The following is a 72089-nucleotide window of genomic DNA, read 5'->3' as shown; positions in this document are numbered from 1 at the left end:
TTGTTAAATATTATTTTTTGTTGAAGCATGTGATAGGCGAACCCTCCTCCATTTACCACAATATAGGAGTGTAAGAATTTCTTGTTTTCTTTCTCCCCGTTATGAATTTATAATTCAGGTTTACGATAATATTCAATAATTTTCAAATTATCAGACTATTTTTTTAACAATATTCTAAACGGAAAAACAAATTCTATTGCACTGTAATAATTTGTTAAATTTTATAATGGTTATTGACTTACACGCTTAAAGGTTGTTTCGTTTACGTTTATTCCAAAAATAGGACAATAATCTCATCAACAATGTTATAGCAATAAATCGTAATTACCTATTGTTAAGTTACGATTTAGTGACCAAATTGTACCAAAACTAACTGTTCTTATTCTATGGATTATTCTTACCTTAATATTTGATTAAATATTATTGCTCTTCAATTGTACATAAAAAATGAACACGAACTATGTACACAAAAAAAAAAATTTAGTTCCTCATAATAATTGCAAAACATGAAGCAATTGAGTTGAGAGAATGACATCATTGTATAAAAACAATTACCCTTCTAATACAAATATAGCGAATTTTGAATTTAAAGCAAATAGTTTAACGTTAAAGATGGAATAGCAGAACTAAAGATATGTCATTTTTCTGTTGAAGATGAAGTTCTGATTTATACTTTAAGTAGAATAAGAGAATCTTCAAATTTTATTGCACTAGGATTATAATATTTTGTATAGATGTGTGTGTTTGAGCAAAATATTAAAACGAATTTGAAATTTACATGACTTAAGTGGGGTCTTGATTTTTGAAAAATTTTATAATTTTGCTATATTGCATGTCTTCAACTTTAAGGAGAAATTCTTTCAGCCACAACTCAAATATTTTCTTAAGAAACTAATACGTCTTTCATTTTTATCTAGCAAATATTTCCGGTTCAAAAATATTTTAATACCAAAACTGTTTCACATATCTTTCTATACATGCAAAGTATTTTCTTAATATGAAATTAATTTTTCATAAACAATCGATTTTATATCGCAAACGCCTACACTTTTACTATAATCTCTTCTTCTCAAATTACTGTCCTTCTGTATTATATCTTTTTGAAATTGACATATAAGAATCATTTCTGCACACATACAAAAATCGAATTCTTATATGTTGTCATATGAATAAAATTGCTTGCTTGATTAGTAAGAAATGTTCTCATTGAAATTATGTCATTACAACCGTACGAAAGTATGTTTGAAGGGTACGCAAAATTTTATCTACCGTTTGTTATGCTTAGAAATAATGTTCTGTGATTTAGACTCAAGAATATGTTTTTGATCAGCGTCGAATTCGGAGCCCATTTAGCTTTGTCTGTCTGTCTATCCGTCCGCCCCAACGATAACTTGAAAACTAATTGAATTAACTCTTCTTAAAAATTTTCACAAATGATTTATTATTGTAAACCATATTTGAATTGAATATGATCGAGGTACTGCTTCGGGTTGCTGCCATTCAACTTCAAAAGTTATTTGGTTATATCATAAAAACTATTCAAGCTGCATTACTGAAATTTTGCAAAATAAAATATAGTAAAATGGCAACTATATTCATTAAAAGTTTTTGAGATCTCATGAGCACTTGTGATAGCTGCCATACAACTCCCAAAGTTATTTGGTATTATCTCAGAAGTTATTGGAGCTCTTATATAGAAATTTCGTGAAATCAAGTGCATTATTAGGGCTGTTATGTGTGAAAAATATTGTTTAAATTTCTTGACTCCTTGTGGTAGCTGCCAGGCAACTTCAATAGTAGTTTGGCCATGTCTTAGAAAATGATGAAATCATTGCGTTGAGATTTTGCATAAACTTATATGGTGATACGAGTACGACAACTTGAAATCATAGTCTGTTCCATAGTCAGCTATGGCATATATACTCGCATATAGGATAAAAATTTCGTATGCGTATCACAGAGTTGACATGGTCAACTCTAGTTTTTTCTCGTTTTTGTTAAGATTTCATATTTGATTTCTAAATTGAAAATTTTCGAATTTTAAGAATATTTTTGCGAATTAAGATCGCTTTACTGATATTTTCTTTGAATTATGTGGAGCATTAATATTATTGGCTCAAGATGTTGAAATTGGTATTAGGTCTTCAGTAATAAATTTTAAAATATTTTAGAAATTTTTATGTACTAGAATGCCAAATAAATCCGATAATTCTGTATTATTACCGATATCGAACGCACATAATTCGTTATACTAATTAGAAAATATACAAGTAATCTGGTCGCTTCATAAAAGATTGATATACAAACAGATTTCAGGAGATGTAATCAGTTGCCATTGAAAATCGTATAAATTTCTATTTAACATTATCTATTCAAAACCTCAAATTTCGCTTTCAGTAATGCCGTTTTTAGCGAACTAGCTATAAATTCTTATGAGACTCTCTGATAATACTTTTTTGTACTATAGGTTTGGAATATAATTTTTGTACTTGTGAGACATAGCAGGGAGCCTCAAAACTCAAAAACCAATTAAATTTACACTTAACCTTGTACTGCCAAAGTCAAGTTACTGTCAAAGATTTTAATCATTGAAAAAATTAAACGAAAAATCTCGAACAAATTATTTTAAAGTCTTTCAATTTATATATGTATGTGTACATATGAGTGATTAATAGTGCAAAATTTATCCGATATTTGAATGATGACCGATGACTTTTTTAAGAAATCTTAATTTATAAATAACCATTTTAACTGTTTGAGCTGACGAATCGGTAATTTTGTATTTTATTATTTTAACATTTCGGATCGTAAATGGAAACACTCTTAAATTGGTTAAAGGATTTTTCTTTTGCATTTTCTAAAATAACAAATGTACATATTGTATAATTATATTTTTACTTTCTTGCAGGAAAACAGGTTTAGATTGCTAATTACGTATCTTGAATAAAAAATTCATTTAAAAATTCACCCATCTAAGCACTCATATAGTTTTATTTCAGAAATTGCAAATATATTTATAATGGTGTTATATATGAAAGGTATATAGGTACATTCATAAATGTACATGCCGATATTGTCATTATATTGAGTGGGTTGTGATATTATAAAATGCTCGTATAAGTTTACATTAAAACGTGTTGTATTGCAAATTATGTTCCTAAAATGAAAAAAAAAACGCATAACATAAATTAAGCAAAAAGTATAAAAAAATATTTAATTCAAGAGAATTTTCATTTTTTTTCTTTTGCATTACAAATATGGCGGTTTTCTGATTGTTATTTGATCGCAAAGTGCACACCTACAAACATAAAGAAAACCAGTGTTTTTTTTCTACATTATTAAGAAATTTTATTTTTGCATTTTGAATATTCAATGACACAAAATTTTGACATTATTGCTTTATTCAATATGATTGGGTTGAGAATATTTTAAGTTCAATTTTACCCCAGAATATTCTGGGGAAAATACAAGAAATTAATGTTTTCTTTTTTCTTATGCGCTTTTATAATTAAAATGTCAGTTTTAATTGAGGTTAAATGAAATTATTAAATGGAAATTATGATTTGATCATGAATATTTTATATTTACTGTATGTTCAAACACTGGCATACTATATAAAAATAATTCAAAACGAGAAAATATAGAATATGATCTTGTCAACTATCTTGCTGCACGTACGAATTTATTCGTAATGTTATATTTTCTTTTTGAGTGGTAGTCCTGTTGCCAGTAGCGAGCGTTTAAGCTTTTATAATCCAACAATTTAAATTTGATTATATATTATTGTGGTTTTGTTATTTATAGCAGTCATTTGTTTGAAATTTGAATACTGATGTATAGATTTTATAGTTTCGCAGATCAAATTATTTTTGGAGGTGTGAACTATTATTGCGACAGGCGGATGATGGTCACTATAGGTCGAAAAATGGGATCCAAGAAGAATGTGACACTAGACGTTTATCACAAATTAAATAAATAAAGTGATTATTATTTGACTTAACTCATTGTTCTTGTATAAGTACTTTCTTCTTCAAATAAAAGATTTTCTTCATGACCAGCTAATTGACCGCATATTAAGTGGAAAATATTAAAAATACTGAGATTCTGGTATTTTTTCAAAAAAAATTTGGTTTTATTTTCTAAATCACTAATGTTAAAAATTTAATTTCAATTGTTTGAAATGGAAAGGAAAATTTACTGAATAAAATCACAATTACTTTTTAATATGACGTAATTGTAATTTATAAATAGAATTTATTTTACATCTAATCTAAAAAGTTTAGTTTGAAATCTAAATACAAAGTTATACACTGGTAATTAGAGCGAAAAAATTTACACGCAAAACTTTATAAGGTGCGGTGAAAAATATAATTAAGATAGATTTCTAATTAAAAAATGCAATGAATATCAAATACAAATTTTCTTAAAAAAATTTCAATTGCATTATGAAACTTCTAGCCATCGACGAATTTTAAAGTGGAATCGATGTGCCAAGGTCAAGAAGTTTTAACAAAACATTTTTTAATTTGGATTTATCTGAATTACTATCAGTTTCCTTTAAATTACGCTACATTCGTCTTTCCGCCCGAATTCTACATTTTAAACTCATGATCTAAAATTCGATATATGTATATAATAATCGGGTTTCAAAATCTTTGTTTGAATCAGAAAAATCTAAGAATGAGGGTAAGCGTAATATTTTCATATGGAATTTTTTTATTTTGATGTGGGCCTGTTTGAGAATAGAAACTTGTGTAATATATACACATATATACCAGGATTTCTTAAACTGTGGGTCGCGACCCCCCTGGGGTCTACTGAAAGGGGACTAGACTACTGAAAGGGGGTTAAAAAATTGTTACAAAAGTTTATTTTTTCTATTGAATAAATGTATATATAGTTTTATGTCATTCTATTTATTGTGTTTTATTACGACCGATATCCCATCAACGCTTCCAATTATATATATGTAAAATGAATGGGTACGTATTCTTTAATCCTTATTTTATTTACATTGTAAAATAGTGCGATATTACATCTACATCTACGGTTAATATATATTTCATTATATGGAGGAGGGGGTCGTTTAAAATTTCCTAAGCTTGAAGGGGGTCGCCATATAAAAAAAGTTTAAGTAGCCCTGATATATACTACGGTTATATAATAAAATGGATCTTCGAAAATTTTCTACATATTTTCCGTTATTTTTTCTGTCACAATTTTATTGCTTATATTCGAAAGTTATTGCTATTTTAATAATTTAAATTAAATTGATTTGATTCAAAAATATTAAATAAAAATTTTAACTTCATGTCACACTTTATTCAAAGATTGCTTTGCTAATATAAGAGTGCTGCTCAGTAACAAAAAGGCTTCTGTGTACTTTCTAAAAAATCCATTAACAGCTGGGAATATGTTATCTTTGTAGCTAATGGCAATTCAATCAATTTTCGCAAATACAATACTGATGGAAAAAACAATGATGAACTCAATATTTTATCTTAACACTTTCTTTATTGTCAATGCCCCTATAATTGAAAAGAAAACCTCATGACATTTTGACTTTGACACATTATTGACAAATTTACAAATTTGTTTTTTACTTTTGCCTACCCACCTAAAGCAAAAATAAACGATTTGTTCTCGAAATAAAATCCATCAATACTTTGAGATTTGACAAAAATAAATAAAAAATTTCTTTTTAAAAATTTGTTGATAATTTTTGTATAAAAATGTGCGATTAAAGCATCACATTTGTTATAATGACAGACTAAAGATAAAAAATGTTAAAATTTTAGAATTCTTAACAAGATTTTTCGTTTTAAAAAGTTCTCGTTTTGAAGTCGTTTTCAATTTCGTTTTTATATATAGAATTCATGTGATTTATTAAATGTACACTTAATAAAATGTGGCTTTGTATGTATATATGTATGTATATGCATATCATGTTTTCATAACTGCACATACGACCGGCGTATACACGAATTGTTTACATCACATTCATCTTTACGCGATGATCATAAATTTCCATACACTTGGCACGTTTGTGTTTTGTATAATATTCAAATTAATTTGCTGGCTTGCATTTTAAGCAAAAAAATAAAAAAAAATTCAAGAGATAAAGTGTATGGACCTCTTAAATGAAGGTTAAAAAATTAACGAAAAAAAAAGTGTTTCTTATAATTCAGTTTAGTACACTTGACAAGACAATGTTGAAGATGACTTTTTAGCAAAAAAAAAAATTAAAAAAGAAGGTGCTTGTTAGCTTAATTCTATCCATCAGTCCGCGTGCGTGTTGGTTTGTAAAACCTCTGCTCCCTTTAAGACAGAAAGCTGCAGAAGAAAATTTTTACTAATTTCCAATTTTCTGAATTGTTACGTAACTAGAAACACTTTTTGAGTTTTTTTTAAATATGCTCCTAAATAATTAATTATGTCAGGAGAAAACTTTTTCCTACCTGCATTCTTTTTCAAGTTATCGCCTTTCGAATTTTGTAAAATGTGATTTTCAGCGCCTTATAAGCTTCTCAGAATCCTTGTAAAAGCAAAAATTTAACCGTAATGCCATGCCATCAAAAATTAAATTACTTATTTTAGGTCACCGTCCAGTTCAATCGTATTAGTAACGTTTCTTTCAATTTTTTTCTTCTGTTTATCCTAAATGTATGCAATAATTTGATATGTACATATTTTTGTATTGAAATTAAATTAATTGTAATACCTAGTTTATAGATTGCTTTTAAAAGCAGTTTTATCACTTCGTTAAGGGAAAAGTGCTTATTATGAATTTTACTAATACAACATCATAGTTGCGGAATCAATAAGAATGTGCCTATTACAATCAATGTAAACAAAAAACAAATACTTAGTAATCATGTGAATTACAGTATAAAAGCAATGTAGAGAACATTTCGTCGGCAATTTCTTCATGCCTCTGTAGCTCAGTTGGTAGAGCGTCCGCCTAGAAAGCGGTAGGTCACTGGTTCGAGTCCAGTTCGAGGAGAAAAATTTTTTTAATGAATAATTTTTCTGCCTTTAGCTCGTTCCTTTGATTACGTCATCCATCTGTTCTGCAGTTGCATGAAGAAATTTCCATTAAGATAAAGAAAAGTGCTTCTTTGTAAGCCATTGATTTGATAAAACTTTGTTTTTTTTTAATTCTTAGCAACTTAATAATTTATTAATAAAGTGTTTTATATTCATATTTTGTTTCATTCTTTACTCTCCCACGAATCTTATTTAAATTTTTAAATAAATTAAAAAATGTTTCAATTAATTTGTAATAGAATATTCAAGAAATTTTATATTACCAGCCAAAGTATATAATAGTTAAAATTAATTATGAATTATGATTAATACTTTAAGAATTAGTAAGTTAAGAATCCTTGGAAAGTGAAAATCGGTATAAAAATTTCTATTGACGGTTAGACTTCTCTTTGGGTTCTTTAATCTGAATGAAGAATAAATCTCTACATTGTACTATATGAGTCTTAGAAAACAAAAACAAATGAACTGGTATAGATTTGGGGAAACTCAGATGAGGATGACAGTGGCAGGCAAACAATTGACATCGATTACAATTCCAAATATGACGGGAAATTCAGTAATACTACCAAACCACAATTTATTAGGCGAATATATTTTTCATGTTATTTTATTAAATTTGAAATAAAATCAGAAAATTTTTTCAAAAGTTTTAATAAGAAATTTAAATATTTCCAAAAAAATATCCAATACAGGTGTTAAATAGGAAATATTAGTAAAATATTAAAAGATCTTATTGATCATTTTGAAGTATTTTGAGCAGATTAAGATCATAAAATTTTCAAGTTTTTCAACTTTTTTATACAAAAACTAAAAATATTTGGAATGATTCATCGTTTTGCAACACAGCGGAACTATAAAAAGTTCGCGAATATTCTAATTTTTTAATAAAGTTGGGTCAAACCAATGGTTTGTATTGTAGCACTTTTCCCTTAAACAAGTGAAAATACTGCTAAATACAGTCTATGCATACCTACCACACTATTAAAATTATTTTCATTCAAAAACGAAACTATTTATAGGATTGCATATATTTAGGATGAACAATTTATGCAGTCTTTGAAATAAAGCAAAAATTAATTTATTTAAGGGTTAACTTAATGCTCTGTTTTGAGGGTTAATTGCGTGAGTTAAGAAAAATAGTTATATTTTTTAATCTAATGGAATTTACCGTTAGCATTTTGCGTTTATAGAAATTTGAAAAAAGTTGCGGTTTCGGAAATATAAGGCGTCAAAAATTCAAATTTTACAAATTTCAAGAGGCTATAACTTGAAAGGGGGTGGACATGGAAAAAAATTTTCTTTTAATGAAATAAAGTATTTACTAGTGTCTAAAAGCTGCTGAAATTTCAGGCTCTTATAACTTGGGGTCTAGAAGAAAACGACATTAAAAATTAGGAGAAAACGGATTTTAGATAACGGTAAATTTGAACGGCCATTTTGTTTTTTTTTAAAGTTTAGCTGTAGTATACCGTAATAGAAGAAGCAAGTCGCTGCCTTTATGCGTTTGCAAAATTTGAAAAATGCTTATGGTTTCTCTGCAACAAATAGTTAAAAAATGGCATTTTTGGAGTTTTGGGAGGTATAACTTCCAGAGGGGAGAGATAGGTAGAAATGTTGTTCTACAGAAATAAGTTTCTAGTAAAGATCTATTTACATATAAAATTGCAACTTTTTATCTTCAAGGGTGTAGAAGTTTTGTAAAAAGACACACGGACAGACGGACGGACGGACGGACAGAGTGAAACTAATAAGCAATTTTTTCAAAAATTTTTTGGAAAAGTGCTAATAAAAACAAAGTAAAACGTTAAGAATATTGATTTGGTTTTATAACTATATAAATTGATTTACAACTTGAATAGCTTTGTATTTTACCATTTTCGAGTTTAAGATATTTTGATAATTGAGTTGAAGATTGAATTTTAAAATTTTTAAGAAGAACGTCTGTTATGTTTAGTGTTTTTAACTTTTAAAACCGTTATTATTAATATTTTTTGTTTAATATAAGCGTTTAAGTAATATTTAAGTTAAGAGGAGTTACTTTTGAACGAGAACTTATATAATTTTTTTAGAGTTCGTATTGCAAATATTTCTCATATGTTATTTAAGTTATTGTGAACGATTTCCTAATTGCTTTTTGATGTACGAGTAGTATAGATTGCAATACTTTTTATTTTGAAGCATTTTGTGTAATAATTAAATTTAAGCCCAATTAAATTGAGTTGACATGGTTTACTCTTACAAGCTTTAAAAATTGATAAATCGGTTTAGTCAAAAGAAAAAAGATGGGAAAGAAAAAATGACGCCGAATATAAATAATTTATGAGTCTACGAATCACAAATTATCTAGGGTAAAAAAATTTCTTCTGTAGTTGACAATCAAAATGAAAGGGTACTGTACCGGTTTTGTTTAGTATAATGAAGGATGTGATTCTTAGTCTGTTTAATATTTGTGGATCTTTTATAAATTAAATTTGTCATAGGAAATGCTTCGTGTCATAAATCCAATTTTGGAAAAAATTGGTGGCGTATTCGTTTTTACTACCGAAATGGGCTCTTCATTCTTAGCATGTTGCTAAATGACCTCTGCCATTTTAATTAAAAATTATTTTTGGCACCTTTGTTTCCTGCAATAGTTTTAAATGTAACTTTTTTGGTTATCTGACTTCATCAATTTTCGGTACCACATTTTACTTATTTGATTTAATCAGTCGGCTTTACGATGCTGTAATAATAAGAATAATAATATTAATATTTTACTAATATCTATTGACTTCACATCCTACTTGGTCTAAAATTAAAACAGGGTGAAAAATCTTTTGTGCAGGCTTAAAAATTACTTTTCATTATTTATGAATTTATGACGGTTCATAGCTAAAATTAACAACCCAAGTTTTTGAATGTCAACTTATATAACAAAGAGTTAATTACTAAAATTTAATAAAGCAACTCTAAATGTACAAATGCTTGAATACTTTTCCATCTTATTTGTATAATAATAATGAAGGCAAAAGTGTTTGACCAAAAAACTTTTAGGATTCAGAATTTATGGTTAATTTTATAAATGAAATTTGAAATTGTTTTTCAAATACAAAAGAAAGGTTAAACCATAATTAAACTTTACTTTTTATTTTACCTTTTAAAACCATATTAATTACGTGTCTGAAAGCGAATCATACCGCGAAACATAAAATATCGCAAAACCTACACGTTTTTCTTATACAAAAAATATTTTTTTTTTTATTTAAATTCTAAAAGCATATTCTAATCTAAATTAATCTTAGCATTTTATTTTGAACATCACCTTCCATTTTGGGCTCCTTTTAGTATTTGTTTTTTCTCATTTTTTTGTTTTTCGTTTATTTTTTTAACAAATCTTTTAAAAATGAAAGGAGATCAACTTTTCATTTAAAATTTTGAAAAGACAACATCAATTTAGTTTTTAAGACAATCTTTTAATGTCATTTTTATTTTTTTTTTTGTGTATATTTTCATGTATAGTAATTTAAATTTTATTTTCATAAAATATAATAAAAATCCCAAATTAGTGGTACCACGTTATTGACTTACCATTAAATTATGTAAAATAAAAAAAAAATTAGCGAAATTTAAATCTCACATGCGTTTGAAGAACACGCACTGTGCTAAAGCAAGTGAGGTTTCGAACAAATAAAACAAATTTTAAAATTCTTTTTTATATTATAATTTTTTCTAAAATACCATTAATTAAGGTCCTTGACATTATAAATAATAAATACATAAAACAAAAAGAAGGAAAAAAACAGGACCCGAAAATAAGAAACTCTAAGGTATAATTAAAGCAAATCTTAGTGAAAAAGACACGACAGCATTTTTTATTTAAAGAATTTTTTGAAGAAATTTGAGAGATTTTTGATGCAAAGCATGCAAAATTTTAATCTCACAGCCTTTTTAATATAATTATGTTTATTGAATTTTTATAAAGAAAATTTTGCTCATTATAGCGGTCTTATAATTTATAAATTTTTGTTTCTCCTGTGATTTTTTTTTTGAAAATTGTAGGGCTAAACATACGTACACTTGTTGCTAGTACCGAAATTTTATTTGAGAATTCATAAACAAGTGATTAATATAATCTAAAGAGTTTTGTACTGAATACTGCGACTCAATGCAGTTTTTGACTAGAAAAGCCAATCATTTATATTGAAACAAGTCAAACCACAAGCATCAATTTTGTATAAATAAAAATTGTTAATAATATAAATTTGTAATTAAATTGAAGGTCAAATATTAATTAATAAGTTTGTTTTAACCCTTAAACACTCATTGTTTCATAAATGGGACGCAAGTATAGAAGGCTTCTAAACGAAGTAATTGTTGGCAGCAAATTGTTTTTGCTTGACTCCGGGTTGAACTAATATTTATGTTAATTGTTATACAGAAATATGGAGGCTAGATTTTAAAAATTTGTATACTTGGTGATTTCAACATAATTTGATTGATAAATAATGTTCAGAAACTTCTACGCGTAATTTTACATATGCACTGACAAATAGTAGCAGGATTTTCAAGCAAAATAGATACTACAACTGAGATTAGTTCCATGGAAGCTACTTTCATGGGCCCCTGAAACGCAGTAATAATTTCAAATGTATTTTTTAAACTCTTAAGGAATAATTAAATCATACTTTAATTTTTCAATTTTAGACTCAATATAATTTTTAATTTTCAGCACTACGTACAAAAGCAAAAAGTATTAACAGAAAATTTACATAATTGACGAAATTTTTATCAATTTCAAATTGGAAATTCTTTCAAAAGAAATATGAAATCAAAAATATTTTATCTACATTTTATCTTAATCTTTAAGCTTCTAAGTACAACCAAATACACTCGTGCAATTAAAGATAGAAATTTTTTTTTGCTGATCTATTGAAAAACAATATTCGAAATATACAAACATTTTTCTTACCTTTGTTTTAACATTTTATCTATTTTTCAAAAAATTATGACTACCAAACTTCTAAAATTAACAAACAGGAAAAAAAATATATACAATAACAATTAAAAGGAGAAAAAAAAAGATTACGAAAATATTAAGAAAAGTTGTTGACCGCAACACATTACAAGCAGAAAACAAGCAAGAAAAAAACTCTGAACGATAACAACATTAAGAACAAGAAAAAACAAAATATGCGAAAAAGTTAAATGAGTAAGAAAAGAAAGAAAAAAACTAAAACAAAAAAGCAGCAATAAAGTACGAAGAAAAAAATAGACAACTTCTCGAATGAAAAGTGAAGTGAACAACCAACAAAAATCACCACTAACAAAACTATTACATTTGCAAAACACGAAATTGTACAAGACAAACTAAAATGCCAAAAATGCCAAAAAAAGACTTAGAGAAAAAAAATTTAATTTTAATTTTTTTGTTTTAAAAACTTGAAAATGTTTTTTTCAAGTTCATCGCTTAAGTCTTTTGAATTTCTAAGAAAAAAAAATTATTTTTCTTCTTTCTATACTCTTCTAACACATCTAACAAAATATTCTTCAACTAACGTCGCCATAATGCTGGTTACAAAATTTTTGAATTGTTTGCAAAAAATATAAAGAAAACTAAACTCTCATTGTTTTTTCCTAAAATCTCGTTCTCTCACTATTTTTCATCTAAATCTCTCTAACTCTAAAAAACCATTCAACGGATTTTTATTTCATTTCTGAGAAATTTTTATTTTTCTTTTTCTCCAGAAAGCATAAAAAAAGTTTCTAATAAGAAAAATAATCAACAATTTTCCAATAGTGCAATAAATACTAAAAATTTTGCCAAAGGAATTTTCAACAATGTTCAACTTTGATATTATGTGCATTGGAATGAAATGACGTCATTTTGAATTATTAATAAACCACGTGTATAAATTTTTTGTTGTTAATATTATACAAAACTTAACAGATATACCGGCTCAGTACAGCACAGCACATCATATGATTTAAACGTAAACAAAAATTTGCTTTTCCAGTATTAATCCAATAAAAGTTTTTTTTTTTAATTCCAATTGGATTGGAAGGTGCCTTTTCAAAGAAATTGTATGAGATTTCTTCAACAATAACATAAAAATTATTTTCTTTCTCTTCTTCTCTCTTTCTTATTATTCCCATATAAAATAAATTTATATTGTGAGAGATTTTAAAGGAAAACTGTTTTGTTTTTATTCTTATTTATTACTTCGTTTAACTGAGTAAGAAGAAGATCTATCTGCTTTGTTTTTATGGATACAAGAAAATTCCAGTTAAATGCTAAAATGTTGGTTATAATATGAGAATCTTGTTAAAAACGGTAAAAAGAGAGAATGAGAAACCAAATGAATTCAAATTGATTTGAGAAATATTTCGAGAAATGAAAAGAGTTAAAAAATTAGGAATTTTTTGTTTTTTTTTTTTTCTGATGTTTCTGTCTTTTGTTTTATTACTGGTATTAGAAGATTTTAGAGTTAAGAAGCAAATTCAGCTATGGCAAATGAATGGTAAATTATGTTTTTTTTTTGTTTTGGCTGAGTAAAATTTTTTTAGTATCTTATAAGAAAGATTTTTGTAGGAAAATTAAAATTTGGTTTTCTTTTAACATTAGCAGAGTATCGTGGTATTTTGACGTGTAAGGATGTTCCGCTACACGTCGCGGATATAAAAAGAAAGAAAGAATTTTTTTTCTTCTAAATTGTTTTTTTTTTTCATTGTGTTGAAATAGTGAGAGAGGAGAAGAGAAGAGAAATATACAAAAAACAAAAAAAAGATTCAATTTGATTTTGAAAAATAATTTTTTTTTCGTATAACAAAAGTTATAAGAGTTGAAAAGTAACTCTGAGAAACGGAAAAATTTCATACTTCAAAAGCTTTCAAACAACATCATAGTTTTGAAGTTTAAACTGTTGCGATTTTTATACTGTTATTATAATTTTTTTTTTTATTTATTTTATTTATTCTTGTTTTTTTTGTTTCTGCTGTTTCATCGAATCATTAGCAAACAATTTGGATTTCTTATGTTGGTGTATTTTAAGTTTTTCGTTTTTTGTAAGTAGGAAAAGCTTTTTCAAGTGACTTGTGCAAAAATATCATAAAGTGAAGCTAAAGTGAAGCTGCAATATTGAAAAAAAAAAAAATATTTTCTCAATAATATTTTTAAAAAATTTTCAGTCATTCTTTAGACTTCGAGTGAAGCACAAGTGCTCGGGGAATACAGTGCCGTATTAAAAAAGAAAAGAATAAAAAAAAATTAATAATTTAAATTAAAAGAAATAAAAAAAAATCAATTACATAATATTTATTGCATACACCATAAATGTTATAAAAAAAAAACAAAAAAAAAAAAAGACTCGCGTATTATTTTATATGGTTTTCTTTATAATTTTTAATTAAAAAAAAATTATTTAAAAAAGAAAATAAGAAATAAAGAATTTTATTAAAAATATTTAAAATATCGTGAAAGATTTTGAATTTTATGAAAGAATAAAAATAATTTGAAGAAAAGAAACAAAAATTATCAAATTAATTATTTTAAAAAATAAAAGAAAAACACTGTGGCGTTTAGGCCATGGTGAATGGTGAGTGTTTTATAATCATTATCCTTATTTTTGCTTTAATAACGCTTTTTTTTTTTGTCTAATTTTTACGTCTTCGAATTTCATTTATTTTTAATTATTTAATTAAATTTTTTTTTATTACTATGGAAAATGGATAATATTATAAAACGATTATGGATTAATAAATAAATAAAATAAAATTTTAATTTTAATAAAATAACCGAAAAATACAAAATATAAAATGAAAATTTAAAACAATTGACAAAAAAAAAAAAAATTTTAATTAAATGTGATTAATAATGATCATAGAATAATTATGCATAATTTTTTTTTTTAAATAAAATCGCTAAAATTAAAAATTTCTTAAAATAATTAAAGCGATAAAAAGAAAAAGTGCTTCATAACTTGCTTGGATTAATTAATTAATAATTAATTAATTAATTAATTTTATTTTTTTTTTTAAATATGCTTGAAAAAATTATAAACGCCTCTACTAACCTGAAATTAAAAAAAAATTAAGAAAAAACAAAATTTAAAACAAAAATTATCACAAATTAATTGCTAAAAATCACAAAATTAAAAAAAAAAAAAATTAAAATTAAAAAAAATTTTTTTTAAGTGAATTTTATTTTTAAAAAATAAGAGAAAAAATAAAATAAACTAGTAATTTTCTTTTTTATTTTTAATTTTTTTTTTAATCCTTTTTCACTATTAAAATTTGAATTTTATAAAAATATTTTTTAAATATGCAAATAATTGGAGTTATAAGGGAAAATTTTAGAAAATTCATTCCAATTTTTGCAGTGAAGAATTTTTTACATCTTTAGAGTTGATGCTTTCTAGAATAATTCTAGATTTTTCAGGATCCTAAGAAATTTTGAAAGAAATATAAAAGACGTTTATTTAAATGTGTTGAATGGTTTGAAAATTTCAGATTGCTCCTGCGTCTTCTTAATTCTTTTTTTGAGCTAGATCTCTGGATATTGTGCCATTATGGTCACATTTTAATAAAAATTTTTTCATTATTAATTTTTTTTTATATTTGAAGATGGTATTTTAAAATTTTCCCTCTTTAACATTTTTAAAAAATTTATTCTTCACTGAAAAATAAAAATTATTTCAATTTTTAAAAATGGGTTTTTTTATTTAGGAATTATTAGAAAAATTTTTTAAATATTTTTAGACCAAATTTTTTTTAAGTTTTATATTACAACTAGAATTTAAAAAAATAAGAAAAATATTTTATTGCGTCTACATTAAAATAAAAAAAACAAATCGGGAGTGTTTTTAAATTTTTTTTTTTTCGTTTAACTTTGTAATTTTAATAACAAGTTGTGATTGCTAGGAGCTATTTTTTAATTTTAAACATTAAAATAAACTTCACCTCTTTGTAGCCTTTAAAAAGATATAAAAAAAAGTATAAAATAAAAAAATTAAAGAATGCATAAACAAATAAAATTCAGAATTATTCTAAAAATAGAATAGACTTGTTACGCCCATAGAATAATAAGAAAAATTACAAAGGATATAGAGTATATTGAAAAAGGATTAAAAATAGTATTAAAAATAATAAGAACAAAAAAAAACTGGTAAATTATTGTGAAAAAAAATTCTTGATTTTTATCAAAAAATATTTTTGCATTTTTTTTTTCTCTCTCTCAATTTTTTAAATCGTGATTCTCATACTACGAATTTTTTTGTTTTTTTTTTTCATAAAAATAAATTTAAAGAAATAATTTATTTAAATAAAAAATCGTGCTTTTCAATATAAAAATAAAAGTGATTAAAATTTATATTTGAAAATTATCTAAAAAATTTAAAGTGAATTTTTTTTGCTTTAGAAATTAAAACAAGAAAATTATAAAAATATTTTTAATTTTTTTTTCAATGTTTTCTCACACAAATGTGAAAAGTGAAATGAAATGTTAAAAATTTTTCATCATTCAAAATATTCAAGCGAAATTTTTAAAGAAAAAATTTCGTCTGAATTTCTTCAATTATTACAGGCACTCAATGTGGAATATTTTCTTTTGAATTTCATATTAAAATGGAGTCAAATGGATTATTTATTTTGCTATTTTTGAATTTATAAATATTTTAATTATTATTAAGAAATTTATTTGAAATTTTTAATTTACAATTTATAGCACACATTTGAGTTTTCGGATTTTTGTGTATTTAAATATCTAAGCAAATCTTAAACTATAATTCCCTTATAAAATCACCTTCAAGTAAATTATTGAATAATTTTCAATTTAAGCTTCTTGTTAGTTGTTAACAGAAATTATGAACGAATGAATTATCAAAGCAAAATCAATTAAAACTAAATTCACGTGAATTGGGAGCAGGAAATTTGAAACATAAAATTTTCGAATTAATATTTCTGCTAAAAATTTTCATGTTGTTATTTCTAGAAAAAAAAATAATAAGATTTTAAATCGCATTAGTAGAAAATTTTGAAGTTTTGAATTTTGAAGAAAAAAAAATTTGAATCAAAAAATTTGTATTTTGTTTCAAAAATTTTGTATTTCAAATATTTCGATTGAAATTTAAACCTAACTTTTTTTCCAAATAAAATTTGAAGTTGAGTAATATTGATGAATGTATCTTCTACTGCAAAAATTTTAATTAAGAATGTTGCATAAATTTATTTTCATTTTGAGAGTTATTACAAAGTATTTCAATCGACCAGTTATCAATTTCTTGTTAGCTTTTCTTTTCTCAAAATTATTAATAAAGTTATTAAATTGAATTCTATGATAGATTTGAATACATCTACTTGCGATATAATACGGTCTCAATTAATTTTTAAAAAAATTTACCTTAATACATACCTGTACTTTTATAAGCTTAAGTAATAAGCCTGTTAGTATAATTTGTTCTTTAAAACAAATTCATCTTTAAATAAACACAATTAAATCCTTAATTAAAATATCGTTAAATAGGTTTGTGAATTTAATAAAACTGGGATTAAAATATCGTGTAAGCAGTTCTATATAAGTAGATATTTATAATATTATTATTACAATATAGAGTTTTAAGGTTTCTCACTTGAATCTTTCATATATTTAAAAGAAGAAGCTAAGAAAATAAGGATTAAAAATATATAATCAGAAATTAGCTAGGAACAGGTCATAGTTTAATTCTTTTTTTTTTTTCCTCCTAAACTCTTAAATTAATTGTAGCTTTATAAAAACATCATTTCGTAAAAGCAGAAAAAACAAGAGGTAATTGATTTTTGTCAGACATTATAGAAGAACAAACTGCAACATGAATTTTTTATTCTAAATTTTTTTTTTCTATTTTGATTCTTTTTTTAATGTTTACTTGAAGCCGACCTTGCAAAACAATCTAATAAAACTAAAGTGCAATAATAAAAGATTTTGTTTTTCATACGCTCGTTCACTCTCTACTTAGTTATCATGAATTCCTTTTACTATGTCACAGCTACTACTTATTTAACTACCATATAGATACCATTTCATATTAAATGAACCAATAAGTGCATAAAATTAAAAATAAACCGCAGAATAAGAACTAAAACAAATAAAATGTAAAAATTTTCAGAAAAAAAAGGCACAAAACCAAATTAACAGAGAAAAAAACACCAATTTTTTGCTTGAAATTCTTCTTATACGAGTATAATTTACAGCCTTAATTTAATGTTCTTTACTTGAATAAAACAAATTTCATTATATTTATTTTACGATTGGTTTTACAAACATTTATTGGTAATATACAATGGTTGTTATTCTGTTTTTTGTTTATTACCTGCCCATTTCATACTTCCACCTTCCTTTCACCTCGTGTTTTCGGAAATTGATTTATATGAGTTTAACATTCAAATTAAGTAAAACAAAATTAAAATATTTGCGTACCCTGCGAAAAAAAGCAACATTGTTTGCATGTTAAACTTGCAAAAAAAAGGTATTCAAATAAAAAATAATATAATTGAAAAATAAATTTGTTCAAATTGTTTTTTATTAAGAGGTTGTACTGTACGATAAAATAAGAGAGTAATTCGTATTGTAATTACAGAATAGCTTAGAAGTAAGACGAAATTTAAATTAAACATTAACATTTTTAGTTAAAATGTGTCAACTTAAAATATTTTTTAATATTCGACATCCTTGACTGATTCAAGTATTAAGTATTCTAGTTAATTCCTGTATGAATAAGTACAATTTTCATATGGGTACCTTAGTTAAGTTCGTTAAAAACTTCCGTCTGAATCAGAAATTTTTGTGAATTTAGACATTAAGTTATAGTTAATAGCACTAAATTTCTTTAAAAATCTGAATTCTTGCTTTCAGTCACAATAAAATTTCTAATTTTTTTAGAATTAATCGCAATAGAATTTGATTAATAGTTAATTTCCAAGAAAAGGATCTGTTAAGAATACCGACGGTTCTTATTTCTAACTGAGTTTCATTTGCTCAGAGTTCATTTGAATTTTGTGTTGTTTTTTCCTTTGAAAAATTCCATTATGGCCGCAAAAAAATCTTCAATTCAATTACTTTTTTAGTAAAAATTTTTGTGCCAATTACTTAATTATTTTTAAGAAAAATCCTAAATAAATTAAGAGTAAAAAATTTTTCTACTCATAGCATTCTACATAATTAAGTAAATATTGAAAATCACTCATTATATAGACGGACAACAAAAGCTTTATGAAAGAACATTGTAAAAAATACTTTTCAACTTGAACAACAAAAAAGGAAAAGAACAAATTTAAAACTTGTAATGCTTTACAGCAGAACAAATTTTACTTAATTACGAAATGAAAATCTTAAGGGTGCAGTTCCTTTTATAACAATTTATGCCTTTTAATCATAAATGGTTAAAGCTGAAACTAAACGAACATTAATGTTAATGTATTATACTAATTTTGAGAACGTTCCCCGTTAACCTACATGAAATTAATATGATTCATTTACGTAATGTCAAATTGATTGTGTTGCAAATGTCTATCTATGTATTTAGCATGCAAATTCAAAAACAAAAATCTCAATTTAGTAAACCCCCATTGTTTACGGGGACAATTTCCATTTTAAACATTTGAATTTTAAATTTTGAAATCAAGTAACTTTCCTTTTTCAAAAATATAAAAAAAATACAAATATTCAGGGTAGATAGTTTATTATACCTTCAACAGACCACCGAAACCATCTAATTTCAGAAAAAAAAAAATGAATTTTAATTCAAAGTAATGGAGATGCAAATAAAGCTACTCTTTAAGCAACTGCTGGCCAAATTTGTGATGTTTATATACAACAACTTACATTATGTACAAAAGTGAAAAAACATTGGGTATGTGCATATTTGGTTTATTAGACCAATTCATACCATAATAGTAAAATGGTCCTTTACATAGTCTTCAGCTTCTCTGTACAATTTTATTTTTATAACTTGAAAACCAAAATACAATTGCAACAATTTTAAAATTGATTTAAACAAAAGTAAAAAATTTAGGTTCTTTATAGCATAAACAACCCTAAAAATAAAATAAAAATAACAAAATAAAAGTAACTATGAGATCTTTAACTACCGACAAAAATAACGACAATTCTTTTTAAGATCTTTACCAATACAATTTTCATTTTCATTTTTTTTTTTGAATTTATTTTATTAAATTGGTATTTTTGGTTTTTTCTTATAAAATTCTGTGCTATATATACAAATGGATGCATCCATATTACATTTATATGTATGTACAAATATTTTCAATATAAACTAAAAAACCATTACACGTATTGAGATTTATTTTATATTCAATTGTATGTGATCTTGTAAACAACATTAATTTTCAGGCAATTTTACTTGTACCGTGCCTATTTTTATTTTATTTTTTATTCAGTTTTGTTACTTTAACTATATACAGACAACAGCAGCACTTCTCGTTTTGAACTTGATTTTATGCCAAATTACTAGTAAAATAGGTTGTAAAGAAAATGTTTAAAAATAATAAAAAAAAAAAACTTGTAATAAAATATAAAAATAGAATAGAAAAAAGAATATTTACTTTATACTTGTACAAAGATCAGACGAGCATCTTTAAAGAAAAAAAAAAAATGAGCATGAAAATAAGAAAATCTTAAACTACATAATAACATGACCATTACGAATTCCTGAATCCAACAAAATTATTGCAGTATGAGAACTAAAAGTGAACAAAATCATGTACACGTATATACTGGTATACCAATATATTGACAAATATAACAATATTAAAATAAACTTTTCTGTTACAATAATCTGTTGAAAACATTAATAATTTCAAAATAATTCGAAATTTCAAAATATTAGGTTCTTTCTCAAATGAAATCACAGAGTAGGTAAAAATTAGACAAGAGATTTTGCTTCGTTTATCTTCCCAACAACTTGTTCTTAGAAATTATTGTTCTTTTATCTTATTATCAAAGTCGAAATGGGATCTGCAATTATCATTTTTAATATTTTTGTGGCATAATTTTAACAGAAATTTATTTAGATTTAAATTTAGTTTTATAAAATGCAATAAATGTTATAAATTTCGAACATTTTATAGCAATAATAATGATTTACAAAAATGTTTGCCCTTTTCACGACCCAAATAACTGATTTTTGCTGTATAAAATCAAATGAAACTTTCTTAAAACTTTAACATCATGTAAAATAAATAAGAAAATTGTTATAATTAATTATTGTGTCTTTAAGGTTAATTTGTTTAATATTTGCATAGAAGATTTCAAATAAATTTTAAATAAAACAACATTTTTTGATTAGAGATGCTAAGTTATTCAGATAGGTCATTTGGAATTTGGAGTTCAACTCCGCAGTAAGTGTCATTTAATTTTTTCACATATACTCTAAATTATTTGCTGAAATTGAGTGAATAGCAGCAAAAAGTACTACGGTTACGTTGCGGCAATTTTATTTTATAAAATTAGAAATAATTGGAAAATATTTATAACAAAATCATAATTATTTTTACTCGAATTTCAAGTAATTACATACAGAAATCTTTAAGATTTTTCTTTTAAAACCTCTTCTCAGAGAATTAGATTTCATTCTTTAGTAAATGGATAGGGCAATTATACAAGAATTATAATAATATTTTTCAAAATTATTATTAAATTGCTAATGACATAAAAATTTTCAATTCATATAAAATACTTATGCCTTACGCATCACAAGTTCACTTTTAGCATTTTACAAAAATAAGAAAATTCTTAGTTATAACATCAATTACTTCTATAATGTACTTGCATACATACATGCTTTATTAACGTTCTCCTTGAACTTAAATTTATATACTCGTACAATTACATAATAATGATATTAACAATTATATAACCTTTTAAAATTTATTTATGTATATAAAATATACAAATTAATCGGATGTCCGTTATTTAAGCTTGTCGTGCAAAATGTAATTTTGCAAAAAAAAAAAAATAAATTATTGGCTATGAAACGTTTGTATTTGATAATTTTTTTTATATTTTTTTTTTTAAAACACCAAATCAATGAATGTGAATTTGCGACACATTCATGATATTTAATCAAAATAATTACAGATTTACACATTCGATTATGTTTTTTTACTTCAAATTCTATTTTTTTCATATTTTGCACCAGCTGCTAGCATTTATTAATATCAGTTACTGCCGTATTTCATAATTATAGTTGTATTTTTAATAATTAACTTAATTAGCTTTTAATTTTTTGTTATAATATTTGCTTGTATGCAATTTAAAATATTATAAGGTTTCCATTACTATTTCGTGGGAGTGTTGAACAGAAATTCTTATTTTGAACACACCATTTTAGTACCATTTTTTGTTTCAATTCTGATTTGCCTCACAAGATTCGCAAAGATTTTATAATTCTTTCAATATTATTTTACATTTACAATAGTACCACTTCGATTAAATTTAGTTCAAATAAACTTGGTCGAACTGAAACTGACTTGAAACTGAAGTGACACCAGCTGTTAATCAACAATAAAACGAAAACTTTATTAAGAATTTATTAAAATTCAACGACATAAAAATTTTCGGTCATATTAATTTTATCACACTATGTGAAGTTAATATTGAAATCTGATTTTTAGTATTAATAAAAGGGGCATGCAAATTTTATATTATTATAATTATTTTATTTAAGCTTATGTAATAAATTTTATTAACAAAAATTTTAAAGCTAAAGGTAGCAAAAATTATTGTAATTAAGAAATGAATACCTACATTTATTACGTTTTTATTCTTAGCCGCTGATCTCTGGTTAATTCCCATATAAAAACTTATTTATTTAAGTAAATTCTAAAATTAACTCTGCAATCTTTATAACAAATAAAATATATTAAATATATGTAATTAACTTGATTACTTAATATTTAGAACTAAATATTGTTTGATATAAAAGATTTCACGAAACAGCATAAATATTTATGCTAAAAAATTAATGCTAAAAAATTAATAAAAGTTTACCATTAAAATAAAGGTAAGGTACTGAAAATAATGAAATTGAGAACAAATTAATAATTTTAAAAAATTAAATTCGTTTTTATGACTTCAAATAAGGTTGTTAAAACTTCATTGTAAATTAAATGAGTTTAAGGGTGTTGTTCTACATTTAGGATGCAAAAAAATTTACTTAAAGGTCTATTGTACATTATTCTTTCTGTCGTATATTTTTAAAATTAGCATAACTTGATTATTAAATTTTAAAATCTTATTTAGTTTATTCTTAAATATTTTTTACAACTAATATTGAAACGCATAAAGATTTCGGCATAAAATATAAAAGATGACAATTGAATTTTATTTAATTTTTCTGTTATAAGTAGGGTTGCCAGATTCAAAAAATTTGAATTTAAAATAATCTCTCAAAAAAAAATAATAAGTATAATTAGATACGTTAGAAAGTCTTTAAGTTAAATGTACTATAAAAGTATTTTAACAGATTTTAAACTCAACTTCGTCAGATTCAGAGAATTATGTTCAAATTTAAGACACTGAATACAATAAAACTAGTAAAATTGACTAAAACAAATTATTAGATTTTACTCTTCCTCCCATGTAAATATTCTCAATTCCGATAGAAAAAAAAGAAAAATTTTGAGAAAATCAGAAACAATCAGAACTGTTGACAACCCTATAATTTTAACATTAAAAATTAATTTTTATTTTATTACAGTATTTCTTTTTTTTAAAAGTGACCTTTTTGTTGCATTGCACTTCAATAAAAATATTAAAAATTCAAAATCTTTAATTGTTACTTGAGTTACTTGAGCGATGACTCAATTTTGTGTAATTTTTTAAAACTTCCAATATTTTATTAGCAGCCAGTGCAGCAAATCTAATTATAAATACAAAATAAATTCTAATTACAAAAGCTAAGTAGGTTCAATTAAAAATTAATCAAAATTCAAGTTCATTTAAAATATTAAGTAGAATAAAAAAAAATAAGACAAAAATAACAAAACCTTAACGACACCGTCCACACCGTCACATTTATAAAATGCATTCTGTCATTCGCTTAACATTTTTGAATTGTTTTGAATTGAAAAAGCACATTTTATTTTCGCGTTTTTTTTTTAATTTTTTTTTCAAATAAACATTTAATTTAAATGATGTTCTTATAGGTCGTTGCATAATGAATGCGAGATCACACAAATGTTTGTTTTTTTTTTTTGTGGAGAACAACAAATAATTACACATTTCATGTTTTTATCAGATTAAATGAAAATGAATGCAAAAAAAAGCTCGTTTGGGAGAGTTTTAGACTTAAAATGAAATTGGATTTAGACTTAGTATGAAATTCGTAATATAAAAATTAAATTAAATTTAGAATTAATGAATATCGGGTGTACGAGTATATTTTTGATTCTTTTCTAATATAAAATTAATTTTCTATTCGGATTGAAAATTAATTTGAGTATTGTTGTTGTTGAAAATTTTTGTGATTTTTAGCTATGCATAATTAAAAAAATTTCATTAAAAAATATTAATCCATTACATGAACTATTCCATATAAAAAAACAAAATCTCTATACATACATTCTGTTTTCATATTTGAAATTAATGCAAAATCATCATAAAATCATCGGTGTTAATTAATTATAATAATTAAATAATTATTAAATATAAAATATTACAATTATACAAATAATAATTTAATAATTATAAATAATTTGAATTAAAAATTATAAAATAAAATTAAATATGAAATGAACATTTTCTAGTATAATATTCAAGTTAATAAAGAAGACTATGGTTTTAATAAAAAAAATGTATGGAAATGAAGACTTAAACTGAAGCAATTTGTGACAATATGAGATTAAAATTGTGAACGATAAACAATATATAATTGAACATTTATAATACAAAATACCAAATTAGAATAAGAACAAATTCAAATTTTAAAATTTGAATTAAAATATAAATAAAAACAAACATGAATTCATGAATAAGAGCAATAAAAGTCTTAAAACAATAATTTTTAATATTAAAAATTTATAGAATTCTTGAATATTTAGTTTTGGATAAGAATTATTATTTATTTATTTATTTTCAGCAAAGAAATGACAAAAAAAACTAAAGTGAATTTTATAATTAGAACTTGAAACAATTCCAGTTTTTTTTAATAAACAACTTTTAATAAGTAGAGAGAAGAGCAATTTTTGAAAAGAATAACTAAAAATAAAAAAAAATTGTTTTTTAAAAACTACAAATTGGCAATAAAAAGTGAATTGAATTTAGTGAAAAAAATACTTCTAAATTAAAAAATCAATTTATTGAAAAAGTGTACAACGAAATTTATTTTTCATATTACATTTAAAAAAAAAACACAATTAGAATAAGAAAATTAATTGAAATAAAAGGGAAAAAGACAAAAGTAAAAACAAAATTTTAAAAATTTAAAAGTAAATTTTCAAATTTGTTAGTATTTTTAGTTTTATTTAAGAATAAAAAAAGAACTAAGGTTAATTAAAGAAACACCAACAAAAACCAACAACTTTAAATATATTAAGTTAAAAAAAAAAAACAAATATAGAGAAAATACAAACTACAACCGCCCAGTTTAACGAAGACATGCAAGTCGATGATAAATTGGTAATAAAATTTAAAAATAAAATATTTAATAAAATATTTTTAATTAAAATTTTTTTAAATAATTTTGTAAATAAAAAGTAGTTTGAATACTTAGTTTATTTCTTCAAAAACTTTTGTAGTTTTGTTACCTATACACTTTTACACAAATTGGTAGAAATATATGAAGTTTTTTAAAATAAAATAAAAACCAAATTTTAAAATTATGCACAATATTTGATAAATTAATTAAATAAATCAAAATAATAGATAAAAATTATATTTAAAAATAATTTTATTCAATATTTTTATATAATCTTATGTATAGCACAATATAAAATATATTTTAACATGCGGTAATTGGAATTTCAAACAAATTAATTAATATTAACTAAAATAATTAACAAAAATATCACCACCATTCAAAAATTCACAATAAGAACCACAACAATTCACAATTTTTATTTTAAAATTAAATTTTAATATTTTTATAAATAAATAATTAAACTAATTAAATTAATTTATTAGCAAAATTATATAAAATAAATATTTTATTTTTGTTGTTGCACAAATTTTATAAATATTTTTCTATACATAAATTTGTATTTATATTGAATAATAAATTTTATAATATATAAAATGTAGAGCATGTAAGAGCAACTTTTCAAATTCTATTTACTAATTAAATAATTATTTTAAAAATATAAAATTAAAAATTTAATTTAAACAACTCTTATTAATTGTACAATTAGTTGAATATTTTTAATAAAAACATGATTATATTTTTTTTTTTAAATTTCAATTTACACAAAATTCTTTTAATTATTAAAATGTGTAAATTAAAGAATTTCTTATTAAATTTATTAGTATTGTACTTGTTGTTGTTGCTAAATGGTTGCTATACAACAAGTTTGTTCATACAGTTTTAGGTATGAAAAATATGTTACACTTCATTTAATTTCTTCATATAAATTTTTAGTTTAATTTTGTACTCCTGAATTTGATACAAGACTTAAAAATTTAGTACCAAGAAATGATTGAATGAATTAAATGATTTTTTTTTTTACTGAAATTTTAGTAAACAAGTCACGAAAAGACCTTATATTTAATATGACCAAAAAAAAAAAATCAAAATTAAGTGTAACAATGTATTCTTTACATATTTTGGCTTATTTGTATTCTAAATGTGTTTAGTAAGGCTGGTTAAACGTTTAAATTAAAAGCATAATTCTATTACACAATTTTAGGTAGAAAAAATATTTTAGGTCATAATAAATGATATTTATTTTATTTTATTTAATATTATATATGACATCAAGATTAAGTTATACGTCATGTATTTTGAATGAATGAAAATGTATGAGTTAAAATCCTGTTAAGTAAAAAATACGCGACAATTGAGTACATATAGTGTGTGACCTTCTTTATAAATATTATACATTAACGCATTGTATGGTTGCCATATTTTGTAAATAATAATTGCAAGTGTTATAAAATGGGTTAAAATTTAAATATAATAAGTATGAATAATTCGGAATTATCAGTAAATCAATTTAGTTCGGTTGGAATTTATAAAAACTTGAATAGAGTAAGAAATTCTGATGAATTTCTTTTATGTAATTGAGGTTAAATAACTTTTCTATTACGTGAGCGTTGAACATTATTACGTAATAATTTTGGTTAGCGTATATTTTGGTAATTGTAGGTCTTATAATCTAATTAAAATATTTCATACTTTAGTATTCTAATACATTTTATATCAAAATTTGCCTCGAAACAGAATTGGAATAAAAATGGAAATGACATATGCTCTCTTATATGTAGCTTTACGATTCCAAACTTACAAAATTACAAAAAAGGAATTGGATTATATTTTTAAATTTTGCAAAGAATTCAATTCTTATGTATTGCAACTTTACCAAAATATATCAATTTCAAAAACCGACCAAAATCTCTTTTCATTTGAACTTGATTTCGAGTTTATGCTTAAAATATGAGCGAATTCAAGAAGGTACTTAAAAATTAATATGTCTATATTTATAATAAGTAAACATAAAAATCGTTTTTAAAACTTTTAATGGTATTTCAATGAACATACGCATTTTAATTAGTGCGTAGGGAATCACGTATAATACGTGACTTTATACAAGCATTAAGCATTTTTGAAAATCTTCGTAATTATAATAAAAAAATCTTATATACTATGTCAATTATTCCCCCACATTATCACTCTATTCAACTGAAATTGGGAAATCACAATTTTATTAAAATATAAAAAATTTAAAATGAATATTTTTCTTGTTACCTTCATATTAAATACAAACTATTTTTTTGTAGGCAACCTTAACATTCAATTTGAAAATGTATACAGCTACAAATATGTAAAGAAGAAGTAAACAAAACGACACCTGCACAATTTGCGTTCATTAATAATTATTATTGTTTGGGAAAGCAGAAAAAAAAAAATTCAATTATCTTTAATTTTTGGGAAAAAATATTTGAAAAACTTAAAAATAAAATAAATATAAAAATCTACATCTATGATTGTAAATAGAAAATTATTTTAAGCTTCTCTCTCTCTCTATATCTAAATGAAAAATTTGTCTCAAATAAGATGCTTGTAGCGCTTATAGCATTTGGTATACAACACCCTAACATTTACCATAAATGAAAAGTAAGAAAATATTAATAATTTAACCTTCAGATAGCCATTTTTGCTGTTTTGTTAAAGTACAAAACGGAAGTTTTCTTTCTACTCCGCCTACACAAGTACATTATATGTACATATTATGTACATAATAGAATATAATACATATATATTAAATTAAATGATATTAAAATAGTTGAAAAGCTGAAAAAAATTTTATGCAAAAATTGTTAATATTTTTATTTTTTATTAAAATTTAAACATACAAACATCAATAATTGTACACGCAAATATCTCTTACTAATTTGAATATTTTTCCGATTATTATACCAGATTCATTAAGTATATTTATATATACAAAAATTTATTTAAGTGTATATCAATTATATTTATTTGAGTGTACCCTAACCTACGTAATTTTTTCTTTTTAAAATAACTTTAATCATAACAACTAACTTCAATACATTATAGGTACTTTTTAAAATTCCATTTTAAATTTTTACAAAATTTTAACCAACATTTGGAATTCAAATATTTTTATAGTTTAAAACGCTTTTATATGTATGTATTGTATATTCATGCGCATAGCTACTAGTCATATAACATTTGCATTATACGACAGTATAGAAAGTAAGTATAAATTTTTGGACTTAAAATATTTTCATTAATTACGGAGCTAACATATACTTAATTGCTAACTAAGATAATTATGATGACTAACTATTTTTAATTCGGAATAATAAGTTGCATGATTAAAACAATTTTGTTTTTCTTATTTTTTTTTCGTATTTTCTTAAGAGTAAAAATTTAATTTTTTTTTTAACTAAATTGGATAATGTGAACGTAATAATGTGGTTTTTCTTCATTTTCAATGTGTATAGAATTTTATTCGAAAATCGTAATCTTACAATAATGAGAAAAAAATATAGAAACTAAAATTTCCAAGAACTAGAAATATTTTAAAGAGATGTGATCATAAAGATGATTTTGAATGGCATTTTTAATTTAAAATTTTCAAATTTCTGAGTTGGAAATTTTAGTCATTACTCAATACATGAAAAGATGTTAGTGATTAAAAAACATGCGGCATTATTCGAAACATTTCAGGAAAACATTTAAAATATAAAAAGAAGTAGAAGTACCTCATGAAGCAATCGTATCCCGTCAGTTTTTAAATTTTTAAATTTGTTTCGATTTCTTAATTCTAAAATGAGAAATTAGATGAGTTTAACAATAATGTGAGACCACATTGATTTGTTCACTGCTTTAATATGGGCGTAAATTAAATGTGTTCGACAAATGAAAAGAAAATTTTTCTATTTACGTCATCATTCTGTATTAAAAGATATAGATTTCGTTGTTGCGCCAGTTTCCGAATTTCAGAATATAAAATCATATAAAAAAAAAATTGCATAGTGAATTATTTATATCAATGAAATACTTAATAGACAATATATTGTCGTAAAAACTTAGAGGCAAAAATAGAAAGGTCGAAGATTAAACATGATATAAAAATGTGGCGGAATATACATCAATTTACCGAAAAAATATTTTTCTTTGATGAACTCTGCATATGTTAATTTAGAAATATTTTAGCCTTGAATCCTTATTTTCTGAATTTTCACAAATTTAATTGTCGCATTTTTATTGCGATTCTTGCCATATATTTTATTGCTATTGTTTTGTAAATTCTCATTATATAACATTCTCCATGCTTAAAATTAAAGTTCATACAAAAATTGTGCTCATGCCCTCCGTAAACATATTGACGTATCGATAAACTTCTTTAGAACATAAAATTTTTACAATTGCAACAAAATTTAAAATAAAATGTAATTACATTTTATATTGTACAACAAAATGATATTATATTACAAAATAAAACGTGCTGATCTAGGATCTTAAATGGAAAATTAATAGAGCATGTAATTGTGGTAAAATTATCCTTTCCGTATTTATTATAAAGAAAATTATAACAATTAAAAAAGACAAAGGAAAAACCACAAATAATAAACAAAAAAATGTTAACACTTCATAAAGTTTCAAATCAATTTTCATAATATCTGAGACTTCGAATCTCTAAACCACAATATACTTGCAGAATTACATGCAGTTTTTTTGTACACACCCATTTATACTTCGTGTATAACATTTTGATCACATTTTTCAATTCAATTAAAAACATAAGAACTACATAAATAAAATGTCGTCCAATTATTATTGAAATTTTTTTTTTCATCTTCTTTTATTCCCCCTAGCGGTAATTATAGAAAATCATTTTGACACAATTGTAATAATTCATAATAATAATAATAACATCAAAAAAATATAAAATGAATTCCAAGATTGTAATAACGGAATTATATAACAACAAATTATTAATCATTCAAGGTTAATTGTAATTATGCAGAGATTTTTTTTTAGTTTTCGTGTATGTTTCTTTGTAAGTAGCAATTCATGGTTAAATTAAATGCAATTAATAAAATTCTCATGCGCTTCTGCCAGCAAAATTTATTTAGCAACATAAAAATTTCATGATTTCAAAATTCCTTCGAGAAAATTTTAATAATCATGCTGAAACTCATCAAAAATTCATAATTATTAGGTTCTTGGTAGAACTCTCTCCAGATATTCTTTTTCAAGATTTTATATTTCGGTATTTCCAAAATTCTTTGACTCATTTCCCCGACTCAAATTATAAATTAGTTTAATCATTTCTATAATTCTGTGATCGACCATTTAAATTGCATTTAAAAACAATATTAACACAAACCCTTGACTTTTTTACGCTGTGCACTTATAAAAAAACTTTTCATATTTTAAAGATTTTGTCTTTCGACATAATTACCCAATTAATTTCTTGTATAAATATTAAAGTAAAGGTGATCCATCTTACAAAAATCAATTTTTTGCTTTTGCCATATTGATTTTTATTTTACCTTCTCGTTTTATAGTTTCCATAAGTTTTTTAAAAAGCCAAAGCCCAAAAAAAAATGAAGTTGAAAAAAGTTGTATGTTACATATAAAAACCATAACGGTATCTATTATTTAAAATCTCACGTCATTTTTTTCTTCTGTTTCTCTCTCTTTTTTCTTGTTTTTCTTTTAAATATTATTATAAAATAATATGAATGGTTAGTTTATACTTTTTTGGTCGAGAAAAAATAATATTAAAAAATTAAGTTGAAAATATTTTGAAGGAAAACTACTTTTATTACAAAGTTACCTCGATTTTTATAGATCTACATAATATAATAAAAAAAATGTAGCAAAGGTTACCAAACGCTATTATTTTCTGGGAGAATATAAGATGTGAAATTAAAAATCCATGAGATATAATTACAGAGAGTGTACTGAGAAAACAAATAGATTTGAATGCCCTTTCTATAAGGCAAAACGTATTAATGCGGTGTACTAGAGATGTGGACATATGTTTTTGAATCTATAATTTTGATTTTAATCATTTAAACGCAAACTAAGCCGGTATCAATAGATATTACAAAAAAGACTACAAAATTGAAAAACAATTTACATTGAGAACTGAGTTTTAATCTCATAAGCAAAATAACGACTTTAAACAGAAAAATTAAAAATTTTTTTTTCAAACTGAGCTCGAACTAATGATCTAATGCTTTTTAGGCTGACTATCCACCAACTGAGCTACAGATATAATCAAGATTATGATTGTGTGTTCCAATGCTGATCTATAAATTGTATCGTAACTTTAAAAATCAATGTAGAAAACACTTTACGGACAGTTTATGCATATATTTGTAACTTAGCTGGTAGGGCATTTAATGTCTTCCTTAAAATCTTGTGATTTGAAATTTTTCATTCTATAAATCTCAACAATATTAAGTACAGAAAATTGAGAAAACTGAAATATTCCTACTGTATTTTTGTTTTGAATCTAAATGTTGTAAAGCACATCATTTTAATTGGTTTCACAATCGAATTTTAAATAGAATACATAGTCGCTTTTCTCAAATGGTTTTATTTAAATTTAAGTACGAACTGTTTTAGTACTATCAATTTTTTGTTTATTGAATTATGTAAGTAAATCGCTATCTATCGCTACAATCTGCTTAAATAGCAAGAATTATCGGACGCTGGTAACCTTTTAATACAAGCTCTCCTATAATATTTTAAAAAGTTTTTCTATACCTACATTTTACTTTTTTTTCTCATATTCACGCCGTGATTGTATTTTTCTTTTGTTTTTCTTATTGCTGTTTTTGCTATTTTCTTAACATGACAAACTAAATATCAAAAGGTTTGTATAAATGTACTCAAATGACAACAACAAAACCATTTTTTTTCCATGCATACATACATCAGTACATACATATATAAAGAAACGGTTAAATATGCTTTTTTTATACCCTGCACTTCGTGAAGGGTATATTAACTTTGGTATGGAGTTTGTAACTACTTGAAGGAGTCACCTGCGGTATGGACATATATATATATTCTTGCTCAGCGTAAAATTCTGCGTTGATTTAGACATGTCCGTCCGTCCGTCCGTCCGTCCGTCCGTCCGATCGCACGATAACTCAAAAACGAATAATGCAATCGACACCAAACTTTCACAAGTTGCTTCTTTTGTGCCAAGGACGAACCCTATTGTTATTGGACCAATTCGGACAACGGGTTCGGGTAGCTGCCATACAACTCAAAGAGTTTATTTTAATTATTTCAAAAACTAATAAAGGTACAAATGTAAAATTTTGTATACATGTGTCCAATTATATTCTACATATGCTCTAAAAATTCTAATGAGATAGCTGCACCGGTTCGGGTGGCTGCCATACATCTCCAAAAGCAAATTTTTTATAATCGGCAAAATAATAAAGTCAGATTCATGAAACTTGGCAGTCGTGTGTCCAATTATAGGTCAAAGATATTTCTGAAGTTTTGGTGAAATTGCTTGACAGGTTCGAGTGGCTCCCATACAAGTCCAAAAGCTTATTTTAAATATTTGGAAAAATAACGAAGTTAGATTCATGAAACTTGGCAGTTGTGTGTCCAATTATAGATCAGATATACCTGTGCAGTTTTAGTGGAATTGCTTGACAGGTTCGGGTACCTGCCATACAACTCCAAAAGCTAATTTTAAATATTTGGAAAAATAATAAAGTCAAATTCATGAAACTTGGCAGTTGTGTGTCCAATTATAGATCAGATATATTTGCGAAGTTTAAGTGGAATTGCTTGACAGGTTCGGGTACCTGCCATACAACTCCAGAAGCTAATTTTAAATATTTGGAAGAATAATCAAGTCAGATTCATGAAATTTGGCAGTTGTGTGTCCAATTATAGATCAGATATATTTGCGAAGTTTTAGTGAAATTGCTTGGCAGGTTCGGGTACCTGCCATACAACTCCACAAGCTAATTTTAAATATTTGGAAAAATAATAAAGCCAGATTCATAAAACTTGGCAGTTGTGTGTCCAATTATAGGTCAAAGATATTTCTGAAGTTTTGGTGAAATTGCTTGACAGGTTCGAGTGGCTCCCAAACAAGTCCAAAAGCTTATTTTAAATATTTGGAAAAGTAATAAAGTTAGATTCATGAAACTTGGCAGTTGTGTGTCCAATTATAGATCAGATATATTAGCGAAGTTTTAGTGGAATTGCTTGGCAGGTTTGGGTACCTGCCATACAACTCCAAAAGCTAATTTTAAATATTTGGAAAAGAAATAAAGTCAGATTCATGAAACTTGGTAGTTGTGTGTTCAGTTATAGGTCAGACATATCCGTGAAGTTTCTATAGAATGGTTTCACAGGTTTGAGTAATTGCTATACAATAATGAAAGGTGCAGGGTATAATTCAATCGGTTCATACCGACTGAAACGTTTTTACTTGTTTTTACTTTTTTTTATTCATTTGTATTTTTTGACCATATAGTTTGCTATACCACACAAAAAAACAACAACAACAGTAATATTTTTATAAACTTTATAGTTTTTTTTTTTGTGTTATTACGACTCATGCTGAGTCAAGTTGCCAATTTCAGTTAAAAACAGCTTTCACTTATTATTATTATTATTTACAATCGTTTTATAAAATGATATTGGAGTCTGTGTTTGAATTTTTATCCCAATACTGTGTCAGTAGAGGCTTGGCATTTTTTTTTTAATTTTTCCAGTTAAACTTTTGATTTGGTTGTATTTTGAAATTGCAGACCAATATAAGTACTTAATGCAAATAAAAAAAAAATAATAATGATATGAAAAGTATTAAAAAAAAAAAACAAACATAAACCAAATATAACGCGACATACCTTAACATTTAATCCCATAAAGTCGAGCACAGAAACAAGAAAACCCAAGGAAAACCGAAGAAAAAGAAACAAAAAAATAAACACGAAATCGGAAATTTTTTTCATTCTGTTGCGAATTTTTTTAGTTTTTATTATTTTTAATTTTTTTTTTTTGTGGTCCATACTATATGCAATCGTCTTATAAAGTTGCACAAAAATAAAAAAAAAAAAATGTTCAAGTAATATGCTTTTAATTGTCTCATATTTTTACATACATTTATATGCTCTATTTAAATTGCATGTATACATACATACATATGTATGTGCATGAAAATATATTATTATATAAGTTGCGGTACTTGGTCTGTACACTCTGACTTAGACAACCCTGTACATTTTTTATTGTTATACAATTTCAATGCATAATCGAAATTGAATTGAATGCAAATTATAACAAGAAAAAACAAATCAACAAAACAAGTAGGCAGGCAGATAAAAAGTTTGAGAGAATGTGAGAGTGATCGAGTTATTAAGAGAAGAAGAAGAAGAGAAAGGGGAAAAATTGAAAGCTTCAAATGCACTTAAGAGCAATAAAATTTTTTTTTTCTAGTTTTTTGTCTTTTGTTTTCTTGTTTTGCTACTTTTTTTTTTGTTGCACTAAAGTTCATATTGTTGCTCTGAAAATTTAAAGTAACTTTTCTTCGGTTGCAGCATTTCATAATGCTTGACACAACATTAAACATATTTACAATCTAATAAAATATACACAATCTACACACACACACACATAATTTCGGTATACAAAAGTAAAAGAAAATATTTACATATTTTTTTCGTTGTATTTGGGCACATTTTCTTTAATTCTACAAATTATGGCTGAATGAAAATTTTTCATATAATAGTAAAAATATACTAAGAAAAAGAACCATAGTCGAATAAATTTGAAATAAAATAGAACTAAAGGACTTTTGAAAATGTTCAACAGCATTTAGACTGAATGCAATGCTCTAAATTGAACGAAACATGGTTTTCTATTTTCTATGTTAATTGTATATAAAGAATAAAATGTAGTATTGCACACCTTTAGTATTAAACACAATTATATTTAAAGAATAAAAGGTCTTTGAATAAAGGTTATAAAAAATTTTTCAAAAATTAAAATTTTAAATGACTTGCTAGACAGATTTAGGGTAGTATTGTAATTTATAAATTAGAATGGTTTATACATAAATAATCTAGATAAATAAATTGAAAATTTTTTGTTATTGAATAATTTGACTTTATCGATAAAAATGTTATGTAATTTCATGTAAAGTTAAAATATTCAATTCTTTTTTTGTTAGCGTTGAAAGGAACCTTTCATACAAATATAGTAAAACAGTTATTTAGAAAAATCAAAAATTCTAGATGTAATGGGGAATCTGAGATAGAACGCTCGATTTTTAAAAATATTATTGAATAAGATTTGATAAAATTTTAGAAATCCTTTCCAATCATTAATGATGTTAAACTAACGTAATTTTTCAAAAAATTGTGTAAAGGGGTAGGTTCAAATAATCAAATTTTTTCATTCGCAATACCAACCAGTGTAGAGATTATCAATTTCCGCCAAATTTAAAGTCTTCAATTCCATTTTTGAGTCAGCATTTCAAAAACCGGCATAAGAAGCGAACGATAAATTCTGGGCATAGTCAATTTACGGCTTCGAATTCGCGTATGAGTAAAAATATATTCACTCTATAGAAATGGAAAAGATTGCTTCTAATATTTTTTACATACGTTCCGAAAAATTTAGTAGATATTTTCTGTACATTTCGTTACAAACAGATACAAAATTGTTTTCTTCCTTCAAATCGCAATAGTAAATTAAAAATATTAATTATTTTACAATAATTTTAAAATATAATTATTTTTTCACTAATTCGTTAAATTATTATTCAAATAATCGTAAACTCTTATAATAATATGCGCCACTTGCGCTTTATTTACCTAATAAAGTGTATTTGTAATTAACTAAATATTTCAGAGCATATTTACTTAATTTAGGTAAAATACTGACGCTTCTTTAAAATCTTAAATTTCATAAATAAAATAGTCCAATGACGAGATAATTCGTGTTATTACCATATGGTTATTTTTATTACATACGAATGAACTATTAATATTCCACATTTGAAACTCCCCAATTTAGTCACATTAACAATTTATAATTACATGTAAAATAATATGTACGTGTGTATTTTGATGTATTATATAAAGATAACATAACAGATAACAGATGAGTATGCAAAAATTTAAAATTATTCAGCTTAATTATTAGTTATTTAGGTGTAATTATTCAGGTATTAGGTACCTGAAATAGGTTCAGGTCCTCATCATAGCTCTAAAAATCTTGTTATATTTTTTTTTATTTTTATTTTCATTCTTATTTTTATCGGTTATTTTAATAAATTATAAGTTTATTGGAAAAAAAAAATTGCAAATATCTTTAAATAGTTATTTATGAAAATGATTTTTTACACCTTCGGATTTTTTTTTTTAGCTTGCATAAAATTTTTCAATTATTCATTTTCAACAACATTGGCTAAAACAACAAAAGCCAAAGAAAAAAAAAATACTAAGCATGTCATGTAAATTCTTTGAGAATTAAATTGTTAAAATAACCCTTGAATATTAGTTATTTTTTTTTATTATTCTTGTTTTTTTTCGTAATTTTATTGATCAATTTGCACCTACTGAATTATTTCCATTCTTCTTTAATAATAAATTTTTTTGAAAAATTTATTCTGGTTACTGCCTTTTTTATTCTTGTTTAACTCTTTTTTTTTTTGAACAACCATTTTTGTATATAGAGAATAATGTGATGATAGAATTAAAAGTCGTTGATTGCCACTACATACATACGTACATATATAAACCTACTTATTAAGATCTAACTTAGATTGGTATACAAAGATTGTTCGAGAAACAACAAAATCACTTTATGCATCTGCATTAATTTTTTGACTACATATAAATAAAGTAATATGAATTTTCTCTACAGCTTGATCTTGTTTTATTTTACTAGTTTTAGAAGAATAAATTACGAGTAGAAGTTGGTAAAATGTCAAGTATCCAAATATGGTGGCGAGCCCACATATTTAAATTGTGCAAAACTATAATTTTATTTTTTATTTTATTATTTTTAATCATATGCATTGCATATTATATAGGCATTTATTATTAAAGTTCAACTAAAATAGGATTTTAAATAAAAATTTAATTTTTCTTTTTTTTTTTATAATCACAAGATTCGAAGTTTCACATAAAAAATAATATGCTAGGTGTGAAGAATACTATTCACACAAGTAAGTGTAGTTTTAATTAATATTATTTAAGAGTATGACATTTACCTTAGTTTGTAATACGGGTAACTTTTTAATAATTTTCATAATCATTGCTTAAAAGGCAAAACAAATTATTTAAATTGTTCCCATATTATTGCAAACTATCAATTTAATTTAAATTAAAAATTTTCTTACTATCCGTTGTTTTCAAAAACATTTCCTAAAATTTGTTTGTGTTGTTAAACAAATAATATAAACAATTTAGTTTGACCATAATATCATGACCGTATTAGTAAAAAACCCTGTTGAGAGTTGCACTACTATAGACTCTGTAAGTTAAAAAAAAAGTTTGGGCGGACTTGAATTACTGATTAAAAAACTCAAGTTAACTCTTCATTTATCAACATTGATTTCAAAATTTTTTTTTAAAAAGCTCTAGAAATTTGGTCATGCCACTGATTGAAACTCAAGTAGATTCCGTGCGATGAAGCACAAATCTATGGTCCAGATAATTATTTTTTTATATTGATTTCAAGTCTATAATGCTTTAAAAATTTAGAAGTAAAAGTTATTTTCGGATGCTGTTTAGATATGAACCTAACTTTTGCACTGCTACTAGTACTACCACTAAAAGATGTGATATTTCAAAGAAAATAAGCTTGCATACGCCCTCATATGCATTAAAATACGAAAAATACTCATAGTACGGTCTTTTTCATGCAACATCAATTAGAAGAAAATTTAACAAATTTGTACTTTTCAGTAATTAGGCTTCGTTTTAACATTTTAGAAAAATTAACCGGGACACAATTAAAAATATAAATATAGTTTAAATTACATTCTGTTGCCTTGCACCCGACTCAATAAAAATTATAAAAATTTAGGCTTAAGTCAATATTAGAACTCAAGTTGAAAATTCAAAAAATTTAAGTCAGTTATTACCAGCGGCGCTTAAAATGTTAAAAACTAAACTTTGATTTAATTGCATTTTATAGTAAAATAAAAAAAAAATCGGAACTTAATGGTAACACTTGCATTTTTCATTTATAGCAAAATAAATTTAAAAATTTAATAAAATTGCAAAAATAAAAAAAACTCTAGTTAATCTTAATTTTTTTTTTGCATTTTTAGAGCAAACTCAGATTTTATGTATGGCAACTTGTAGAGTGTTGCAACTATGTGTTTAATCTGATTTTTTTTTAATACGTATAAATAAATATGTCAAAGACATCATAATTAATTGAAGACATTATTTGAAGGTCATAAAATATGTCATACACATACACTCAATTTGGATTTCAAAGTGATAAACCGATTATAGAAAAATTTATTGTATAAATTTTATTTATTTTAGTAGATTTTCATTTTTGTTAAACTTTTAAAAAATTCTTGACTTAAAATTTTAAGATTTTGGTTGTATGACGACCTACGAACATTTTACTAAAAATAATTTTGTTTTATTTTGTATAATTATAGGGTATTTTTATAATTTATAGCCATTATGGCAATAACAATATTTTCCACACAATTATCACATAAATTTTAAATTGTTTTCATAAGTCTTTTATGCTAAATAAGCGCATCACATTTTTTCTCTTTAAAAAATCAAATTATTTTGTTAAGAGAACAATATTTTATTTATTAAAATTTAGTAAATTAAAAAATTTTAGAGGTGTAAACGACACTTTTACAACAATTTTATAATCTTAATAATCTTGTACTATAAAGGCATAGTGTAAAGAACGTGCAATTACAACAATGTTTAAAGTTTTGTAAAGATTTTTTTGATTAATTTTTAATATTTTAAATATTTAAAAATTCATAATTATGTTGTACGACACCATTGTAGTCAGATCTACAATAAAGGAGCTTACAATAATTTTTTTTTTTACTGACTTTACACAATTTTTTTTACTATAAATCAATCAGTTAAAAAATTGTGGGTTCGTTTTAATATTCTTTGTGTATTTTCATAATAGAAAATTAACTAATTTTTTTTTCATGTTTTTCATTTTTACTTGTGTTTTTTTTCATAATTTAATTTTCCTTTCATTAGCGATGAAACGAGGTTAAGAAAAATTTAATATTTACTCATTATTTTCTGTTGTTGTTGTTGTTGTTACGAGTAATTTTAAGTTAAAATATTACTTTCAAAAGTAATAGCCATTTTTTGAGCAAAATAAATGAGTAAAAAGAAAAATGAGCTTAAAATTTTAATTTGCTTGTTTAAATATTTTTGGGCTTCTTTTTTTCGCTGCTCACTAAATTTTGTTCAAGTTGATTAAATCAATTCTTCTGTCTTGTTCTTAATTCAACTTAATTCGTTGTATTCCAGAACAAACGTGGAACCATGGAATTTATGTTTCATGGAATCAATCATGGAATTTAAATTTAACTTCAGAATCATGGACTTTAAATTTGTTTCCCTTTCTTATTACTTTTTCTATTGTGCCTTAAACTATTGTGAACTGACACTATAAATTTCGTATTATAAGATCGTAAAACTATAAGACTTTTAGACTGCATCACGTAATGCGAAAAAGTATGTAATGCGGAAAAGTATTCTGTATAAATTAGATGCTCCTAAAATTCTATCTTTTGAAATGTTATCAACTCAAAAAACTGCAAAAACTGTAGTTGGCACCTTAATTCGTTCGTGTATTCAATTGTCCTATTACATGTATGGAAGACTTTTAATTAAGTACTTGCTTATCATACCTAATGTAGTTCCATTTCTGAAATCTATAAAACAGCGATTCAAACTGGATTGTATAAATGAAAACCATTATGCCATTAAAATTATCAATATTTCAAGTTAACTGTGTCGCCGATTTAAAATATTTGAATGGCAGAATAGCTACTATATTGAATTAAAAAATTTCTTTAAAAATATTTTTGAAAATCTATGTATTAGAATTTATAATTCCGAAATATTTTAGCAAGAGCCACCCTAAAAACTCATAAAATAACTCAAAATTTTAATAATATTGAATTTTAATTTGCAGAATTGTTTTGAAACTGCAATTGATATGACGTTAATAAAATTAACTTTTTAATTTAGCTATTATTATTATTACTTAAAATTATTATTACTCAAGGTAGAAAAATTAGATGAGCTCATATAGAAAAAAAAAATTGATGATCATATTTTATTGTGCCCATTTTGCAACTATCATAATTTTAATATGAAAAATTTAACTATAAATTTTGTGCCGAACAACAAAAAAAAAAAGAGCGAGTTAAAAAAATTAAATTTTAATATTAAATTCGTTGATGAGCTTTACAATATACATATACAAAAAAAAGGTATTGGTTGCCCACAATAAAACAAAAAATTTCATTGATTTTTATTTTTCGGTTAGATTTTTAGTACGTCTACTAAAAGTTTTAAAATTAATTTAATTGAATATTAAGAAAAATTTAATGTTATACGGCGGTTTCTATTCATTTAGATTTTTAATTTTTTTTTTTTCGAAATTAATATCGAAAATAAATTTCGAGGAAATCACAATGTATTACTAAGGTCTTATACTTTAATATTCATTTTACGATGCAAAAAAATATTTTTTTTTTGCCTCAGTTTTCTATTTTATTATAAATTAAAAAATTAATTAATAACTGAGCTGGTTAAGAAAGTGATTACAATAAACAGAGCATATACAATAAAGAGAACAGAATAATGTGGATAACTGTTCACAAGAAATGCCTGCTTATTAATAATTTTTTGAATAGTATTGCATTTCTGGATTTAATAACTTTTAATATATTAATTATGACTTCAAAATTGCGATTAAGCACCAGTATTTAGAACCACATAACAGTACCACTTCACACAACCACACAATTCAGTAATTATAACTTATTAACAGAATCGCCTTTTAATACTCTATATTGCTGCAATTTTGAAATTGGGATATTTCATTATGAAGAAAACTATTTTGGAGTTTTCCAGATTCGCACTCATTGCATATTCCACTCTTTATATACGTATGTATATACGAATTTCACATGGCCAAAAATAAATTTTTATTTTTTATTAATTTAAAATATAAGCATGCTTACAGGAAGAAGCGTAGCAACTTCAAAAGAAATAATATCATACCAAATTAATTAATATTAATTTTATTAACAAAAAATTTACTTTCAATTTATAAAAGATGAAGTATCAGGCATCTGCCAATTAACCTTGTTTTTACATATGACGTAAAATGTTATAAATCTTCATGAACCATCACGTACCATGTTATTCTTGCTTTTATTGTTAAATATCCGTATATTTAAATGAAAGTGATTCGAAATTTTTTTGCCTTTAATCCTTTCACTTTAAGTAAACCTTCATTTAATGGGTGCACTCCTTTACTATTTAATTTTATTAAAATTTTTTGAATTCTCCAACCAACTAAAAAGTTATTAAATTAAAATTTTAAGAGTTTAGTTAAAAAAATTTAATTATATTTTAAATTTAATTAAAAGCAATTGAATATTTTATTTTTACCGCAATAACAGTTAAAAACTTTTTCAAGATAGCCTTAATTTTGTTATATTTCTAAACGAATTCTTCCTAAAACCGAAATATCAATTAATTTTATGAAGTAGTATAGTTAATTAAAATAATATTAATAAATAAAAACTTTATAAAGTAGCAACATTAAATTAAGAAAAAATAAATTTAATTGTTAAGTATAGCTAGTAAAAAAATAAAAAAAAAATAACGTGTACGTAAATCAAATTAACCAGTTTTATTTATTGAAGACAGACGAACTATAACATAAATTTTAATTAATTTTTGTGTTTTAAACTAACATTTTAATTGTAAGGAAGAGCAATAAAAAAAAAGTAAATGAAATAAATTAATAATGTAGCTATTTAAAATGAAAAGCAATTTAAAAAGACAAGTTAAGTGGTTTATTGTAAAACTGTTCATAATTCAATAAAATTGCATATATTACGGCGCATAATTTATTTAATTCAGATTTTTACACTTAACCATAAATAATTTCGGGAATAAATCATTTCTAGTTGATTCTCAGTGCTGATTTTCGTATTTTTCTTTTTTAATGTTAAAATATAAATTATTAAAACTCTTAATTTCAAATTGTTTTCTCAATTAATAAATAAATTTTTGTTTTAATAATCGAAAACATCTACATCTTCTTCGACATGAACATTTGTTCAAAGGCGATTCCACACACACCACATTGTAGTGGTGGGTTGGTTTTTTTTTTCTTTTCTCTTAGCAATTTTAATTAAGTGCAATAAATGGTACTCACCAGCTGCTACGAAACGTCCATTTCATTTGTTTCTTATATATCCTAGATTTGAAAGTGGAGAATTCTAATTTAAATAGGATTTATGCAAAACAATTGTATCACATATGAGTAGGGAATTCAAATTTCATATTTCAGTAATAACAGGCTTTCAACTCAATTTAGAAAATTAAAATTATAAAATAATCTAAATCAACAATATAAAAACTGTGTTATTGCAATGTGGAACTCAAAATTTTAAAATAATTTGTGCATTAAATCTCATTTCTATGATTTTAAAGTCTTGTTATTTCCATTACAATATTATGAGTAATAATCAACGCCTTCTATTATTGTGTTGACAAGAATAATTTATTATTTTCACTCCCTCTTTTATTTTTTGGGAACAAAAGCTTAAAATTCTAAAGTACAGACTTGCATTTGTACGAAAATCCAATTGAATTTTCAACAATATTCAATTCAAATGAATAAACCAAATCGAATTTAATTTAATTCTAATTCTAAATTTTTGTTATTCATTTTATTTTTCAACAAAAAAAAAAAAAAATTTTGAACACATGACAATTTTCAATTCTTTCAAACACCAAGTTGAACACCAAAAATAACACAATTTTTTTTTTTTGTGTGTATAACGAGTGCGACCATTTATATAAGTCTCGAATTTCATAATTCAATTACGTAATTCAATTTTGTTTCTAACTAATCCATCAATCTTTTAAAACGTATAATATGTGTTTGTATACGCAACAAATGAATATAGGATAACAGTTAATGTCCTAATATTAAAGTCAATGTTAACAAGCAAAACAGCAATTCTTTATTATATAACAGCTGCTGTTGAACGTAGTGTGTCAAACATTTTAATCTTTTTAATGGCTGTTGTCATAAATAATTACTATTTCACTATCAATATATATATATATGGAATTATACTTGCATGTAAAAACAAATAATAATCAAACATAATAATAGTAGTTTATTATATTTAACAATAAATTGAAATTAAATTTATTAAAATTTTCCTATTTTTTTCTATTGTTCTTTTACAACGCGGAACTTTATTATTAAAATTTTCTATTATTCTTGCCTATATTTTTCAGAACCATTGTGTCTCCCATGTTATTTATTATTAACTACACTTAAGGTATATACATGTACACATATCTGTGCATATAAGAACTATTAATTTATTTAAAATATTCTTAAAAAACAAAACATGAAATTTGTTTTCTTCATAAATTTTGAATTTTCTATGATTTTTCTCTTTTAACTTCTGTACATTGTCTTGGGTAATAAAATGCAAAAATATTATGTAACTAGATATAGATTTTTCTATATATACATAGTTAACTCCTACAACAATGTAAGCTGTACTGTAAAAAAAAATATTAAAATATTTTCAATGTATTTTTGCTTTTGTTCAATTTTATTTTTTTTTATCTTTAATAAATCGTTGTTAAATTGTGTGTATAGCTAGTTAAATAAAGTTGGGCCAAACCAATGGTTTGTATTGTAGCACTTTTCCCTTCAACTAGTCAAAATTGTACTTTTAAATACAGTCTATGTATACTTATCACACTATTAAAATTATTTTCATTCATATACAAAACTATTTCTAGGATTGCATATATTTAGGATGAGCGATTTATGCAGTCTGTGAAATAAAGCGAAAATTAATATAAAGTGGGGTTAACATAATGCTCGATTTTAAGGGTTAATTGTGTGAGTTAAGAAAAATAATTATATTTTTTAATGTGATGGAATTTACCGTTAACTTTTTCTGTTTATAGAAATTTGAAAAAGCTTGCGGTTTCGGAAATATAAGTTGTCAAAAATTCAAATTTTACAAATTTCAAGAGGCGATAACTTGAGAAGGGGTAGAGATGGAAAAAAATTTTCTTCCAACGAAATAAATTATTTGTTAATGTCTAAGAGCCCTTAAAATTTCAAGCTTCTACAGGCTGGGGTCTAGAAGAAAAACGACATCAAAAATTTGGAAAAAACGGACTTTAGATAATGGTAAATTTGAACGGCCATTTTGTTTTTCTAAATTTTAACTATAGTATACCGCGCTATGGGAGGCAAGCCGCTGTCTTTATGCGTTTGCAAAATTTCAAAAACGCTTACGGTTTCATTGCAACAAATAGTTAAAAAAGGCCATTTTTAGGGTTTTGGGGGGGTATAACTTCTAGAGGGGGGGAGATAGGTAAAAATTTTGTTCTACGGAAATATGTTTCTAGTAAAGATCTATGTACGTAGAAAGTTTCAGCTTTCTATCTTCAAGGGTGTAGAAGTTTTGTAAACAGACACACGGACAGACGGACGGACGGACGGACGGACGGACGGACGGACGGACAGAGTGAAACTAATAAGCACTTTTTTTCAAAAATTTTTTGGAAAAGTGCTAAAAACTATGAAATTCAAATGTTTTCTTATTTTGTTAACTACCATAATATTTCTGTATCAATCACAAAAAAATAGTAAAAAATAAAAATTTTTAACATTGTGTTTTCTTGGTTAAAATTAGACTAATTTTTTAACTTTTTTGTGTTTTACAATTTTTGAATGTACTGTACACTGTAAGAAATAAGAATGAATTCCGAGAACATTAATTTAATCATTTCAATTGCAATAATTGTGATAACAATAAAATAGACTCAGATTCAAACCAATGATTTCCCAAGTAGCATATTTTTATTTTTTTAATTAAAATTATGAATGGAACTGCTATCCCATTAAAATGCCTCTTATTGCTTATACATATACATATGACCTAATTTTTATCAGTGGCGAGAAGCCAATATTTAATAATCGAATACTAACACACTAATTGAATTATGCCTCGAATTAGGTGAATCAAAATTAGTTCATTCTATTTATAATATGACATTCAGAGCAGCACGGTTTGCATTTTAAAGGAATTTGAAGCAGTTTAATGCTTTGAAAAAATATTTTCCGGAAAAATTAATATCATTTACGAACAAAACCCATTCAACTTTTCGCTACAATTATTGTGAATAATTATTTCAAAAATTAACAAGAAGCACAATTTTTTCTGAGTGTACTCTACGAGTATAGTGACTTATCTAATCTATATAGTAGAAAAAATGCCGTTTTACATTGAAAGAATTTCATTTTAACTACCAGTTATCAAATATTACATTATACTTTTGTAAATATACATAGATAAATGTACATTAAAAATTGATTTTTAATGTTTTGCACCATTCATTTTCAAGAGTTTTATTAAATTGGACATAACCCTTGCCTCTCTTTTGTTTTAACTCTACTCTATACTCTTCTACTCCATATCCGTATAAAAAAAACAGCAAATATTGAAAAGCTTTAAAACTGTATAACAATGAGTTGTGTGGCAAAATGAGTGAAGGCATACATACATACATACATACATACATACATTCATACAAATATATGAAAAAAAGCTAATAAACAATGAAAGAAAACGAAAAGATCATTAGCATTAAGAGGAGAATGGCTTATGCTATATATATAAAATAGTAATGGCCACCATACACACCCACAATTAGAAAACAAAAACTGTAAATAAGAAAGACTTAACCAATTCCATTTGAATCGCTTGAATGGTTCATTTTTGCAACTAATAAAACAATAATAGATAGTTAGATACACAAAAAACAAAAACCAAAAAAACTGGCGAAAAAACAAAAATAATTGTAAATGAATGAATTCAGTTTTTTTTTCTATTTTGTACTCTTCACACTGATTGACTCTGAATGATTTGGTATTTTTTAGTTTTATTTAATTTTTTACACAATAATTTTAAAAAGCTTATTTTTTTCTAATATTTCTTTTTCCTCAATTTTTAATACAAATATTCTTAAAACTGCCGGATTACCGTCCGGCTTCTGAACAAACAATTAAGATCGAATTCAAGTTCATTCACAGGAAATGGAATTCAAATGGAATATTTTAATTTTCAGTTTGTTGAATACGTAAGCAAAACAATAAAATGGAAATTAAAGTTAGGTTCTTTTGTTTTAAATACGCAAATTTTTTAAAAGCAAAAAAAAATAAAACATTTGTTTTAATAAAAAATTTAAAATAAAAATTCTGAATGGCAATTTTCATTCCCTTGCAAGAAATAAAATCTAGTTATACTCGTATAAAGAAATTTTATTAAATACTGGCAATTCTATTGATTCAAAAATTCTTTTTAACATTGTAAAAAATTTGTTTGTAAAACCGTGTTGTGTGCTTGCATTGCAACTTCTGTTGTGTTCAATAAGTTCGAGTCCAATTAATTTTGATTTTGTTTCTCTTTTGCTTATTTAGCATTTTTAATTTAATTTTTTATTTCTAAACTTTAAAAATTCTCGTATATGAAAACAAAATTATGACCCTGCTTAAGACAATAAAATAATGGAAGAAAAAAAAGTATAAAGAACCGTTGTCTTTAATTTATGAAGTGCTTTTGAATTTTAAAAATTGGCGATTTAGAGAAAAAGCATTTTTTTTTTTAGAAAACCTTTAAGTTTCTAGCTAAAGGCAAGGAATTTAATAAAACTTAAACTAATATGCACAATACGAAATTATATTGATTGCATTAGAATTAAATTTGATAACTTTTGTTTAAAAATAACCTAAAAAAAAAATAGGCAATTCTTTTTTTTTTTTTGTGAAAAATTTTGAATAGAAATTTTTTTGTACAATAAAATAAACTTGAACTGATTTAAATTTTATTATAATTTTGTTATTTAAATTAAACAAACACTTACAATAATAAATTGTAAGAAATATTTAAGAGTATCTGTAGGCAACACTCTTTTGTTTGAGTGCATATCAAGCAGTCTTATTCTTGTATGCTGATCGTCATTATTTTTGTAAAATACTATCTGTAGTGCAATGGTGTGGAAATGGAGCTTTTGAATTAATTTCCATAATTTTTGTAATATAAACTGAATAATTATTTTCTATATGGTAGGTCCAAGTTATTTATTCTATCGAGAATTTAATTTACAAGTGTAATTTACAATTTTTATACAAGTAAGGGAAAAACTCGATAAAATTAACAATTTTATATAACAAATTCTAAAATTTTAATAAATTCAGCGATTATTGTATAAGGAAATATTTTAATGTCCCAGAAAACCTACTTTATTATTCACGAATATTGCCAAATATATCGAAATATAATTAAATTTTTCAAAACGAGATAACAAATTTTGTCATTTGAATTTTGGTTTTAAGGAGCCTCACCTTCAATTTAAATCTCACAAATTTGTACTAACAATTTATATTCAATATTAGAATATCGAAACTGCACAAGCACATTAATTATCGTATAATTTTCATTTATGAATTTTCATGCACATCATAGAATATTAAAAGTGAATCTTTATTAATTTTTATATTAAAGTTTTTGCATTTTTCTCTATAGCATATCCGGTTTGTAAAAATTAATTCAAGTGATTGGCAACTTAATTTATAATTATAAGCATTTGTTATTTTTAGAATGTCATCGCATAATTTTAAAAATTAAAATATTAATAAATTCAGCTGCAATTTTTCCATAAAAGTTTCCAATGCTTCACATAATTTGTAATTTAAATAATGCAAAGAAAAAAATATTGCAATTTTTATTTTAATTATTTTGTGACTAATTATTTTATTTTTATCTTGGATCTTAGATTTTTTGAATGGAACATCATTAGTGATTGCATTTAAATTAACTATAATAAATCAATTATGTATTTTGCTATAATTAAACATTTATAATTTTATCTAATTTCTTCATTTTACAACTTCATTTATGACCATTGCCATTGAATTTTATTATTGAATTTTTTAAGAAGAATGAAGTCAAAGAGAAAATTTTTAATATTTCAAAAGTAATTAATTGCGAATGGTATACGAATTTCATTTTAAAATCTTTAAAAATTATTATGAAAAAAAATGTGCTCATTTGTTTACTTGTCTTTCATTTATTTTCCATCCATTAAAACGAACTCATGAAATCTTAGACAAAAGAATAAATTTTTCAGAGAATTCTAGTCCCTAAAATCAAAATGAACTTTAACATTTTTCTTAGAAGGTTTACAAATTTTCAAAATCGTTGCTGGTATAGGACCAAAAATAATCAAACCCTATATTTTATAAAAAACAGAAATCTACAACTATAAATTTGATTTTGTTTCGAAATTCGAAAGTCATCAAATTTTTAAAAAATCTTTTCAAATATAGTTCGACTAATACCACAAATTCTGCCTTCTTGGCTGTAGATTGATCTAATTTAGCAAACAAATACATGGTCTGAGATCTGAGAGTTTAAAATTATTTAAATAAGAGGCGCTTATTAAACTATGAAGAAATTCATTGATTTGACCTGACGTTGTTTCTTTATAGATTCATTAACATAATAATTGCTTCTTCACTAGAAAAAAACCGAAAAAACTGAAATGTATAAAAAATTTAATTATACTTATACTTTCAAAAATATGCAAATTAATTTTTAGTTTTCACTTTCTTTGGCAAAATGATCTTTTCTAAATTTTGTTTTTTTTTTCTCTTAAAAAGCAAACAATGTTATTGTATAAAAAAAATTTAAAAAGAGCAGGTTAATTTATGAAGTAAGGCACAAAAAAAAATTTTCTTAATTATTTTGAACTTTTTTTTTTTAAAGTAAAAAAATCGTACACCTACCTTTGCTTCAGTTTTTTTCTTTTTCACAAAAAAAAAATTTCTAATCTTTAACGAATCGTGAAATAATAAATTTTTCGCTGTTTTTTTCGCGATTTCCAAATAATATTCATAAATTTTTCTTAATCATACAAATAATATCTTAATTGTATAAGGTTTTTTTGTTGTTTTTTGTTTTTTTCTTAATTATATACTGCAATGGTATATAAAGCACAATAAATAATTAATAATATTATAATTTCATTTTCATTAGACCATTAAATTAAAAAAAAAGAGAGAGAGAGAAAAAAATTATTACACCATAATTAAAACTCCTACAAAATTTATCATACCTACACACCATACACACACACACACACAGACACCCAGAAAATGTTAAATTTTTTTATTAATAATAACAATTACCTTTTGATATTTTTTTCAAAGAATTTGTGTTACATATGGACACTCAATATTCATATGTATGTATGTAATTAAAAATATGGACAAAAATAATTTTGTATAATAAATTATTAAGAAATCCAAATGAAAATGTGAAACAAAAACAAAGCAAACTTCTTTTGCAATCCTGACAATTTATTGTTTTATTAATAAAAAAAAAAAGGTCATCTCGGCTATTTTTGATTTCTATATAAAATTGAGGCTATTGAAATAATTTTGGAACAAACAGATATTAGACAGAATATGTAATTATCGAGTTGTAGAGTCAAGTTAAATATAATTGAGCAGTAAAATGTAAATATAATTTCTAAAATTGCCAAATTTATTCCAAATGCCTACATTATATTGTTCCTAATTTGAAAATAGAATCGAAAATTTTGTAATCTAAAGGATTATGGGGGTTGTTTCGAATTTGAAAGTTTTTGTATGTGAAAATAATGAAAGAAAATTGTAAACATCCTCTGAAATTGTGAGTTACTAGAAATTGTGAGAACTAGAAAAAAGAGTTGATTTATAAAAATTTTGCTAAAATTCCTGCAGTAAAAATTTTAATGTAGTGAAGATTAAAAATCCTCGAAAAACGCATTTTAACAGCATCTGATGTAATGTATATAAGCAGTATATGGTCTATAACAGATTTTTCTAAAATATAAGTTCCAAGAAAATTCCATCATTAAATTTTAAATTTTATTTCAAGCAGAAATACAGCATGGCAGAAACCTCTTCCTGCATAACTATATTTTTCTATCACTACATAAAGTATATTAAATGTAAATTAGTTGCCTTTGCTTTAATTAAAAAAATTATTTCTCTTAATAGAATCAAAGATTACAGAATATTTCAGTGTTATTTTTTATAAAATTGTATTTCTTATGAAATGTTTAATATTTTTATAAATTTAATCTAACCCATTGGTAAATTAAATTATTTTTTTTTTCTCTATTAAGAATTTTGGCCATGCAAGAACGTATATTGCATATATTTAGGAGTCACCGAAAAAAAAAAATTTCTCCACTTTAATTCTCTTTAATAAAATATTCTATTTTCTGCTACAAGTGAGAAGGTATTTTGAAAGATGCGGGCAATAAAATAAAAGATTCTTCTTCGTCGCTTTTATTATTCATAAGATTACGGCTCTGACTCACTTTCAAATACGATTTTCGAAATATCTACGCTAGTATAATTAAGGAAGTTTCAAAATACGTTTAATAATGTTAAAGGTGAAAAAACAAATTTCAACAAAGATATGCCAAAGTTTACTTGCGCAATCTGCAAAATATTCAATTATTTTGCATTATGCTTCTTTTAAAAACAAGGTACGGTCAATTTATTGTGAATTTTGAACTTGTTCTTTTAATTTCGTGTTTTCTATTTGACAAAAATCTAAAATATTTAAAATTTTAAAGCATTTTATCACGGCCAATTTTTTTTATTTGAAATTTTATATACAAAGTTTTAATTTTTAATTTTTTGTGTTCGCCATTTTTTATTCTTTAAATTATAAAAAATATTTTAAAAAATGAGTGATGAAAATCAGGTCATACACGTTTTTAGCCTAAAGTATAAAAAAAATTTATCTTATTTTTTTCTATTTTATTAATTTGCATCTAATAAATTTTAAATTTCCGGGCTAGAAAAACAAAAATTTCATATAAACATTTTACATATTTTTTTTTGCCATTCATTTCAAATCACCATTTTTGTTTTGGTACAATATGGTTAATTTATGTTTAATTTTAAAGTTTTCCTATCTTTTATAATTTTCTTGCCTCTGTATATAAAATATATAGATTAATTTAAATTTAATTTTTCATTTTGATGAAATTAATTAGTAATGGTGTCAATCAATTTATTAGCGATAAAATAACCATTTTGTGTGATTTTTTTTTGGTTTGTCTTTCACGAATAACAAATTGTAATTGTAATCAATCTGTGATTTATTAAAAAAAAAAAATTTCAGATAAAGTTGAATTTTGAATTGAAATGCCCTTTTCAATAAAAAGAATAATTTCGAGGCATAATTTATTGTTTGACCAATTTAATAATTGAATTGAAAATTCTTAATTAAAAATTACATTAATAATAGAGGTAGACGAGTTGTTTGGAGAGTTGTTTTTGGTCAAGAGAACTATTTTGTCTTTATATTTCGTTCATTTTAATATGAGGTGATTGTTATTGCCGTTATGCGTTAGTGAAGTGGAAGTAAACAAATTTTGGCACGATTCTAATAAAATGAGAATAAATTGTATGCCGGTTGGAAAGTTGATGAAGTTTTCTGAATTGGAAATTTTTTGGAAATAGTGTATTGTATCGAGAATTTTAAGCAATTTTGTCTGAACACACGGCGATTTCATTTGCTAAAACAAAATTTTTATCAATTACCTATCTCCTAATATTAGTAAAATTTTCATTTTCAAATTTCGCTTCTGTAAAAGTGAAGGCCTCGTCAACGTCCTCACAATTATTCGTTGATGGAGTCTTTAATAACATTTGAACCCAATTAATTAGCAGTTAATATTCATGGACTCAATTATAACTAGTTGTTGAAAGAGGCAAATATTTTAAACAAATTTTTATGAAAACTAATTAGATTTAGTAACTTATAACCCTTAAAGAAATTCAATATGAAATAAATAAATTTTTCTTCTTCACTCACTTTTATGATAACACAAATTTGAATTTCATTTAATAAAAAGGCATTTATTCTTACGTAAGTTACTGAATTCACTTTTTTATTATTTATAACCGGTAGTTTTATGTAACAAATATTTTGATATACACTTCTTAATCCTCTATTTCAAGTCCTTTTAAATATATAGGTTCCGTGATATAGGTAATTAGTTTGAATTCTTTATTCATTCTCCATAAATATTAAATTACAATTTTCTAGTAATAAAAATCTAAATTAAAAGAAAATAATTTAAAGTTTTATGCTTGCTTAATTTTATAATCTTTTCATACCATTAATTATGACGATACTTTAGTATGGTAATTAAACTTAATACCACGTTAAATAATGAAAGAGCATTAAAATATTTTTATTATGATGGTACCTGTTGAAGTGAGTAAATTGTTTTTTTTTTTCCATCTTTTTCAAAATTCATATAAAATGTGTCAATAAGATTTTAATCCTTAATTTAAAATTACCTACTTATATGGTAAAGGGATAATGAACTTTTATACGGCAATTAAAGAAATTCAAGAATAGTTTTATAAAGGTAATCATCTGCTAATAAATTTCTAAATGAAATTATTATTCAAATTAATTTTTTGTATTCCTAATGAAGTCAAAAATATAAATTAATAAATTTAAAAAAATATCAAATTATTGTAGTGAAAAAGCAAGACAATAAGGTGCTAAATCTTATTAGAGCAAAAAAACAATTAAAACAAATTTCAAGAATGTCTTAGAAAAATTTAAACTTTGCTTAAGGAATTCAAGTGAAATCAAAAAACTCAACAAAATTTTCAAATTCATTAAGCATTTTGAAACGATGTGTTAAAAACGCATTCCATTGATAAACCTAAGAGCTACAATAAAATCTATTCAAGATTTTAAAATACGAAACGAGGTTAACAATGCTTTGCTTGTATTACAAAATTTTAAATACTCTTATTTACTCTCTTAGTAGCATAAAATTGGCGTACTATTATCACGCCAAATTGCAAAGTGTGCTTTAAAAACAATGCATTCTTTGTAAAATTATGAATTTTATATTTTTTAATCTGCAGCTGTAGCAAAATATTCATCATTAGAGTTCTAAGCAATTATTTATTTCAACATATTTTGAAAATTGATATCATTTAGCATGGAGTAGGAAAATATGTACATATAAATGTAGTATCAAAATTAATAAGAGGAAATGAGAGAAATGAAATAAAAATAAATTTCAAATTAGGGTTATTTGCAGTAGAAATTTTATTTTATTTTTAGATAATCATTGAAAATTAAGTAATTTCAACAATCGTTATTACGTACTCTTCCCTATAACAACTAAAAAATTTTTAAATAGTGTTGGCATTATTACAAATAAAACAGCACAATCATCATAAATATTATTAATAAATAAAAGTGCATCCTGTCGCAATGCCATTCTCATTTTTAAATGTACATGAAATTTAATTACACCAATTGTAATTAAATTAATTATGATAATTAACAGTTAGTATAGAACGTGCAATAATATTTAGAAGATTATGAAAATTTTTAGATTTCAGTGCAATTTTATTGCAATTAAAAATTTTACAGTCAATAATAACTCAATTTTTTTAAATTTTAAAATCATAAAATTACGCTTTTTATACAATTGTAGAAAAGAATATTAAAAATTGCTCAAATTAAATTATAAACATGTAGAATTGAATGTGCTCGTACAATAGAAAGAAATAAAAAATTTTGATGTCCTTGATAAAGACTTAGGCAAATATTTTTTATTATTTTTTAATAATTATATGTAATGTTGATTATTCGATCAAATAAAAAGCAATGATCAATTCACAAATTTGAATTCAATTCCGATCTGTTCCCTTCTACCCCTTTAAAAAAGTGATACAAATAATTTTATTATGTAATTTAAAATTCTTTAATATTTTTTTTCAATTCGCAAAGTCATAGTTTTGCAGTAAAGAAATGGTGCAAACCTTGATTTTAATTGATTTGAAATGTACACATAAACATACATACATACACTTAAATTTCATACAATAATTTAAATCCGTTTATTGCTTTACAATATTGTTAATAACACTTATGGCAACTTCTAGCCTCAAAAAATAAAATGAAAAATTTATTGAACTTATTGAATCACCAAAAAAAAAAAAATGAATTTTCATTTCTCATTTTATTTTTTTCTTTTTTGGGTTTGTTGATAACTGTTATAATATTAAATGAAAGAGAAAAAAATAATTATAACAATAATTCTTATAGCATTTTTGACATCTCAAAAACGCATTTTTGACCTTTAAATTTAAATTGTATCAGAATTTTTATATGAAATCAAAATGTAGCCGTACAATTATACTTGAATGATTAATGAATTCAGATTAATTAAAAGATTTACAAAAAAAAAAAATTTTTGTATTCAAAATTAAGATTTAATTTTTGAATTTAAAAACTCTTTTTCATAAACGCGCTTTCTTGTTCATTCACATGCCGATATAAATGTGGTTTTTCATCGAATAAATTTGAATTACTTTTTAATTGCAACCCGTAATACAATTAATTGTTCATAAAAATAAACTCTGGTCAACCAGGTGGTTTTATGGAGTAGCATTGTTCCGTTAAAAATACACAATTGTTAAAAATAAATTTTTCGGCACAAGCACAATCTTCTATTTAAATCATGATTCAATATTGCATATCTGTAGGAGCAGAAGGCGACATTAAGAAGTATGACTATAATAAGCACATTCTATTTTAAATTCTTTAAAAATCTACTTCCAAATAATTTCCCATGCAAAAGGCAATGTTTATCGTGTGGATTATTTGATATACAGAAAGTGTTTTCACCGCATTGGAAATGTTTTCGAACCATTTCAAATAATTAAGGTTTATGATAAGATTTAAATATAAATTTAAACTTAAGCTTTGTAAATTATAAAAAAAAACTCTTGCAATATCTAAAGGAATATGGGAACAGACTTCTTAAATTTCATTTAGTACTAAAATTAGTGTCAAATGGTCTTCAATAATTTTAAAAATTATTGGTCTTTATTAATTTTCCAAATTTAGAAATGCAGTAATGCATGACGACAGAGGTACTCCTGTGCTTTAAAATTTCAAGATCGTTGTGTAAATTAATAATTTTCAATACAAAATCACAATTTAATGTAAGAATAATGAATTTTTTTCAATTCGTCCATAATTTTACAATCTTTCCAAAAAAAAACAAATATGGTTCATATTACCTTGAAATCTCAAATAATAAAAAAATTAATTTCATTTCCAATTCTCATAAACCAGGGTGGTATATATAAAGTAAAAATAAATAAATACAAAAATTGCATAATAAAAATTTCAAGTAAATCTGGTTATTATTTTTATCCACAAACTTTTATACAAAGTGGACAAATGAACCACATGCGAATCACAAAAAAAAAAAAAATTTAAAAAGGGAAAACTTTATCATGGACACGATTTTTGTTTCTTTTTTTTCTTGTCATATTTTTGTTCTTTTGTGTAAAAAACATTCACTCTATGAATAAAACCACGAAATTTCAACTTTATAAAATCAAAACTGGTTAAACAATTGAGTTTTTTTTTTAATTTTATTGCATTTTATTTAAATAAAACATGAATAAAGTATTAAAAATTAAGATTTTATATTGCAAATAAGAAGTTCTGATAATTTTCGAAAGTGCATGCAAAATATACACATATACATATTTTTTTTAATGTTAAGTATGGTAAAACAACAGGCTAAATTAAATTATGAAAACGATTAAAATCCATTAAGTTTTGCAAAAATTGCAATAAAATAGTAAAAAATCAAAGAACAATGAAAGTAAGAATTGGTCGGAGTTGGTATTTTTGTAGCAATAATTTCGGATTAAATTTTACAACAATGAAATCTATCTCTATATTGCATAAAATGTGAAACCGAAAATATCATTTGCTAAAAGAGTAATTGTAAAAATACATGCAAGTTAGTTATTCTGAATTACACTGGTCCAAGTAAAAGGGGAGCGACGATCCTTTGACGGCCTCATGAAATAGCTTAAATATTTTCAAGGTGAATATAATAATGCAAAATTTTCGATATTTATAAAGCTTATATAGATTACCTTTCGCACATGACAAAATTATTGCATGATTTGATTAATGAGCACACACTTAGAATACACACAAAACTGTTGAATCCTTTATTTGTGAACATAATAATAGACTCATAAAATTTACTACACAATTGTAATTCAAATTTTAGCCAATTTAATTTTTCCACATTATTATTAATGGCTAATAATGAGTAATCTATATTTCAGAAATTAGAATTCTCCACGTTTATTCGGTTTATCATTTATCATTACATTTTAAATTGTTACGAATTAAATGGTTATTAAAATGACAACTTGAATGCATGTAAAAACAATTTATCCAATTCATACAACACCAATAATAAAATTAAGCAACAATTTTTTAATAAAAAATACAACAAGCTTATTAAAAATCAAAATTCTTTTACAAAATTCTTTAATTATGTCTTAACATACTTCATTTTATAAGTAAGCCCTAAGGTGATAAATTTTTAATAATGATTTTATAAGCTTTTAAACAAAAACTTTTTTTTTTTATTTGTTCTACATACAAGTGTACATTTAACCACAAAGTGTGACACTTAGTCATTGTACTGAACTAATTTTATAATCATAAACAGTAAGTGACTGGTACTAATCGTATGCATACATGCATATATGGGAATGTAAAACACATTCAAAATTTTCGTATTCCCATACATGTGCCGATTGTAAATAAATCGATACACATACAGATCGAAAAAAAAAAACAAGATTACTGTAGATTTTGCATATTGCACAAAATAAATGAGAAAAAAAAAATATGATAAAACAATTCAAATTCAATTGACGTCATTCTTATTAACATTTCAAGTCACTCGCGTCTTTATCGAGATTATATAGAATTAAGATTAAAATAACAGCAAAAAAAATAAACAGAAAGTTTCTTTTAAGAGATTACGCAAGTTAAAGCAAAAAAAAAATAAAAGCTTCCATTTACTTTTCTCTCTTTTTCATCCTCTCTCTTTCTCTCGTTCGATTCCTTCAATTCATACATGTATAGGACTAGTTAGCTATATGGATTTTTTTTTGTAAACCTGCATTTGTAGGCATAACAATCATTCGAAAATAGCAATAAAAAATTGTATTCATTTTAAAAGCTGCTGATCTACTACTATACAACAACACTATTCCTCAGCAATATTATATTTCAATAAATTATTATTTGTCTAAGAAAAGGGGGAGTTTGTTATACAATTGTGAAGTATGAGGAATGATAGTTTATTTTTAGGTCGTTTTTCTTTGATATCTTTTGAAGTGATTTTAATCTATTTGAATGAATTGGTATGTAATTTTGAGAGCATAAAAAATAAACCAGTCTTCATGAAATTTAACAAAAACGAAAACAAAAACAGAAAAAGAAAAACGGTGATATCATATTCACAGCTTTATTTGTTTTTTCTTTTTATAAGGAGTTTGTACCATAAATTAAGAAGAACTGAAAAACAAAAACCGGAGATTTAAAAATATGAAAAGCTTGAAATTTATGCAATTTTTGATGCATATGACATTTTTCCAGTGATGTTAAAACACCAAAAAACCTTTACATTCTAAATTCATTTTAACGGAACTGCAGAGCTGCATAAGTGTCCTTTAAAACTCTAGTAAATAAAATAAAAATCCAATTTGTTAGTTACCGTTATTACCCATAATTGGAAAGAAAATAGCTTAAAATTGCGGTGTTATACAATTTATGCGGAAATTGCTTTCTTGTATTTATATTTAATTTCTTTTCTTCGCAGCCCACTTTATTTTCAAAGTTAGAACAATAGCGAACGGGACAGTAGAGTGTGAGTTTTAAATTCGGTTTCAATTCAACTTCGATACTAAATAATGCAGAGGTCTATGATAATGTAACTCTAAACATAATTTAAAATAAAATCAAATAGGAAATACAAAATTTGGAGATTGAATGAGCATCCCCGATTCACAATTCATTTAAATAATTACGTGTTATGCAGATTTTCATAATATTTCGCCAATTCGTCTTTAGTACATTTTTCACATAGCCCTATACATAATCTTATTTTTTCTGTCTATTAATTTTGTTTTTTCTATTAATTTCGTACCATACTTGAATTTTTAAACTAAAAGTTTAGTATTATTTTATTATTTGTCTATAATAACTTATTTAATATGTACGTGTACATATATGTATGTATAGTTAGCCTTATAAATGTTATCTACATATAATACACATAAGAAATTATACACACATTAAAAAATGGTAGTTATGTATAAATAAGAGCTTTTAATAACTATTCACAAATATGTACATTTTTATTAAAACCACATATGATGTGTTATGATATAGCAAGTTGATTGCGCGGCGCTTTCATAAAACAAGTTTACATTTAAGGGGTTCGTTGGAGTTGAAATTTGCCAAGTTGGTTGGCATGCAGGAAAAAATTAAAAGTAAAAAAAAAATTTTTGTATACTCTCTTGGTATTTGTGTGTACAATTTGAAAAAAATTTACTAAGCGCTATCTGTGTACAAACATTATTTTGTGTATTGACTTTTAAAATAAATTTATTTTATCTGCCTACAAACTAAAGTTTAAATAATATATTCTAAAATATTTGAGTAGAAATGTACACATGTATATACAAATTCATGTTATAGTAATTAACACTGTATTTGGAGTTCCGTGGTTTGATATAACAGCTGCATTTCCATTTTTTAAAATAGAAACTGAAACGAAAATGACTAAATAACTCAAAATGCTCAACTTTGTATTCGTGTTATAACTTTAGATTTAGATACATTTGAAATTATCTCATACTTTTTTTTTAAATTTTCAATAATAATTATTGTAAAAATCTACAAGCATTTTAGATTTATAGACAAAAAAATTTTAATTAATTAAAAAATTGTATAAAATGTTAAGAAAAATTTATAAAAACATTTTCTTTTTTTAATTACACAAAATTAACAATTAAAATTTAAGAAATTATATAAGCTTTACAGTTTTATTATTATATATATATATATATGTAGGTAATTAACAATCTGAGTGGAATGACCATATTAATTATTTTGTCGAATTGCTACAACATAACATTAAGAATAGTTTTTTGACGAGAATTAAACTTAGTATATAGAAAATGGTTTTAGAGTCCCTGGTGAATTTATTAGTCTTGAAACTTTTCAAATACGCAATAGAATGCTTAAGAATTTCTTTAACTTCTTTGGTTAAGATTTTAAAGGAAATTTCCATTTAAAATTTAAAATAAAATCGTGTAAAATTATTGGTTTGAAAATAAGCACATTTCCTTTCAGAAATTGGTTTTGCTTAAATTAATCTTTTTAATTGCAATTGTCTTTTATTCGGTTTCTTTCAAATGCAAAGTCCCGTCTTCCAAAAAAGTATTCCGTATAAAAGATAGTTTCTGTTTAAAAGATTTTATTCAACATTTTAAATTATTTTTTAATAAAAAATGAAAACATTAGGTTTTTAACGCGATTATAGAAAATTTTATTTATAGCTACTTTCAGAAACTTTATGTTATCTATGGAAATGTTACTTCAAGAATGAATTCCTTTCTTAGATATTTTGCGACTACAACTGCGTTTAAATTAGAGTGTTATATAAAAATTACGCCTCTTTCAAAATTACAAAAGTGAAGTTTTACTTATATTTTCCAAAATGCAGGCTTTTATTTAGTGTGTAAGAGTCTTAATATGACGTCACAGAGAAAGATTTTAAATTCAAAGTTATTTTCAAAATTTTAAAGTTAATTTACTCGAAACTTCAAAATTTGTAGATGACGTCATCTTCGTTCACCCGTTTCATGAACTATTATCGTTTTGTCTTTTTATTGCATACCAATAGGAGAAAAAAAAATTATATTCGCTCATTGCATATTTTTGGGAGTATGGATTAAAAATTTTGAGAAAAACTTTAAAGCTTATTGGATCAAACAATCTTCTTCCAATTTTTACATCTACTATTATCAATTTGCTTTTTTATAGATGTAGATTTTTTGATATTTGTACATAGAAAGAAATTCTGTGTTTTTTGCCTATTTTTAGGATTAAGAAATTTAAAGAATACTTGATCTCAATTGCCATTTTTAAGGGAATTTTACAGGGTGAGAGTTTAATGTTTTCTTTCATTAAAAAAAAAATTCTCTCCGAAAATTCCATTCACTGTGAATTGCAGTTTTTTGTATTAAAAAATGTTCAAGTTTTGTAAAAACACAGGAGAATTGAGTTGAGGATTGATGAATTCGATATTTTGTTGGAAAAACCATTTGTCCATTTCATTCGAGTTCAAATTATTTTCTTAAACTGCTGAAAGTACAATGTCCTCGAAGATTTTATTCCTCACTTTATGCAGCATAGTTGCCGAACTATAATTGAGCATTGGTGGACTTAAACAAAGTAACAGAATACTTGTTTTAATTTTTAATTTAAAATAAATTAATTATAAAATAAAAAATATTATGCATTATTTTTTATGAAACAAAACTAATTTCAATCACAAAACCTACACAATAACGATTACAAAGTGATGAGAACGCCATTTAAATTCCCATTAAATGTACTTACGCAAAAAAGGAAAAATTAAGGTACAGAAAAGGAGTTTTAAGTAAACTATAAAAAAATTAATGAATTTCTTTGATATTTTTAATTAAATATTATTAAGTACACATTAAATATTATTATGTCTGGCTACAAGCTACATAATATTGTGTACTTAACAAAAGATTTTAAAACCATTAAAAATAATAAAACTATTAAAAAATTCATTCACGTTTCACTTTACTCTTAAATATTTGACCACTTTGTAAAACTTTTTGAGATAAAAATATTTTTTTTCATTAAAAAATTTATTAAAAATAATATGAAAACAAAATATTGTGTTGTTTTATTAACCCACTTTATGTATTTAAGCGTATAATTTTACACCATTTCATTCTTGAAATTGAAACACACATTCTTGGTTCAGAAAATTTAAGTGAGTTTGTATTTTAAAATAGCTAGGCTTAAATAAATAATCTATAATGTTAATAATGGCGCCATGAGCTCATAAAACAAATTTGTTTTTTTTTTAAACAAAATTATTATACCCCTATCAATCAAATCGTATGGCTTAGCTCAGTTCCACTTTGAACAAAAAATAAATGAGATTCTTTAAAATAGCCTAGTATAAAAATTTTGAATTTTTAAACTACTACTTTGAAATTGTTTTTCTCTTTCCCGGAATTTATTATCACCAAAAGTATAAAAAATTGAAATGTAAAAAACAGAAAAAAAAAGAAAGAAATTTTTATGTTTTCTTAAAAGATTTTAAGATTTATGGACTAAAAAAAAAACTTCATTAGCCGCATTATTTTAGAAAACAGAAAACTATGGAAATAAAAAATACATTTTAGAAAAAAAAAACTTTGTTTCATTAAATTAAGTTGTCTAGGAGCAAGATAATTGAATAAAGAGCGTTTAAGACAAAAAAAAATTGGTTTTTTAAGGCCGCGTTTTCGTGAATTTTGAATAAGAATTCTAAAAAAATTTTATGTTTATTTTTTGAATAATAACAGGTGATAATATATAACTAAATACAACAATTTAAATCACGACACTAAAAAATAAAATGTTAGACATTACTTTTTAACTATATTTGAGACTGAATTTTAAGAGAACTCTGGCAAAGAACGGAATACAATGATAGCTTACTAGAAAAATATTGTTGAGCAATGACAAAAATCCAAACAAAATTGTGATAACACTATAAATTATTCCTTGTGAGTAATTTAACTAATACTGAATTCAGTATAGCAAACAATTTTTGGACCCTCTAAATTTTAAAGAAAGATGCTTTATTTACCAAAATATTGCAGAAAAATTACATTACTTATGAATGTTGCAGGTTTTTTCTATATTAATATCAAAATATTTTAAAATTTCTTCTTATATTGAATAGAGGTTTTTCCCAATATGCCCCCAATATATTGCACTGATTCAATTTGCTTTTATAGGTTCAGCCATTTTCACGAAATTTCGCATGAAACTGTTTGTAGTTTAAATGTAATTGAAATCACTCAAATTTTGTTGTAATTTTATATAATAATAATCAATAAAAAGAACTCATTACTACTAGCAATGACTACTTACTAGCGAGTAAAAACTGGGAATTTAATTGGAATTCTTTTAAAATACCAAGAAAGCCAATAAGTACTTATAGATATTTATAAGCAATTTCCATTATTTAAGCATGAAATTAATTTTCTATATTAATATGTAAAGAGAATACTTTAAGTATATCTTATTAATTTACATAATTTATGTAATATTTTATATTATATTATTTAACGTATATATATAAGTATATAGTAATTTTAATTTTAAACGTTTCACTTGAAATTAAATTACATAATTATTTACTAAAATGATTTTTTATTGATGTAAAATATGCCCATAATATAGGGTTTTTTCTCTTAAGTGGATATCTAGAATTAAAGAGAAAATGCCTTTAAGTAATATTATTACTTCGCTTCTTTTGAGAATCTATAAATTTTCATAGTATCTTCAGCTAGATACTTTAAGAATCAACTTATCTTAATTTGAATAATAAAATGTACATAAACTGCACTTTTCATTTTCTAGTATTTTATTTTTTAAGGCATTTTACACACAATACTTTTGCAAAAATTTATATAATATACAATAATTATAATGTGTTTAGGCCACTTATTTAAAAAATAATAACAAAATTATATAGTGGTCTCTTCTGTAAAATGATCTACTTAAATTGAACTTTTAAGTTGACCAACAAATATTGTTTATAACAAGGAAAAGGTTAACAAAGTTATTGCCATTGCGCGCATAAGAGAAAAAACAGAAAAATTTTACTAATTGCAAAAAGTATTTAAATGCGATGATGACTTCATTATGACGACATTCAATTTAAAAATTTAAAAGATGATCTCCACCGTTTAATATTATAAAATCGAAAACTTTAAGTACTTTATATGCAACATACTTATTTACTTAAACATTACGACAGTTAGTAATTTATTCAACCTATTAAACTTTTAATAAATATTATAAAGTACAATATAAAAAACCAAAATATTGCCTTCATTAAATTCATAAGAATGTATCGAAGGACATCAACTTTAAGCAGCTAATCCGGACCGTAAATGGATGATATTTGTTTTTTTTTTCTTAAAATTGTCATGTGTTTTCATGTTGCCATATTATGTAAAAAAAAAGTATAAATGGAAGATTGCGTTGGTAAATTTTTATTTTATTTATTATTATTTTTTTTCTTAAAGAGAATTGAAATATTTCAATATTGATGTGTGTGTGTGTTAAGCATATTTAATAATTTTTCGAAAACAAAAAGTTCGACATCAAAAATTTTAAAGAAAATTAGATTGCGGAATTGAAGGAGAATAATGTGTCCGATTTTACAATCGCGATCAGTAAAACTAAAATGGCTCAAATAGTATTGTAGAATAAAATTAATGCAAATAATATAGGTCTACAAATATGTGTTTTAACAAAAATCTTGAAAATTTGGAATAAAATTTGCATTACGATATCCTAAACCTAAACCGTCTAGGCAAAACTATTTAGTTTTATATATCACATAATAAGTGGAGTATTTTTTTTTTGAAATCATCGCCGTCTATAACATCCTTATTAGCTAGTTAGTGGTAATCTATAAAATCCTTAAGCTAGTTAGTATAGCCGCACTATTTTTAAATTCTCAATTTTTACCAGACCCAAGACAATGTAACAATAATTTAATTGTGGTACAAACATTTTTCCTGCAAATAGATAATTATACTGTTTACACATACTTTATAATATTGCAATTAAACTTTTCTCTTAACTCTAATACATACACAAAAATGTTTACCATTTATGGTAAAACAAACTTCATCCATAACTTCACTATGCGCCATTCTCTATAAGTTTTTCTAATATAAACTTGAATTTCTTATAAAATTTTCTTTTTATTTATTTCTTATACTTTGGCTCCAGATTATCGGATTTTGAGTGGAGGCGGCTTTTTTTTTTGTTCTCCTGATTTATTTATTTTAATATTATAAGAGAACATTTTATTTAATAAAATAATATTAATTTTTTTTTTGTTTTAACCTCACATTTTACTATTCAACTTGGAGAACAAAAAAAAAACTGTTCATGTAAAAAAATAATAAAAAAAAATTACATACCATTTCCAATACATTGAAAATATTTTCAAGTATGGTAATTATTTTATCATATGAAATTATTTAAAAAAAAAAATTGAGCTTAAAACCATAGCTAAAAGACATTTTCATATACATACATATATATGTATGTGCACATATTTATTTACATGCTATGAAATTTATAACCACCTTATGAAATTTTATGCATAAGAAGGTCATTAGTAATCAATGTGAGTAATATTGGTGTTATAATGATTTTTATGTGGGTTTTTCTCATATTTTGTGAATTTTATCTAAATGGTGTATAATAGTAAAAATATAATAGAATAAATATCATAATATGAAGTAGGCTTTGAAATGAGAGTGTGTTGTATTTATGCGGAAAAAGAGACGAAAAGATGGAGAACGGGAATACTAGAGAGTATTAATTATAAATAAATTAAAGAATCAAATAAAGTGTTTTACAGTGTTGCCGAAATACTTCAATTGTCATACACTTCAATTCTTGTAAGACAATTGAAACAACGGTACTCTGCAATTAAACCTTACCAAATTTTTTTTAGGAATGTATTGCAATTTCTTATTTTCATTGTCAAAACACTTTTTTTTTTCTCATTCAAAGACTCGTGAGTGTAAATGGTCTTAAAACTGCCCTTTTAGAATTTTTAACTTTTAGGAGTTGTCTAAAGTAAAAGTAGATTAGGTAAGAACAAATAAAAATTATATGTGGGTTTTTGATTTAAACTTAAAGAAATTTCATGCTATTTAATTGCTTTTCTATAAAATATTTCACTCTTGACCATATTTAGTATTGTCTATAACATATTATGTAGAACGGCATCACCATTACGTTTTTATTGATTTGCTCAAACATCAATTAATTTTACAGTTTATTAATAATGCCACAATACACAAAGTGTCATTTGAGCCGAACATAATTGTTACCAGGCACTTTTTATTTTACTCAATATTTTTAAATTTGCAACATCCTCATTAACTCACGCAATTTAATCTTAAAGTTTTAAAAATATTCCTTTAATTATTGCTGATATTAAAAATAAATTCTTTAATAAAAATTTTATTACAATTTTTTCTACTTGCTAGTGTTAACAATTTTTTTTCTGCAATAAAATCTTCATATTATTATTAAACAATAAAATCTCAACAATTTTAAATTTTCTCGTTTAATTTCATTATTTAAAAAAATTAATAATAAAATAGAAATAGTAAACAAAATTAAAAATAATATTTATGAACGTAAAATTCTATTTAGGCATTCGCATAAAATTTATAAATACACTTACATACAAACTTACAAACGTTATTTTATTATAAGCAATTAATTCGATTAAAAAACACTTTCGATTTCATTTGTTTTTAATTGCGGATTTTTAAATTGTTTTCTTAATAATTAAATTTTTCTGTCGCTAACCTGCCGCCAGCTAAGCTTTTTTTTTTCTTTCAAAGTACTCTTTTTACCCCCTTTGCTTTTATTACTTTGAATTTTTCGATTTATTTCTTCATTCATATTTTTTTGTTTTTGTTCTTTATGCTTCTTATTTTTCGATTAATCGATTTAATTTATGACTCAGTTAAAAATATAGCAAAAATTCCATTTTGTATTTTAAATATTAAAATTATTATTGTGTAGGTGGAATTATTAATTGCAATTTGAAGGTAAAATTCAATAGACTTTGAAAATATTGGCAGTCATTGAAAATCGATTTATTGGAAAATATAGAAACTTCAAAAAGACAACAAAAAAAAAAAGTTATGAAAAGTTGACAAAAATGTTATTTAAAATTTAATAACCTTAAGGGTTGTTCTGGTTTAAGGGGAAATTATTAATACAAAAATAATCTATAATCTATATTTCTTTTTTAATTTAATTTTTTTTATTAAATTTTAAAATAATAATCAAATTTCAATATTTTAATTTAAGGCCAATCAAATAGAGAAAATAATAAAAATAATTTTTATTAAATATAATTTAAATTTATGGGCCTTTAGCGTAATAAGTATAGACAAACAATGAGTCGAATTTAGAAAAATTCAGGGATTCTGAATTTGGAGGAGAAAAGATTTATGTAAATATTAAGAAATCTAATGGCATATTTTATTTTAGCACACTTAGTACAAATACACAAATAAATTATGAGTAACAGAAAAGTTAAAGCCAGCCGAAGTGCTTGAAATTAAAATGCAGTTACTCTCTTCTCTGTTTCCAGATATTTAAAAAATTCTGCATAAATTTCAAAGAGATAGTCATTTCATAGACAAGTTAGTCGAAAATTCAGATTAATAATGACAAAATTAGACTACAAAACTTATAGCCACGTGTTTAAACACCTACGTGAAAAAAAAAAACGTTCGATAATTAAAACGTGAACTATTGCGCTAATTACCAAGATATTTTTTTAGAAAACATTAACATGCGTATAATTCCCCATTAAAATCAGGCTTTAGGTTTTACAAAATCATCATACATTTCGTTCAATATTTTCCTAAATATAACTTAAAAAAATGTCCTTTAAACTTCTTCTCCTACTGTTTATAATCTCAAAATTGAATTAATATTAAATTGTTACTTAATATTTTGTGGAAATTCACATGTGTGTTCACATGTATTCTGTACTCGTAGTAATATTGTATAATTACAATTTTTCTGTATGTACGTACGTGTTCATTAACTTCTGATTGAAAATCATATCACCTGGAGTCATACAAAATGTATAATGTTGAAACTAAAATAAAATATTAAGAAAAAAGTATAAAAAGAATAAGTATAAAGCGCAAGTTTAAATTAAAAATTCATTTACCGCCTCCTGCCACTGATTTTATGCCTATACGCTACTTCATTTACTTTTTATTTTAGCTTTTCTTTTTGCTCGTTTTATTTGCCTCTATATATAGCAGTAAATTTTTGTTCAAATTGACAGTGTCGATTCAATAAGTTTGTTTACTTTTGCCAAAAAAAAAAATTTATAAACTGTTGTAATTTATTATTATATAATAAAAGAGTGTGTATGAATTTGGGGTTGCCAATTGCTATTTTTGTTAAAGAAATTTTGTAAAATATGTTGAGAGAAAATTAAAAAGTAAACACTTTTTATCACAATTAAAAAATAAAATTTAAAACAATTTGAATGAAAACCATGCTTTCAAACTTACTTTTGTAGAATTTTTAAAAACAAATTCTAGCAAATCTGATTATAAAATGGAGATTGTTTAAGTTGGGCTTAACATTCGAGAAAATTTTCATCTCATTTCCTTTTTTTTATAATTAATAGTAATTAAATTATACTGTAATTTACTAAATTTTAACTCCCTTCAGTTTTAGACAAAATTAAAGTTATTACAAGTATGCTATTTGGAACTAGACTAAGTTATAACAAGAGTATTTTGTATTTTCAAATGAAAACGTCATAATATTAAAAATTTTATAGAAAAACTGGCATCCCATTAGCAATCAAAACAATGTATTTCGTGTACTTGTAAAAAATGCGCTGGCGTTAAAATATGAATAACTTATACGCAAGGTCATGTCACAATTTTTACTCCAAATTTTTATTGTTTTGTTCTTTTTTTTTTGGGTATTAAAAATAATATTAAATAGTTTAATAATAGAAAAAAAATAAACCAAAAAAAAAAGAGAATTACGCAAAAACAAAAAACAGAAAAATTTAAAAAGCTTTGATTGAAATGATTGATTATTTACGTTTGATTGATCATTGAGCGTTTCATTTTAGGTATCAACTTACCTACACGGTTATACGATTGTAATTAATCGTCTCAAATTGAAACAACAACAGTAACAATAAGCAAAACAAGTAAAACAAATTTATTGAACACAAAAAAAAAATTTATCTGAGAAAGCGATTCTCGGTATTAAGTAGCGAATGCAGTGGCATAAAGATGATAAAGCAAAAAGAGAAACAAAAAAATAGACTACAAATTTGACAAGCATGTCAAAATCTAGATTAAGACACACACGAATACATTCAATTCAGGAGAAAGCATAAAGTCATCTGATCTGAAATTCTTAATCTTGTAACCTTCAATCCGTCAGACTTTCTTCTGCATACATGCTTGCTTTTCTCTTCATTTTCTTCTTTTCTTTTACTTGTCTCATTCATCATTTTACAATGATAATCTTCCGATCACTCAAACGAATCGAAAATGCATTCAAGTGCATAGTCACAAAAAAAAAGAAAACCCTATAATTGAAAAAAAAGAGAAATACCGAGAGAAAGGGGAAAGAATTTTAAGAGTAATAATAACAGTACCAAAAAAAAAAGTGCTTGTCATCAGATTCTCTTTGTTAGTTTTTAATTTTATCGGCTTTAATAAATTTTGTTTTGATTTTCGTTTTTTTTTTTTGTTACGGTCGCTTCAATCTTCAGGGATTAAATTGTTACCTTTAAAAGGTAAATTATTTATTACAGATTTATTGATATGGGAATCAACATATTAAATAATAATTTTTTTAAGAATTTAATGCTTAAAATCAAAACACTTTGAATGGTTATCAAGGGCGGAATTTAAAATTCCAAAAAGCTGATTGAACTTGAACTTTATTTTTTATTAATTTCATTTTCGTTTTTTTTTATTTACTGTACACAATTTACCATGTTTTCGAACATAAAAATTAGGGAGGCGTATAAGGTCAAGTGGAAATTAAAGTATAAAAAAAAATATTTAAAATATTTTTGTATACTAATAATAAGCATTATTTGGTTAAAGAATCTTTAAAAAAGCAAAAATTATTTATTAGATAATAAAATATTTTAATTATAATTGAAATTTAGTCGAAAAAAAAATGAAAAATTTTTTTAATGCATCATAAAATTTTAATTTAGTCTTAAAGAATTCATAAAAATGCGATACTAAACTGAAATTAATTTAATTTGCTATAAAAGTGCAAGAATACAAAACGGTTTAAAATAACTTGTTATAAAAACTGGAATGACATAAGAGAAATAATGAAATAAGAAATTCATTTCCGGAAACCTTTAAATATTTTAAAAATTAAAAACGTTCTTGAATCCCAAATACAAAATTGAATTTTTAGTAGCACAATTTAAAAATTAAATGTGGTCTATAAATTACAGCCTAAAATTATAAGTATACAAAAAAAATTGGTATTAATTAAGAAAAAAATTAATTAAATAATTAAAATTAAAAGCAATTTTATTGAAAATAATCGCCAACTTTCAGAATTACATGAAATATAAAAATTTAGGCTTTGATTCCGAAAATTAAATATTCAATAAATTTGCAGAAACAGGATGACAAGCTTAATAAAAACTTTGAATAACATAAAGAAATGAGAGAAAATCGAAATGAGAGCAAAAATTAGAAACAAATTCTGACATTTATGGCAAACAAATTTAAAGATTATTGAGTAATATAAATTTATGCAATCACGTGACAAAAAGTTCAAAAATCTATAAATTATTTCCTAAATTTTAATTTTTGACTCTTGCTTATAAGGAACTTAATTTCTAATAAACAAGTTTTAAACTATTAGGTCATTGAAAACTAATACAGACAAAGAACTTCCAGGTCCAACTTTTAAGAATTCAGATTTGAAAAATTATTTCGTTCATTTCTCTTTTAAATGTTCTTTTTTAAAAAGGAAATTTTACTAAATCGAACGGATCCAGAAACGGAATGACATTATTATTTCCGGAATTATTTGGAAAATATGTATTCTAATTATCGGAATTGAAAGGGATAATAATATAGAATTACAAAAAAATTAATTTTGAAAATTATATAGATTAAATTACTCTTAAACATGGCTTAAAATGAGAGCCTTATATCTACAATATTATAAAATTTTACAGTTATTAATGCTAGAAAGGTAGTGGTGAGTTGGCTTTAACACTGGTATTGTTAATCTATGAAGTGGTTTGGTTTAATACTAAAATTTGAAATAAATATTAATAATTATTATAATTAATTTAAAATAGATTTTTTTTTATATATACAAAAACTAATGTTAATTTTTTGTTTTTATTTTCAGGTGAGTAATTCGAACAGTGAAAAACATTTTCAAAAGCAAATTTCTAGCGTTATTCGTACATACGAGTATTACAAAATTAAATTAAGGTACAAAATGTTTAAGTAATTTTAAATTAAATACTCAATTTTTACCAAAAATTTGTATTGTTTGTGCATAATATGTGCATATCTCAAGATTTAAGATTATTTTTCAAATTACTTAGGTCCAAAATTAAGCTTTCATGCATTTATGATTTGTTTTTGAAATTATAGAAAAAATTTTTTATAATTACAATAAAAATTTTAAAAATTTCTTTTGTTCCACCTGAAAAATATGTAAAAACCTTCTTTCACTCTTTAATGTCTTAATTTTAAATTTAGGAATGAATTCAATGACTTTAATTTTTAGAATGAAAAATATGTTTGGCATTTATAAATTTTTCTCATCAATATTTTTCAGTATTAAAATGAAATTCAATATTTTAATTTCATTTTAAAATCAAATTCAATAGAGGCTCTTTAAAATAATAAATAAATTTTATTCTTATAAGATTTTGAATTATTATAATGGTTATAAAAGACAATTAAAGCTTCTATCACGACAAAATAATATTTTAAAAATCTTCTCCAATTAAATATGCGATCATTTGTATTTTATAAAAGAATTTTTTTAAAAAAAAAAAAATTACAAGAATTCTCATGTTTTTCTTATATGCTTATTGTTTGCCTCACAATCTACCAAATAAATAATGTAAATCTTCTTTTGTTAACAAGACAACCATTGATAATAAGATTAAAATGTTTACATATCAATCAAAAAATTCTTCTTATTCA

The 72089-nt window shown here is 24.1% G+C and overlaps 1 long non-coding RNA gene across 1 annotated transcript; it reads left to right on the top strand.

Annotated features, from left to right (window-relative positions):
* The first annotated feature begins 13665 nt into the window (after positions 1 to 13665).
* LOC129615092 (uncharacterized) lies at positions 13666 to 71468 on the top strand. Its single transcript, XR_008697434.1, has 3 exons — positions 13666 to 14618; positions 25155 to 25693; positions 71278 to 71468. It is a non-coding gene; the product is annotated as an uncharacterized LOC129615092 (long non-coding RNA).
* Positions 71469 to 72089: the final 621 nt, after the last annotated feature.

The sequence above is a fragment of the Condylostylus longicornis genome, unplaced genomic scaffold, assembly GCF_029603195.1.
Source record: "Condylostylus longicornis isolate FDR11 unplaced genomic scaffold, ASM2960319v2 ptg000135l, whole genome shotgun sequence".
Lineage (NCBI taxonomy): Eukaryota > Metazoa > Arthropoda > Insecta > Diptera > Dolichopodidae > Condylostylus > Condylostylus longicornis.
This window is presented reverse-complemented; position numbering and strand designations above follow the sequence as displayed.